Source organism: Alnus glutinosa, chromosome 3 (genome assembly GCF_958979055.1).
Source record: "Alnus glutinosa chromosome 3, dhAlnGlut1.1, whole genome shotgun sequence".
Taxonomy (NCBI): Eukaryota; Viridiplantae; Streptophyta; class Magnoliopsida; order Fagales; family Betulaceae; genus Alnus; species Alnus glutinosa.
This window is the reverse complement of record NC_084888.1, coordinates 11,246,978-11,319,066: the sequence shown is the minus strand read 5'-3', so window position 1 is coordinate 11,319,066 and position 72,089 is coordinate 11,246,978. Positions and strand designations below refer to the sequence as shown.

Genomic DNA, 72,089 nt, shown 5'->3' with positions numbered 1-72,089 from the left:
TAAACTTTATTACAATAACTTTATGTCTATAGATCAAAAATGAGTACACATTGAATCAACAAGTCCCATATGGTCCACATGACCTTTAAACTGTTTTTCCGGTAAACCTTTTGTCATGGGGTCCACAATCATTGATTCTGTACTAATATGCTCAATGAAAACTTCATGTCTCTTAATGTTATCTCTAACACTAAGATACTTGATGTCGATGTGCTTACTTCTGCTTCCACTTTTGTTATTCTCAGAGAAGAAAACTGCAGCAGAATTATTGCAAAAAATCTTAATGGGTCTTGCTATTGAATCGACAATCTTTAGTCCACCAATGAAGTTTCTTAAACACAATACCTGTGTAGTGGCTTCATAGCATGCAATGAACTCTGCCTCCATGGTAGATGTAGCAACTATAGTTTGCTTGCTGCTTTTCCAAGATATAGCCCTTCCAGCTAGAAGAAAGATATATCCTGAAGTAAACTTTATGCTATCTACACATCCAGCAAAGTCTGAATCTGTATACCCAAAGACCTCCAAACTATCAGTGTGTTTGAAAGTCAAACTATAACCTTTGGTTCCTTGCAAGTATCTCATGACCCTCTTGGCAGCTTTCCAATGCTCTAATCCTGGATTACTTTGGTATCGTCCCAGCATTCCAACCGCAAATGCAATATCAGGTCTGGTGCAGACTTGAGCATACATTAGGCTTCCCACTGCAGATGCATATGGGATACTTTTCATCTGCTGTTGTTCCAACTCATTTTTAGGACACTGGTCTTTACTGAATCTTTCTCCTTTAGAAATAGGTGTCACACTAGACTTACAGTCACTCATCTTGAATCTCTCTAAAACCTTTTCAATGTAGGTCCTCTGAGACAATCTTAACATTTTCTATTGTCTGTCTCTGTGAATCTCTATGCCAATGACATAAGAGGCTTCACCCAAATCCTTCATTTCAAAGCTTTGAGAGAGTAACTGCTTAGTTTCATGTAACAAACCTAAATCATTGCTTGCAAGTAAAATATCATCTACATACAGGACTAGAAATATCACTTTACTCTTACTGACCTTAAGGTATATACATTGATCAACAAGGTTCTCAATAAATCTAAATGAGGTAATAACCTTGTGAAACTTAATATACCATTGACGGGAGGCCTGTTGTAGTCTATATATAGATTTCTTTAACTTGCAAGCTCTCTTGCTATCATCATCAAAGCCTTCGGGTTGTTTCATATAAATCTCTTCATCAAGATTCCCATTCAGGAAGGCTGTTTTCACATCCATCTGGTGTAACTCTAAGTCAAAATGAGCTACTAATGCCATGATTATCCTAAATGAATCTTTCTTTGATACTGGAGAGAAGGTTTCGTGATAATTAATGCCTTCCTTTTGAGTGAAACCCTTGGCCACAAGCCTAGCCTTATATCGTTCAACATTACCAGAAGCTTCCCTTTTGGTTTCGTAAAATCATTTGCAGCCTATGGCTTTAGCTCCCTTTGGTAAGTCAACGAGATCCTAGACTTGGTTTTTAGCCATGGATTCCATCTCTTCCTTCATGGCATCGTACCATAGTGTGGAGTTATCCCCATTCATGGCTTGTGAAAACGTACTTGGATCATCCTTAGGTCCAACATCAAAGTCAGACTCTTGGAGGTATACAACATAATCTGTAGAGATTGCTGGTCTCCTTATTCTAGAGGACTTTCTTAATTCCACTTCCTCTGCATTTTGCAATGGGAGAGTAGACTCATTCTGAACCTGTTTTGTATGAGTTGGTTGTTCTAGAACTGGTTGTGGCTCAAGAGGATCAAATTGATCTCCATGTTCTTCATGAGCCGGTTGTTCTAGAACTTATTGTAGCTCAGGATAATCAATCTGATTTTTCCTGAATACAATCAATCTTCCTCTGTGAGGAGGAGATTTGGCCAACTCTCATTCTTCCACTAATTCTATTCTTTATGGATGAGCACTCCCACTAGGTTCAGCATCCTCCAAAAACTTTGCATTCATAGACTCAACAATCCTAGTACTGTGAGAAGGACAGTAAAACCTGAATCCTTTTGAGTTTATCGCATAGCCAATAAAATGACCACTGGTTGTCCTTGGGTCAAGTTTCTTCATGTTCGGATTGTAAATCCTCACTTCAGCAGGACAACCCCATATGTGTATGTGATTTAAACTCGGTTTTCATCCTTTCCATAATTCAAAAGGTGTCTTGGGGACAGCCTTAGATGGAACCCGGTTTAATACATACACAGCAGTTTTTAAGGCTTCACTCCACAAAAACAAAGGTAATTCAGAATTACTAAGCATGCTCCTGACCATGTCCATAAGTGTGCGATTCCTTCTTTCTACTACACCATTTTGTTGTGGTGTGTCAGGCATTGTGTATTGAGTAACAATACCTTCTCCTTGAAGGAATTACGCAAATGGACCGATCATTTGTCCCTTTTCTATGTACCTACCGTAGTACTCCCCGCCTCTATCAGATCTCACAATCTTGATTTTCTTTTCCTTTTGTTTCTCTACTTCCACCTTATAGGTTTTGAAGGCATTTAGCGCTTCAGCCTTGTCAGTTAGGAAGTAGAGATACATATATCGCGTATGGTCATCAATAAAAGATATGAAATATCTTTGATATCTATGTGCACGATTTCAAGAATCTCAGAACTCCTTCTGGCACTTTTAGTGGTCTTATTGGTTTGCTTTCTCTTTATGCAATCCACACAAGTACCAAAATTAGTAAAGTCAAGAGTTTGTAAAACTCCATCACTTACTAATCTTTTGATTCTCTCTATGGAGATATGTCCCAATCTCCTGTACCATAGCCAAGCGGACTTTTCATCTACAAGGCTTCTCTTTATGCCAATATCAATATGCAACGATAAATAACTGTTCTCAAAGTTGGGATCTAAAGAAAATTTGTATAGACCATCAATTTTTATTCCACCACCAACAAAATTATTATTTCTAAAAATACTGAAAATTGAGTTAATAAACCAAAAACCATATCCAAATACATCAAGTTTTGAAATAGAAATTAAATTTCTAGAAAATGATGGAATATAAAAAACATTTTCAAGGTCTATTACATATCCAGTTTTCAAAATAAGTCTGTAAGTCCCAACTGCTACGACCGGTGAAAACAATTTATTTCCCGAGTAAACACGTTGCACTCTTCTTATTGGCTTCCTTGTTTTGAGAAATCCCTGCAATGTATTCACAATGTGGATTGTAGAACCAGAATCAATCCACCATGTATTGCAAGGAGCCTCAACAAAAAAAGAGTCATGACATACAAAAGAGATGAGATTACCTTTCTTTTCCAGCCATTTAATGTATTTCTGGCATTCTTTCTTCATGTGCCCCTCCTTCTTGCAAAAGAAACAAGCATCCTTATTGCCTTTGAATGACACCTTGTTTCCTTTCTTGGAGTGGTGGGCAGCCTTGCCTTTCTTAGTCTTTGCTTTAGCACGAGCAACCAAGTGAGCACTTTCTGGTTTCTCGTGTTTCAATCTCTCTTCCTCTTGAACACACATGGTCAAGAGTTCATTAATTGACCAGTTATCCTTATGTGTGTTGTATGAAATCTTAAAGGGACCATACTGAGGAGGAAGAGAGTTGAGAACCAAATGGACCAAGAAGGATTCGAAAATCTCAACCTCAAGGGACTTTAATTGAGCTGCTATATCCCTCATTTCCATGATATGCTCACACACACTTTTGGAACTATCGAAGGCTTGACTTGATAGTCTCTTCATAAGAGTGCTGGCCATGGCTTTAGTTGAACTCACAAACTGTGCTTCAACGGCTTTCAAAAAATCCTTAGCCTTAGAACATTCAGGGATAGAACCCCTAATGCCTTTGGCAATGTGAGATTGCATAAACATTAAGCTGAGGCGATTGGATCGCTCCCACCTTTCATGTTTAGCCATCTCTAGTGCAGTACTAGTAGCCGTTAAAGCGGGTGGTTCATCTGTCCGGAGTGCCAGGTTTAATTCCAAACACCCTAATGTAAAGAGCAAGTTCTCTTTCCATTCAGTAAAATTATTGCCATTAAGTTTCGGAACATGAAAAGTACCGTCAAATAATCCAGCAGGTATAGTTGCAAGAACCAAGAAAAAACAAAACTACTTAAGTGCTATGAAGTAACTTTAATTTAAATCAGCCAATGCTAATTTAAATAGTAAATTTCAACCTACCTGTGGGCAAAGGTTGCATCACGCATGAAATCTACTCTTTATTAATAAGACTAGAACCAAATTTAAATATTAGTATGCAAAATCCTCCGTACCTGTGGGCCTAAGAGAAATTTTTCTTCTAATATTAAATTTGTTATCTTATTTTAATTAAGTCATAAAAAAAAAAAAAAATTACTTATCAAAAAAAAAAAAAAGTCATAAAAATAAAAACCTTCCCTGTGGGGATAAGTAATTAAATTTATGAATTAATTACAACACGATGTTAATTTTTCTATATGAAGTTCATATGTATGGGCTTGATGCAATTATTATTCAAAATTTTGGATGCTGTGGCTCTCCAAAATTATCATAATAATCACGACTTCATTAACATCTAATGACTTTATAGATGCCCACAAATGACCCTAGGAATAAGACAAACCAACACGTAAATGAGGTAAATAGCATTCTCCAAGATGCAAGTAGATGAGCTCCCAGGAAAGTGAGGGGGGTCACACCGAACACACTTAAATCCCAAGACTTTCCTTGCCAGAACTTTCCCCGACATTGCGTTCTTAGATAGCACAATAAACCCACACTAACATATTAGGTCTTGCTAATTATCCCTTAGGTCTAGGCATCAATCAATTTATATAAAGGACAAATATACAATTATGTATTAAATAAAACAATTATTTCAATACACAATAATTTAAACCTCAAGCTAAATAAAATTGCATTAAGAAACCACAATAAGCTTATAGCCCAATGGTTTAGGATGTGGCCTTAGGCCCTTTACACTTGGTGAACCCAAGCTCTAAACCCCACAAGACCTAAGTTTTTTTTTTTTTTTTTTTTTTTTTTTTTTTTTTTTTTTTTTTTTACTGAATAGGCCCAGTTCTGGATTGGGTCAGCCCACTTGATGTCAGGTTGGGTTCTGGATGCGGGTCAGCCCACTTGATGTCGGGTTGGGTTTTAAACCCTACCCGATTAATAACCCGATCAAGGACCCGACCCGTCATGTTCTATTGGGTTGAAACCCTAGAAACCCTAGCCGCCACCTTTGCCGCTGCCACCTTCAGCGCCGCCCCTAAAGCGGCGGCCAAGAGAGGCCGCCGCTCTGTCGACCGCGGCGACCCTTCTGGGTCGCCGTGTACCGGAGAAGCAGTGGCCAAAAGGGCCGCTGCTGGGGCACTGACGGCGACCCTTATGGGTCACCGTTTTCTGGGGAAGCAGCAGCCTTGGAACACTGGCGGCGACCCAGGGTCGCCGTTGCTGCTATAACAGGCGACCTGGCGGGCCACCTGTTACAGTGCTGGAAGAGGCCCCAAAAAGCGGCCTTTCCTCTTCAGCAAACGGCGACAACGCTGTTGGGCCTTGCGGCATCCCCTTGGCCAGTGACAATGGGGGGTTGTTCCTTCACTGTAGTTTTCTTAGGGGTTCTCAGCTTGGTTTCCAGGCAGGGGCAAAACAGTGATTTTTTTCTTTTACAGTAAAAAAACAGTAAATATCACAGCCCAATAATGTGTTTCTATCATGTTACAAAAGACGGAATATTGCACAAACAATATTGACAAACAGAAGTGAACAATACCAAATAGAATATACTTGACTCAATATTGTCAACAAATAAAAATTACTTGATTCAATATTGATAACGCATAGTAAAAAAATATACGCTAAGCAAAATAGCACAGAACCTGGCTCTGATACCACATGTTAGAAATTAATATAATACAATTTATATTTTAACTTAACATACGTAGCGGAAATAAAATAGAACAGTTTTAGGCATACCTCCGGCCATTGTTGCTCAAGCACTTCTCAAGAACTTCTAAGAACAAAATTATGAGGTGTCTTCTAACCTATGCCTATTGCTTGATGGCTGTACTGATGGTGTATACAGGCACTGTATTTATAGGCTAGGTTAGGGACCCTCAAATGGTAAACACCATATTGTTTCCTTCCATCAAGGAAACAATATTGTTAATTGATTTTTGAAATCAATTAACCAATTCCATATTTACGGTAATCTAAATTAATAGAAATAACCATAATACCGTATATGTTTATTAAAATAATAAACATAGCAAACACCGTAAATGTGATATAAAGGCCACAGCAAAAAAAGAATAATATATTACAAAGTAATCATAAAATACAATAAACTTCCTTATGTCCTTGTTTTTTGTGCTCTGTTTTATCCCCTTATTTCCTTGTATTTTCTCTGCAGAAATCATTGCCCTATATTGCTGGACACTTCCAGGCAACGGATTTGGTTCAAAAAAGAGTTTTGGGTAGAAATTTGAAGAGAAAGCAGAAGACAAATCAAAGGAAAAATCATGGCCAGTACAAGCAATTTGAGTTGGAGCAGTGTTCAAGTACCAATATTTTCATGTGAGAACTATGAGTTTTGGTGTATAAAGATGAAGGCCTTATTTGTCTCTATAGATTTATGGGACATGGTAGAATCAGGATATCAAATACCTGAATCTACATCAAACTTGACCGAAGCTCAACAAAAGGAATTGAAGAAAAACAAAAGCAAAGATGCTGGATCTCTAGGAATGATTCAAAGGGGAGTCTCAGAAAATATTTTCCAAATGATTATGGGAGCAATAGGAGCTAAGGAGGCATGTGATATTCTACATGAAGAATTTCAAGGAGATAAAAAGGTAAGAGCCATCAAATTCCAAACTCTTATAAGAGAATTTGAAAATATAAGAATGAAAGAAAATGAAAGTGTGAAAGATTATTCAACTAGATTTTTGGAGTTGGTAAATCAAATGAAATCTTATGGAGAAGATATGACTAATCGTAGAATTGTTGAGAAAATCTTGATAAGCTTCCCTGAAAAATTTGATCCTATGGTGGCTGTTATTGAAGAAGCTAAAGACCTCTCTAGTTTAGGTGTCCAAGAGTTAGGTTCATTGAGATCTCATGAGTGAAGGTTGGAACGACACTCCGAAAAATCAATAGAGAGTGCATTTCAATCTAAGCTCACTGTTAATAAAAGTCATGAAAAGAAAGCATTAACTCATGAACAAAGTGAAGTGAACTTAACTAGAGGAGGTACAAGTTTTAGAGCAAGAGGAAGAGGAAGAGGAAGCTATGAAAGAAAGCCAAGTGATGAAGGGTTTTCACAAAGATGTAACATTTGCAAGAAGAGTAGTCATGTTGAAAAAGATTGCTGGTTCAAGGGAAAGCCACAATGTTTTCATTGCAAAAGGTTTGGCCACTTGCAAAAAGATTGTAGATTATTGAAGAACAATCAACAAGCAAATTTCACCGAGGAGAAAGAGGTTGAAGGAAGCTTATTCTAGGCATGCCAACATGTTTCTGAGGAGAAGAATGATACATGGTTCTTAGACAGTGGCTGTAGCAATCATATGACCTCGGAGAAAGAAATATTTGTTGACATAGATACCTCATTCAACTCCAAAGTGAAGATGGGAAATGGTGCTGTGGTAAAAGTTAAAGGAAAAGGCAGCGTTGGAGTTGAAACCAAGAGAGGGCTGAAGGAAATTCATGATATTTTATTTGTTCTGGAGTTAGATCAAAACTTGCTTAGCATTGGACAGCTTATGGAGCATGGTTATGTTCTTCACTTTGAAGGACGTAGTTGTACGGTGTATGATGAAGGGAAAAAAAAATTGGTTGTGGCTGAAGTTAAAATGGCTCCAAATAGAAGCTCTCCACTCACTTTCAAATGTAAAAAAGACGTGGCTCTAAAAGCTAGTATACTTGATGAATCATGGTTGTGGAATAAAAGATTGGGTCATCTAAATTTTCAAAGTCTTAACTTGCTACATTAGAAAAATATGGTGCAAAGGCTTCCTACTATCACTGAAAAAAAAAAATGAAGTTTGTGAAGGTTGTGCTCTAGGGAAGCATCACCAACAACCTTTTTCTAAAGGAGTAGCATGGAGAGCTAAGAAGATGTTGGAGTTGGTGCATACTGACGTTTGTGGACTGATGCAAACTCCTTCTCATTCTCAAAACAGGTACTTCATTCTCTTTATTGATAATTATAGTCGCATGACTTTGGTTTATTTTATGAAACAAAAATCTGAAGTTTCAATATCTTTAGAAAGTTTAAATGTCTTGTTGAAAGGCAAAGTGGTTGTCTTAATAAAGTCTTGAGAAGTGATAGAGGGAAGGAATATACCTCAAATCAATTTCATAAATTCTATGAAGATGAAGACATGGAAAGACAATTAATAGTTTCTTACACTCCACAACAAAATGGGGTATCCGAAAGGATGAATCAAACAGTAATAGAAATGGTCAAATCTATGTTGCATGAGAAAGGTTTACCAAAAACCTTTTGGGCGGAAGCTGTATACACATCTGTTTATTTGATGAATAGATGTCCAACAAAGGCTGTGTGGGGTAAAACGCCATTTGAAGCTTGGAGTGGAAGAAAGCCATCAATCAAGCAGCTTAGAGTATTTGGTTGCATTTGTTATGCTCAAATACCAAAGGAGAAAAGATACAAGCTGGATGAGACAAGTGAAAAGTGCATATTTGTTGGCTATAGCTCAATGTCAAAAGGCTATAGGCTATACAACTTGAAGGACAACAAAGTAATTATCAGGCGAGATGTCTTGTTTGATGAGAAAGCAAAAAAAAATTGGGATCAAGGTCAAGTTGAAGATCAACTTGTTCCCATGACTGTTTTACAACAAAATCCAGCCCAAGGAAATGAAAGTAATGATGATAACACACACCCATCATCAAGTTCAACTTCATCACCGAGCTCATCATCATCTCCTAGCTCAAGTTCAACATCTCCAAGTTCAAGTCCAATGAGATTGAGGAATTTGGATGATATTTATGCAAGATGCAACTTTTGTGTTGTTGAACTTGAAAACTTTGAAGAAGCAGTGAAAGAAGAGAGTTGGAGAAAAGCTATGGAAGATGAGATTGAAGTTATTGAGAAAAACAAAACATGGAAGCTAGTCGAGAGACATGAAGACAAAGAAATTATCGGTGTGAAGTGGATCTACAAGGTAAAATACAATGTAGATGGGTCAGTTCAAAGAAACATAGCAAGGCTAGTTGCAAAAGGGTATTCACAACAGCTCGGAATTGATTTCCATGAAACTTGTGCACCTGTAGCTTGCTTGGATACAGTAAGAGCTCAAATTTCTTTAGCAGCTCAAAAGGGTTGGTTATTGTACCAACTTGATGTCAAATAAGTATTTTTAAATGGAGAGTTGAAAGAAGAGGTGTATGTTGAGCAACCTCAAAGGATTTGTCATCCAAGGAGAAGAAGAAAAGGAATACAAGCTGAGAAAAGCTTTGTATGGGTTAAAACAAGCTCTTAGAGCATGGTATAGTCACATTGACAACTATTTCAATGAAATCGGTTTCATGATGAGCAAAAAATGAGCCAACCTTATATGTAAAGCATCAAGGTAATGTTGATTTGCTTATTGTTGCATTGTCTATTGATGGTTTGATTGTGACTGGAAGTAGCTCTAAAATGATAGAAGAATTCAAAAAGGATATGGTGAAAAAAATATGAGATGAGTGATATGGGGCTACTACATTATTTTCTTGGTATTGAAATGTATCAAGATAAAGAAGAGGTGTTCATTTCTCAAAAGATGTATGTTGAAAAAATTCTGAATGTTTGGTTGAAAACCAATGGCTACTCCCCTTCCTGTCAATGAAAAATTAAAGAAAGAAGATGGAGGAAAAAATGTGGATGCTACTCTATATAGAAGTTTGGTTGGAAACTTGCTATATCTCATAGCAACAAGACTTGATATCATGTTTGCAGCAAGTTTGCTATCAAAGTTCATGCATTCTCCAAGTCATTTTCACTTTGCAGCAACAAAAAGAGTGCTTAGTTACATTCAAGGCACCACAAGTTATGGAATTAGATATTGCAGAAAATCCAATGTGAAATTGATTGGCTTTTGTGATAGTGATTGGGGTGGTTCTGTTGATAATATGAGAAGCGCCTCTGGTTATGTTTTTTCACTTGGATCAGGTGTGTTTTCTTGGTCCTTAAAGAAGCAACAATCAGTTGCTCAATCTTCAGGAGAAGCAGAATATGTTTCAGCAGGAATAGCAACATCTCAAGCTATTTGGTTGAAAAGAATTCTTGAAGATATTGGTGAGAAAAAAGAAGAAGCTGTATGCTTGCATTGTGACAACAAATCAGCCATTGCAATAGCAAAGAATCCAGTTTATCACAGCTGGGCCAGACACTTTGCAATCAAGCATCACTTCATTAGAGAAGCAATTGAAGAAGGTGAAATAGAGTTGAAATTATGCAGGTCGGAAACAAGTAGCTGACATTTTCACCAAAGCTTTGCCAAAAGAAAAATTCCAGCAACTCAGAGAAGCATTAGGAGTTGAAGAATAACACATTAAGGGGGAGAATGTTGCCGAGTGCCGAACACCAAGCGTCGAGCATCGAGTGTAGAGCATCAAGTGTCGAAGACCCAGTATCGAGTACCAAGTACTGAGCACCGAATAGAATTCCGAGTACTGTGTTGTGTCTAGTTAGTTTACTTTTGGTTGTATTTTGTTAAACCTTAGTTTGTGGTAGGTGAAATTGAGTGGATGTTGTGTGTCCACGTAGAGGTTCTAGAATCTTGTATGAAAAGGTTACTTGTGTTATATGTAGAGGAGAATCTGCTGGAATGTAATGAATTAAGAAGAATCGAAGAAGAACAAAAAGTGAAAGAGTGCAGAATATTTCTTCCTTCTGTCCTTGTTTTTGTGCTCTGTTTTATCCCTTTATTTCCTTGTATTTTCTCTGTATAAACCACTGCCCTGTACTGCTGGACACTTCCAACCAACAATTATTATTATTTTGAGAAAAGATACATGGATTAAACATGATGGTAAATTTAGTACATATTACAAAACAAATAGTCTATTAGAACCAACATGGATGGTTCATTTGAAGTATAGTATGCACTGACAAAAAATTACAGAAAGTTAAAAAGGTTCAAGATCCGACACGCCAGTTTCAAAAAAATTCGATAATGTTTTACCTTGCTAAGGGACAGAGTTCAGTAGATAGATTCATGTTGACCATTTCAATTGGATATGTTGATTGGCCCTCTTTCATATGAGCTAATTCAGTTGGCAAACACTCCTTTAGTTCAACCACTACCTGATTCATGGTTGGCCTTTTAGCAGAAGTTGGAGATACACAAGCCATTGCTATTTCAACAGCTTTCCAAGCAGAGTTGATGTTGAAATTTCCACGCAACCTTGGATCCACAATACTTTTTATATCCCCTTTCTCAAGCATGAAACTCACCCATTGACTTATGCGAGTCCTTTCTTGGGATTTTTCTATTGCTGGCCGACTTGTGATTATCTCCAAAAGAACAACTCCAAAGCTATAAACATCACTTTTTTCAGTTAACCAATTTGATATGTAGTACCTGCAAGTCAAAGCATATTATTCTTTCATATATGTGGCAAAGTAGTTGATGACGAAGTTTGTTACTCCATTGATTTCAAATATCTAGTACATTTCATCTTTATTGGCAAAGAAAATGAATGCTGAAAATGATCGCAAGCAAGCAAAATAATAATAGAAATACTCACTCGGGGTCTAGGTACCCAGGGGTTCCAGCAACACGGGTCGACACATGAGTGCCGCCATCGGTGGGGAAAAATTTGGACAGCCCAAAATCAGCTAGTTTGGCATGAAAATTTTCATTTAACAAGATGTTTGTGCACTTCACATCCCTGTGAATTATTGGCGGCTTGCAACCATGGTGCATATACTCCAATCCTACGAATTCATAACCACATCATTTGTAGAAAGGATTAAAAAAAAAAAATGTAATTATGCAAATCAACTCATTGCTAACCTTGTGCTGCATCTGTCGCTATTCGGAGTCTATCTTCCCAACTCAAGATTTTTGTCTTCTCACCTACATCCGTTAATAAAATGCTTAAACCTTGATTTTTTTTTTTTTTTTTTTATTCAAATTAATTAACGTACTTGATCATGTAGTACTAGTTATCAATATAAGAAAATTTTTCTAATTCTGAAATTATAAAAGATTTAGTCTCTGAGGAGGATAAGATTTAATAAGCTGAAATCTGAAGTAATCTTTGCTTAATATTTCAATCATGCCCAAACCTGAAAGATGTTCTGCTAAGTCTCCGTTGGCCATGTACTCGTAAATGAGGCCCATGTTAGTTCCTTCGTAGCAATACCCAACAAGAGTAGTTAAGTTTCTATGATGAACTCTCATAAGAAGTTTAACCTGTAATTACAAAATATCACCTTCATTTTAATATACACGTCAGACCATATATATATATATATGAGCTTAAAATTTTTATATGAGTTACACTATAAGAATTTTGGTCTTTAGTACGCGACCACTTTTGTAGCGACGACTGAAATATCATCGCTGAAAGCTTCTTATCCTTGACGACATTTTTTTGTTGTCGTTAGTAACAAGTTATCCCCGACAACATTTTATAGTTGTCATCATTGATAATCTAAAATTTTTGATAGTAAGTACGACACTTAGTTAGCCGCGAATGTGTCATCGCAAATACACACGGTTGAAATTGCGATGTCATCATAATTACGAACCTCTGATTGAAATTGTTGAAACCCTTGAATTGATGATGGAGAAAGCATCTTCACTGCTACTTGAGTGTCCTCTATGTTTCCATGGTAAACAGTTCCAAATCCACCCTTGCCAAGAATCCTTTGAAAGTTGTTGGTAAATTTTAGGACTTCAAAATACGTAAATTGTCGTTGTATTGACTCCAATGATACATTTTTTATGTTGGATTCAGTATCTACCATCGCAACTGCAAACATCATCATAAGGAGAATTTTTTCTTAGTTATTGACGTCAATATCATGAATATTATAATTAAATTTTTTACCTTTAGTCTTATCTTGTTGTTTTCTCCTTCTAAGTCGACGCAACAAGATAGCGGCAACAATCAATGAGACGATCAACAATCCACCAAGTGATGCTACTATTGGAACAACAAAATTGTTCTTTTTGCACGAACCAGATCCACATAGGTTTGGAACAACGGTATTGTTCTCCTTTTTGCACGAACCGGATCCACATAGATTTGGATTTTCAATCACACTAGAAATTATAGTATAGATGGCGTTAGAAAAAGGCATGCAATTAAAAGTCAAAATAATTTTTTGATGTTTCATTAGTACGTATTTGTAATTAACCCATGCTTTAGGTTTTTTTTTGCAAAAAAAAAAAAAAAGAAAAAAAAGAAAAAAGAAAAAAAGATCAAAAAATGATGAAAAATCGAAAACAGGCAAAACAATAGTAATAAATTCAGAAGATAATGAAAAAAATAAAAAGCAAAAAATTCATAATTTTTTTTTTTCGTTTTCTCTGATGTATTTGCTTATTTTTATATTTTTTTCACTGTTTCTGAATTTTTATCTTATGATATTTTTTGATTTTGGGGTTGGAAGAGGAAGTTGCAACCCTAATAGTAGTTTCGCCAAAATTATGAGTAAACAGTACGTTCTTGGTCATTGACAAAAATCATACCTTAGTAATAATGAACCATCATCTGATCTTGCAATTAGTTGAGCTGGAACTGTACCGAACAGTTGGTTTCGTTCTAAGTTTCTGCAAGCAAAAATAGAATGATTTTATTTTTTTCTTTCCACAGCTTCTTTAACCACGAAATTTGTAGCATCGGTACTCTTAAGATAAAATTAATTAACTTACAAGACCCTCAAGTATTGTAATTGAGACAGAAAATCAGGCACTGATCCAGTTAAGTTATTGTTAGATAGATCCCTGAAATAAGCGAATAAATTATATTTAATATTAATTGGGGATAGAAAATGTGTACTATCTTTGGCAATCATCATCGATCATGTTTGTAAATGATGTAATCGATCAAGTAAATTGTGGATACTTACAAATATTGCAACATTACGAGGTTTGATATGTCGGCAGATATCTGTCCAATTAGTCCACTTGAGGACAAGTTCCTGAGTAATTTAAGTTTAACAATAACTTAAATTAAGAGTCAAGCTAAGATAAGTTTGAAATTAAGTCATAAAGGTTATACGTAGGCCTAGACTTACAAGGATGTGATTCTAGGTGGAGTACTAGCTCCAAAGCTACAATTTAGACCATCCCACGAGTATCCTTTAGGGGCACACGGATCTCCTTGCCAAATTCTCTTTATTCCATACGTTGACTTGATTTTTGCCATGGCATCAACTGAAATTTCATAACATGCATCCCAGTTAGTCAAATATACGAGAACTAGGACATATAGTGAAAAGCATAGATATTTCAATTCGAACAACGTACGTACCATCTCCTTGGTCCGTTTCTGATTGCAAGAAAAATTTCACTGAGTATATCTCAATCGCATTGAGGATGGGTGGAAGTGTTGAAGTTTCATTTTTGAAGATTGAAAATTCATGTCTCTTTGATCCAGTTATGGCCGATGGGCTATACAGAGTGGTTGTAGATAAGTAATCGGGAACAAGGGGTCCATACCAGTGCTTCCCGTTGAGGGTAACGTTGAATGACCTGGACTGGTTGGCTTCGAGCTTTACAACTTCAGCAAAGTGCATGTAGACATAATATTCGGTAGTCGCATCATCTGAGCCCCAATTGAACGCCAAGGGAGCCCTACCATTTAAAGGTGTGACGGCAGTACTCATGACAACAGATGGTGCTTGGTACTCATTGTGACGTTGGGAGTCAACGGCAAGATTGGTGCTTAAATTTGTCCACAAAGAGTTCTTATAGGACTTCCAATAGCGATCATGAACATCGTATGGATACCTAAATAATGTACATCACAATTAACAAGTACTGAAAATGATTTATTGAGATGACTTGATCATATATATCATATAAAATGACTGATCACCTGTATTCTTCATTTGATCCAACATCTACGCGCCAATAGAGTGCTAATGATCCAAATTTTGTGACATAGGAGGCATTTATCAATGGCCTTAACTCTATTGCTGATATAAATGGTGTCCCGAGGCCTGTGTTTACGAGACAGAGACGTATAAAATTTCGAGACGGGACATGTATGAGATCCTTGATGACACTAGTCGATGAATTCACCACTTTGACCGTCTCCCACATATTTGCTCCAAGATACAGATCGAATTGTGGTAAATTACCTTGTCCATCATAATTCCCATGCAAGAAAGTTCCTCGGATCAAATATTTAGTGCCTCCTGTGACGTATATGCTGTAACAGTTGCGGTTTCCTTGAGTAAAGCTTCTGAGATTCCATAACTGTTGTTGATGGCTATCTTTGATATCAGTTGATATGCTCCTACTTGTACCTGTGTCTATGAAGGTCGCATCTGAAATGTAATTTATGCCTGTTTCCTTCTCGGTGAAGCTAGAATTCACTGGTAACCCACAAGCTATGCTTATGAAGTCTGCAGGGAGAGATAAGACAGAGTAATCCCTTAGCTATTCAGAACCAAACTGATTAATTATATTCAAAGATTTAGATGATAATAAGTACCAGATTGATCCTGGGCATGAACTGCAAGTAGAAGAGCCAAACCAGCGAGCAATGCAAAGATGAAATGTTTGAACCCCATCGTCATCGATCTAAGCTTCATCTTCTTTATTCGAACATGTTTTCCCCCATGCTATGCTTTATATATACTGCTATTGCAAAAGTATACTACTGTTAGTAAACAGAACAATTTTAGCAGCGCAATCAAAAGATTTTTTTTTTTTTCCTGACCAAGTCAATTGTCCACGTTACTAGAAGGATTCTCTTTCCAACTGACAGCTCATCAAATTGTATAACTCATGCTCCAATGATGTTTACTGACCGTACCTACAAAATGCAAGATCGGTTAGTTTCATTTACCTCATCTATTATTAGCTCATTTTGGTATTAAAATGAACTTAAAAGTCTTTGAGTTATGCTAAAAAAATAATTTACTTTTTAGAGTTAAATTCTTTTCATTGACTTAACAAATTTTGTTTGTGTCACACTGACTTAAATATGACACATGTTATACTAGGTAAATCTGTTATGTTAGTAAACGGAATTTAACTGTAAGGAGTAAATTATTTTTTTGACATATCTCATGGACTTCTGAATTCATTTTGATACCATAAGGAGTTAATTACAAATTAGGTAAACCATAAGTATTGATTTTACATTTTTTTTTTTTAAAAAAAAAAGGTGATTTTGAGATAAATGACGACTTAACATGATATTAGAACTAGAAGTTTTAAGTTTGAATCCTTACTCTATCAATTCACCCCCATTTAATTAAAATATTCTAAGTGTTTAACATCGTCTATTAAAAGAGGGTTTAAATCCACATTAAAATTTTCTACGTGCTTGGCAACTGTTTGGATGGTCAAACCGCTCCCAAAACAAAGGTGTAATAGTCGTTTATCTTTGGCCTCATTTTCTATCAATAGGATAAGATTGAGAAATTCGTCTCTAATCCTTTCTTCATAATTTCACTGTAGATTTTATAGAATTGTAATTATTAGATTTCAATTCAATTTAACAATTCCATCTTGTAAGATTTTATAACAACTATTTGAAGATCTTGCTTCATGATAATACTGATAGTAGAGGTTTGTGAATATTGCCAGAGCACAGCCGCATCGAACCTTTTTTCTTTTTTAACAATAAAAATAAAATATCACGTAGGACCGAGTGAGATGGCAGTGAGATTGTGTTGTAAAGGTAGCATTTCTCTTCAAGTTAAAGAATTCATATGCTTTTTTGAAAAGTGATCGTTACTTTTATTGAAGAAAAATAAAGGTTGTTTCCTTTAAGAAAGAAAGTTAGTCCTTCGAACCAACAAAATACGTCTATGCTTCCACACTTGCGTTTCACGTTGTTTTCCTATTGATTTACTTAAAAATAGAAAAAATGTCACATGGACACTATGGTCTAGTCAGCAAGAGTTGGTAGATAAAAGGTACTCTCATCACTTTGTGCCTGACGACGACGAGCAACAGTTTTACCTAAACAACGACTAGAGACCGCGTCAGTCAAATTTAGTGGCAGAATCTGGATTTTAGGTCGGGGTCAAAAAAAATAAAATAAAATAAAATTGATGAATAAATAAAAAAATTAAAGTTAATTAAAAATTTTAACTAACACAATAAATAAATAATTTATCAAAATTGAAAAGTTTATTAATGAATATGAAAGTTTATTACATACTTAAAACTAAAAGATTGAATTTTGTTTACAAATTAATTTGAACTATTGAATTTTAAAGAGTTATTTAAATGGTTAAATGCTTTTAAGTTGAAAGAAATACCTAAGGATAAATTGAACATAGCAAATTCTTCTACAGTTCTTTTTCTCTCATTTCAGACTTTTCAGTTATTTGTAAAATAACACTCAAATGAGAAAGAAACAGAAAAACAAAAAATAACACTGGCGTCAAATTTAAAGATCTCATCCGTCATTTAAAAGAAAAAAAATTAAAAAATTTTAAACAAAATAAAAAAAAAAAAAGAAAAAAAAAAGTTTTGGTCCGTCCAAAAATTTCACACGACTTCTAAAGCCACACGCAACAGTCACACCGACTCACACGGATCTGAGACTTGACTCTGTGTATTCTATAGTCACTTCAAAAATTTCACACATAGTTGTGGTCTCATTCAACTTGACCGTTGGCATTTTTATAAGGCGTATTGGACGTACTTTTCCAATGAGCCACACTATCTATGACCTATTCAAATAACTTATGGAGAAATTGTGTATCTAATGTACAAAGAAATAGGATGATCATCTTAATTCATTAAAATGGAGAAGATTCATTATATAATTATGATTTTATTTTGTTGTATTTAACAAAGTGTATTAATTGTGGCACTTCATTAATTTAACGAATAATATTTTACATAAAGTATTCATAATTTTGTCTGTTTATGGTAAGTCTGAATTTTAAAAACAATATAAATTTTAATTATATAGGAATATAAATTTTAGTTATATACTAATACGTCTGCCTTATTAAATCAGCAAGAAATTAAAGAACAAATATCTTCTCTTTGTATGGGTCGGCATATATGACTGGAACTTATAGCGCTAGCTATATATGGAATTACTGTAATTTATTTCTAAACCGTTGAAAATACAAAAATATATATGTTGTAACTTTTTTAATGGTTCAAATTTAAATCTAAGTTTTTAACGAGAAATAGAGGATAAAATTAAATGTGGACCGTTAAAAAACTATAGCACATATGCTTAAATTCTTTTACAACACTTAAATCAAATTTTGGAATTTCAATAAAAAAACAATTTCAGTCGCCTCTCTATCAAGAATTAAGGCTCGTTTGGTACGCGGAATAAATTTCTCATTCTTTTATTTGATTGTTCACCATTCATAGAAATATCGAATAACTATTCTCCTATGAAGATGAATATCATTACTCTAACAAAAATTAGAGGAATAGCTATATATTTATTAAGTAATGAAATCAATCTTCCAAAAAAAAACCCATTCAATTTTCTTTGTTTTTCTTTTTTGCAAACCTATATATATATATATATATATATATATATATATATTAAAAAATAATAAATAAATAAATCTTTGGGGGCAGATACGCGTTTTAGGGGGTATGGGTTTCTTATCGTTTATGGGATTTGTGAGCGAAGTGCGCGATTACTAGCTACTTCATGGTTTGGGTTGTACGTTATCGTCTGTATGACAATGACATTTATATGGCAATTATAAGAATTCCAATGCGAAGACAATTCCAGGCGTCTAGAAGGAAGTGTAGAACTGGTTTTAAACAAAGAAGATCGACTCGTAACAGTAACTCGTTGACGTGAATTTGCAAATTGCATGGTAAAGACAATTTCTATTTTAAAATTCGCATCTTATAAATCTATCTATCCGCCATGAGCAAAGACCAAATAAAAAGACTACAGTCGATCTATCATCTATATATGGTTTGATTATCATTTTAATTTTCAATATAATAATAGAATGAATTGCATCTTAAGCATCTCATAATAATTAATTTAACAGTAATGACTTCATTTCATTAAGTCAGCACGCAACATTGCATGTGAATTTGTGGTGTACCGTACGATGGGAAAATAATCCTCATCTTCTCCTGTCCATACTCTTGCTAGCTAGGCCGAGGTAGTTTTTTATCTACTTCAATTCTATGCAGAATAGAAATTTTTCGTTTTCGTTATTTTTTTCTTTTTTTCCATTATGCTCCGTTTGTTTCGACGTAAAATATTTTCAAAAGGTTTGTAGGAAATTTTTGTCCAAATAAACCTCATGTGTACTCATAGTTTGTCAAAAGGTAATACAATTTTATGTAGGCCGAATATTATATGATTAAAATCAGTAAACACATTTCTTTAGTTTATGTTATGATATCTTAAACATGGTAGTAGAAAACAAAATTAGTGAAATTAATAGTGATAATATATGATTTGGACTTATCCAAACTGCCATATATTGATTTATTGAAGTCATTAAAATATTTTGCTAGGGAAGAAAAAAAGAAAGGACAAGAAACTTATCATGTGCAAGTAAATGAAAGGTTGAAATGACTTGGTGATAAACTTTATTTCCTTTACAACCACGTGGTTTGATACAAATTTGGGAGAGAGAGAGAGAGAGAGAGAGAGAGTACATTGAGATTTTCTTGAAGAATAATGGGCCGATAGTGCTAGGTTTTGGTGTCCTTGAAAAAAAATGGTAGAATAAGAGAAAGAGAGAGAGACGGCTATGTGTATTTTGTTAGAAGAATAAGAAGAGAAAATAATAGATGAGAGTCTAATGTATACGGCTAGGGTATAGAATGGAGGTTAGGGTTTGTGTCTTGGGTTCAATTTTATATCTAGGGTTTTTAAAAATGAAGTGATTTAAGAAAATTTTGACAAATTAATTTTTTTTTTAGATAAATGCCAAAAGTGGCTTGGAGGATTGTATGCAATGACAAGAGATATAATTACTTTGTCTAAAAACCAACACCCCATGCGATTTTAATGCAAGAATGAATATAATAAAAATCTTGTCATACTTAACCGTATATTTAATTTCAAATATGGTATCACATGTGATATGGAAAATATTTGCACATGATAATGAAAAGCTAAAAAGAAAAGCATTTCAATCCATTAATATGTACAAAATGTGCAAAGAGGGATGCTAGAGCACCTCCTGGTGTTCTCCTGGCATACATCTGGAATGGCATAGATGTAATTAAAAAATTATATCTATGTCCTTTTGGATGTCATAAATGAAATTTTTTAATCAAAAAAATTACATATATGCCATTCTAGATGTACACCAGGAGATGCTCTAGCATTTCTCATGTGCAAAATATTGAGCCAACTTTAATCCATGCAATTTCTAAATGTGATGGGATGCACATATGGGCTGAAATTATTAAGGAAAGATTGCATAGGATCTTAATGTGATTTGAAATAAATTTGTTGATAAGATTGATGATGGAAAATCTTGTAAGAATTAACAAAGTACAAATGATTTCCTTTTTATATCCTTCAATGCAATTTTCCATAATATCATTTTATGCATTAATTCTATACGTACAACTTTGTTTTATTTGAATAAGGGTGTAATGTGGACTAGGTTCATGACAAGGGAATTAAAGTTAATTGATGCAATTTACTAACTTGCCTTAAAAATAATATTTTAAAATTCAAACTTGGAGTTTTTAATATGCTTGAACGGCTAGGGTTTTTAGAACTGGGGTTTTTTTATAAGATAATCTCATTTTAAGGAAATATGTCATATTTGTGCAAAAATATAAAATTTGTTTTGAGGAGATTCAATCTAATGCTCTATTAATACTCTATTTGCTAATTAACAATTAAATTAACCATGTCTTTGATATTGAATTTTAAAATAGAAATATATATGTTATGCTTTTAAAGGTGCATCGATCCATTTAACTAAGATAAACCAATCACACTAATGAGCATGCACATCTCTAAGCCCATCTACCTAACCAAGCCTACAATTTTACTCTAATTTAGAATTGAGATCGTTATAGTTCGTCTCCATGGATTGCCAAAGACAATTGTTTCCAACCGGGATGCTAAATTTGTTATCTATTTTTGGAAGATCATATGGGCTAAGATGGGGACAACACTGAAATTTTCCAATGCTTTCCACCCCCAAACGGATGGCCAAACCGAAGCCGCCAACCGAAGCTTGGGTAACCTTCTGTGCTGCTTGGTGACGGATCATCAAGCTTCCTGGGACCTGCTCCTCCCTCAAGCAGAATTTGCTTACAACAGCTTTGTGAATAGTAGTAATATTGGTCTCTCTCCTTTTGAAGTCATGACAGGATCTAAGCCACGCCTTCCTCGTGACTTATTTCTGCTTCCCAATCCCACACACCATAGTGAAGCAGCTGAATATTTTTCTCGACACATCCAGCAACTCCATACTGAAGTCCGGCGCGAGTTCACACTGAGCGAGAACTCTTACAAGGCCGCAGTGGACCCACATAGGCGACATGTTGAGTTTTAGGTTGGCGATCTTGTCATGGTTCGTATTCAGCCAGAGAGATTTCCTCGTGGAGTCGAGTTCTTTTCCAATGGGAGGAAATTGACGGCGTCAGCAGCCCGTAGGGGACAATAACGTATTTATTGTATTGGCCTTTTCTTTTGTTGTTATTTACATAGGTCTTATTCTGAAGTTATAATCTAATAATGGGCTTGATGAGCCCAACGGCTTGCACTTTAGGGTTAGGGTTTGCTTATGATTATTTAAGCACCTCTTGGTACCTCATCGTTCAAAGTTTTTGAATAAGAATTACTGGCAAATTTTTGAGATAAGACTTCTCAACCCCAAGGGTGATACATTACTGTAACGCATCCATGTGTGAAATAAGGTTTATTTTTTGGTGTGTTATCCTCACCCTGCGTCATTCGACTCCGTGTTTCTTTATTTCTTTTTTAATTGTATAAATGTGTAGACACTTTGCAAGTTAGCTATGCCACTTGTAATAGTTGTGCCGCATGTAAGAATTTTAGTCACCCTAAAATGTAGGGCTGTACAAGCGGTTGTGGTTAGCATTTATTGGCTATAACCGTTAATCGCAACTACTTAAGGTAACTATTGAAGTTTAACAACCGCAACCACAACCGTTCCGCTTAGGCGGTTAGCGGTTATTAAAACCTATAACCGGCGGTTGATAACCGCCTTTTATATGTGAAAGTTTGGGCTGATTTTTGGACTTATTTTAATTATTTTTTTTTAAAATAAAATAAAATAAAGACTTATCAAATAAGTAATTGAAAGAGTCCATATCGTATCCATTGACAAAGGTACTATAATCCTCCATTTCTTGTAAAATTAAACAATATATAGCAAGAAAAGTATAAAGAATTATATATCCATATACATAAATGAACTTGGAGAAAGAAAACGGTATAAGTTGCATAACAAGCTTACCAATTCAAATACCCATTTGGCCAAAGAGATTTCCATCAAATCCCCTTAATTTATTACCTTAAAGATGAACTGTATGACCTTGAAGAAAATTGAATAAGGCACTAGAATGTTATATTTAAAGGCTCAAAGGTAGTGATTTGAACTTTTTACAGATTTTAAGATATTGATAATAAATTGTGATCCCAACGGACACCAACTCCCGAGAGCACCTGTTCACACAGGTGTCCAAACAGCAAACTGAAGGTTGCGAACAGTGAAGACAGCATGCAATCGTCCGGACGCTAGGGCGAAGCCGTCCGAACGCAATGTCTGAAGATTAATGAAGAAACGCATGAGACTGTATGAAAAGAAGTCAGTTGTTGCTTGCCGTCCGGTCGCCCAATGTCTTAGTTCGGACGCCGCTCAAAGAACTCCGAATTAGAGTTGTTTTAGGTCTTCTAAAGCCTATATATAGAGGTCTCAAGGCATGTATTTTTTAGTGAATTCGATACTGAATTCATGTATGTTAAGAGAGGGTGTTTAGACAGAGATTGTGATATTTGCTAGCTCTCTTAGGGTGTTTGTGTGTAATTTGATCAACCCGTGAAGTCTAGCTTAGGGAGGAGGCCTAAGTTAAAGGAGTGCATTGAAGACCCCTTCAGGTAGGAGACCTGGTTGTGAGACATTCACATATAGGTACGTGTCAGAGTTAAATGCATGACTACTGCATCAAAGGTATATGAGTACGAGTGCTTTGTAACTAACTTAATTTGTCTTCTAAATAGTGGATATTCTGGGTTTGGTTGCCCCGTAATGGTTTTTCTCTTGATAAGAGTTTCCACTTCGTCAACAAAATATTTGTCTCTTTTAAATTCCGCATTTAATATTTTGTTGCACAATTGATCACACACACACACGTTAATTAGGAGTCTATATTTTTCAGATCTTATGGTGTAGATTTATAACTGAATTTGTGTTAGTTCTTCTCTTTCCTGCAGTCCCTACATCGGACTATGATAGTGCATATTCTCGTGGTTTTGCTGGTTCCAAGTTGGGGTTCAGATAGGTTCGCATTAATCTGGGCCCTTTTTGTTTATGTAACCGCCTTGTGCGACCTCTTGAGATGACCGAGTTACTTGTTTGACCAATTTTCTGCCTGTTGTAATTATTTATGCATTGTTTTAGTTTATATTGGGCATGTTGTACGTTCGGAAGCCCACCCCATTTTCATTTTTAGGATCACCTACTTCTTCATTTCGGATCAGGAATGTGAAGAATCCTTTCCTGTAACCATTTTCTTATTCAATTAGAGAAAAAAAAAAATTGGAAAAAAAAAAGGGCTAACTTTTTCTACGCTAGGCCTAGCCGTCTAGAACACGTTTTCAAAGAAAGAAGATCGAAAACGTTGAACTTCGTTGACTGGAATCTGGAAATTGCATACAAACACAACTTTAATTTTAAAATTCGCATCTTAATTCGCCAGGAGCAAAGACCAAATAAAAAGACCAGAGATATATATCGTCTATGGTTTGTTTATCATTTTAATTTAATTTGAATATAATAATAGTATGAATTACGACAGCAGTCAACAATGCTGTTGTATTTACTCTTGTTGGGTGGACTAGCATAGTCCCTTTTTATTTTGGGTCCATAATGGGCTGGACCAATTATGTAAGCACTTGAAGAAGCCATGTACTCTCACCCTATAAATAAATGGAGTTGGCCCATTAGACTTCATTAGGTCTTTTGAGAATTAGGGTTGAGAGACTAGACTCATCCACACACTACAAACAGGACGATGGCTGAGAAAATCAGAGATGAAAAACTCATCTTCAAACAATGAAGATAAGCTTATATTTTGTTTCTCCACATGCTATGAAGTAAGACAGATTGATATGAATTATTTCTAACACAATGCATGTGTTGTATACCGTACCATGGGAAAATAGTCATGATCTTCTCCCGTCCATACTCTTGCTAGCTATAGGTGGTTTTTTATTTGATAAATGCTAGAACATTTATTGTGGTTTTTTTTTTGGGTTTTTCTATGCAGACATAACACCATATTTTTAATAAAAGAAAAACTAAAACTTGATTTCTCTCTCATGTTTTTATTAAAAAAAAAAAAGAAGTACCATATTAGCATAGAAGGGCCCAAGAAGAACCATAGTAAATGCTCTACGATTTCTCTTTTTATTTACTTCGAATCTATTCAGAACAGAAATTCTTCGTTTTGATTATTATTTTTTCCTTAATTAGTATACTAATTAAGTAGTAAGTAGTACACCAATACGCGCAGACCATGCATTCACCATGTTAGGTTTTTGCATGTTAACAAAATATCTGCGTTCTTAATTATTTCAGTCAGTCATCTTTGTTCAATTAATTTATGTTGTATTAATTATTGGAACAGAAGTATCTGAAGATAGAGCACAAGAAGTCACTCAGTCAACCACCAGAAAATGAAGATCGTGATAAGATAGATAAGAAGAAGTAGATATTAATTGTCTAGTGTTTTCAGAATAATGAAGATTTGTAGTACTTAACTTAGGAAACAAGTTGTTGAAAAAATCCAATAAATAGAACACGTTTTCTCCCAGTGAATGCCACGGGAGTCGGTCAATTCAATTCCTACGACGTTTTAAGTACGTTCTAACACTATTAAAACCAGCCCCATCCAGACAAAATATATATATATATATATATATATATATATAATTCTATAGTTTTATAAATTAGTCATCGTCCAAGTCATTGGAAAGCGTCATATTCCTAAAACGAAAGAATATATATATACGTGCCAAAGGGGGCAAAAGAAAAACCAAAAAGAATCTTTGAATATATGAATCCAGCTCTTACTTGCCTAAATTTCTTGACGGGTCGCTTCCCATTGCTTCAGATCCTTTTTGAGTGACTAGCTAGCCTTTAGATGAATATATATATATATATATATATATATATATATATATATATATATATGCATGCGAGAGTATTCATATAATTTAAACATTGTGAAATAAGATGTAATATATTTTCATGAGAGAAAAAAGAAACAAAAAAACAAAAGACAAATATATTAGTGAAAATATAATGATCTCATGTCTCTCTTTTTTGTTTTTTTTTTTTTTTTTTAATTGGAGGTGAATCCTAGTTTAAGAAACAAGCTTCACTTTTTCTTTTTTATTTCTTTTATGACAATCTCTATCTTACGTACACAAAATGTTTCCACCCCGCTTTTTCCTACGTAAAATGTTTTTAGATGAATGATTTCTGTTGAAAACATTTTTCAATTTTTGGCTTGTGCGACAAATCAGCAAATGTTTCTTATATTCTCATATAAGTTGAGGAAATGCAAGCTAAGGAAAAGAGACGGTGAAGTAGACCTACAATTCATATGGCACTACGAGAAATCCGTCCATTAGCGTCGCCTCAAAAGTCGACACTAATAGTCACCTATCAGTGTCGACTTTGATAGTTGACGCTAATAGTCGACTATCAGCATTAACTTCTGATATTATTAGTGTTGACGTACTCAATAATTGCGCTAATTCTCCAAAAAAAAGTTAATGTTAACGTCTACTTTCTAGTCGACTCTAATGTGTCGTTGCTAATAGCTTGATTGGAAATTTGCCGCTCGGGTTTAGGTGAGAAAACAAATAGTAGGGACATTTCACTATTAGCGTCCACTTTCGTTGACGCTAATGAGTACCTATCAATGTCGACATTGGGGTCGACGCTGATGTGGTATCTAAAGAACCACATTAGCGTCGACACCTGGATGTCGACTCTGATAAGAGGTTATCAGCGTCGACTTATCGGTGTCAACGCTGATAATAAATTAATAGCATCGACTTTGTGGTCAACACTATTGACCCCCGTATTAATAAAACTACAATTTTTTAAGATAAAATTGGAAAAGTATCAACATCAACCTAAAGTCGACGCTGATAGTAGGTCCTCAGCGTCCACTTCTGGTTAACGCTAATGACCCTGTATAACAAAAAAAAATTAGATAAACATGTTAAATTTTTTTTTAAAAAAAAATAAAATAAAATTGAAACCTATAGAAAAAATAGTTCTTTTTATATTATTAGTAAATTTTCTCTATATTTATAATTTATAATTTTGGGGTTAAATGCCATTTCAACCTTAAAAAAATTGACACAATTGAACGTTCGATCGAACATTCTATCTATCATAGTGCATTAGTTTGCTCGATTTAACTATATGGATTTTTGTATTATTTATGCTTGTGTATTAGTTCAATTAATCATCATAAGATCAATCCGATAGATCGTGATCCAATCAAATGATCAATTGAACTTGACACGATTAAATGTTTGATCGAACATCCAATCGATACTAATGCATCAGTCCGATACAACCTTAAAAAAACCATATAAACCTATTAAAAAAAAATCATATAAACATTAGTTTGATCAATTGTGATACAATCGAATAATCGATTGAGCTTGACACAATTGAAGATTCGATCGAAAATCCGATCGATCTTAGTCCATTAGCTTGATCGATCGGACAATATGGATTTTTTATTATCTATGCTTGTATATTAGCCTGATCGATCCTATTGCATTAGTTCGAGCGATTGAGCATGACACGACTAAAGGTTTGATCCAACATTAGATCGATCCTAGTGCATAAGTCTGATAATTTGTGATATGATCAATTGATCGATTAAACTATATGGATTTATAATAAAGAATTTGTGTTATTGTATTAGTCCTATCGACCGTAAGATGATCAAATGATTGATAGAACTTGAGATGATTTAAGGTTTGATCGAACGTTTTATTGATCACAGTGCATTAATCTAATTGATCGAACTCTAAGGATTTTGTAGTATCATATTGTATTAGTCCAATCGACTGTAAAACGATCAAATGATTGATAGATTGTTACACAATTCAATGTTTGATCGAACATCTCATCGATTATAATGTATTAGTCTGATCGATCGTGATAAGATCAATTGATCGATTGAACTTGACATGATTGAAGATTCGATCGAACATCTTATCGATCCTAATGCATTTTACGATCATTTGTGATATGATCAATTGATCGATCAAACCAGTTCACAAGGATAATGCAAGATCTATAGAGTTCGATCGAAAATAAAAATGAAGTATATATATTTTATATTTTTCCCAATATACAGTGCATGTATATTAAATATGATTTTTTTTTTATAGGTTTTATTATTCTAAAATTTTAATAGGATTTTATTATTAAATATATATTATTTTTTATAAAAAAATAATAGGTTTAAACAATTTTTAAATTGCATAAATTAATAGGTATTATTTACTTTTAGCGTGCACTTATAGTGGTTGACGCTGATAGTATAAGTTATACTAGTCGATACTGATATATAAACTACATCGTTTTGACCAAAAAAAAAAGAAAAAAAAATAGGCGGAATAACTTATATTTGGATGAATAAGTTTTCCTTTAATAGCTGAACACAATACAACCCAAACTAGCAAAATAGAAGCTTATATTCTTCTTTTAGGAATAATCGCTACTGTGTGATAGTAAAATTTGAGTGTATGGAGGCTTCAGGTTCTTAATGATTTTCCTTCTATTATATTTTGTATTCTATATTTGATAATGAATTTCTTAGTGATCGCACTCGCCAGTTAACAATCATTAAGAAATTCTTGGTATTATTAATTTGTGTGTGATTGTCTTGTCTAATTTACCATAATTGTGTTCTTTTACATATCACCTTAAATTAAAGAATAATTATTTCCTAATGGACAATAAGAATGACTATTTCAAGGTTATTTTATTTCACCTTCTATTCTTAATAAAATTTATTTATTTTTCTAATGTAATAATTATTATGCATACCAAACGCATCCTTAGAGATATAAACTATGGTGATAAGGATGAGATCTACTAATTGAACCATTAAGCTGACTCAGCACAACTTACTTAATTCACAACCAATAATGAAAACAATTTGTTGTTTTTAGTAATGCAAATGACTTATTGCTTATTGATCTAGCATCCACAAGCTGAGAGAGCGCCAATGATCCAGATTCTGTCACATATATAGGAGGTATTTTTTTAATGGCCTTAACTCTATTGCTGAAATAAATGGTGTCTTGAGGCCCGTCTTTACAAGACAGACATCTATAATTTGGAAACTGTAGCATTTTTTTTTTAAAGTCATCGTACCTTCCACACAACAATTCTTCATTTATACGTTTTTTGTTATGAACTATCTGTTGTAATACTCAACCCTTTTAAACTACTAATCATTAGCAAAAAAAACTTTGTTAACTAGCCTAAATCATTAATTATAAAATGTATGGAATCTCAATCACGTGCTATGTGTTAAAGTGTCATATATCGTTAAAATTTTCTTCATCTATGCACTTTATAAGTCATGGTGTCCCCTCCTCTCTTAATGCGTCTTTTGAGAGTATTTTGGACCCTTGGAGTTTTCACACTATGCATGTATGGTTTATAAACCAATTATGACTATTTTGTTCTAATATAATAATAATAATAACATAATTAACAAAAATATCAGATAACCTTACAACTTTTTTATTTTCTATTTTTTTTTTTAAAAAAAAAAAAATACATAACAAAGGAGTGGTCGTCAAACCACCCTTAGGGTTGGCCTCGCCTAGCTAACCTCATGTACTTGGGGGGTCGGCTACCCAAATTACTTGGGAGTGATCCGGCCACTACCTCAAAATTAATCACTTGCTTATTATGTTTCTATTGGACTAGGTTAAGAAAATTGCAAGAAACCTCAATCGGTCTTAATTGAGGCAAGCTTTGTAGGTCTACCATTCTAAAGTCTCCCAATGAATGTGACACTGGCATCTACCATGCATGTCCCATTCTCTCACATAGACCCAAGACTCCATCTTTTCCTGCACCATCTTTCGAAATGGATCTATTCTTGAAGTCACGGTACTCTATTAATTAAGTCTTCTTATAACTCCAAAAATCATTTTTGGACTTGAAACCCACGGCTACTGACTATTGTTGTGGTCCTTAGAAAGTCCACCTCACATTAACTATTGCTCAAGCCTCTGCATGCCCCTCTGAAAATGTCACATATACCAATAATTAGTAGCTGATTCCCGATTAGGTAAGCTAGATTTATCAGTGGTTTGGAGCATATGGGCCTAACCAGTACTCATATTTTCAGAAAAAATGAAAATAGCAATGAACTACGGCCCATTTGCTCAAAATACGATAAGTCGCTAAAAATTTATGAAAATATCAAAATAGAATCGGCCCGTTATACAATAACAAGTAAAGTTCGGAGAAGATAATTGTTAGAAGAGATGTCGTTTTCTTATATATCTATTTTATAAATTCACTCTTAAATATGTGGAACCCATAGATTCAATAGTAAATTTGCATATCCTCTATACGAAAATGGGCAAAAGATGAGTAAAAGAATGAAACCAAATTGTTAGAAAATGGTTGACACCCTTCATTGTGTTGATAACTAATTGATTTCATTACTGATCAGTACATTTTTTTTTTCCTAATATTACTGATCAATACTTCAACAGTAAAGAAATGCGCACTACCAAAAACTTGATCATTAGCATCGACACCTAGTGGACACTAAAAGTCCCCAAGTCAACGCTAATAAGTATTAGCATCCACACGTCGACGCTAATAGGTCAACCCAAAAAACCCGACGCTGATGATCATCAGCTGATGATGACTCATGATAAGTCTTGAATTATTCGATTCAAGACCCCTTAATTTGCATTTGTTAGACCTAGTTCTTGTTGTATATATAACGTGTTGTTGTAGTTTTTGTGTTTTGTCTTATTTTCAGGTCTTAATTGCTAATTCAAAACACTTGAATTAGACTTGGAAATACATCAAGAGTATTTTAGTCATTTTCAGAGTTTGAGATTGTTCTTGGGAGCTGAAGAATTGGTTAAGGCAAATGGATCGATCGACTTTAAAGTAGATCGATCGAAAATTGGATCGATCGAAATAAAAGTAGATCGATCGACTTCGCGTCTTCCAGAAGGTCAAGATATTTCCAAATCTTTGTGCGATCCAAATTGAAAGTTGAGTTTAATGGACAGAAATGGACGCCGACCAGCTCTGTTTGTGCAACTAGAATTAACTCTTGATGGTCTTTTGTAAATCCAATTCTCTATATATATGAGATGAGGGTTTTAGGTTAGAATATGCATCTTTTGGGGTTTGTTCGGATTTTCTCAGGTGTATCACTTTAATTTCTCATGTTTTAGTTTACTTTGATGCACGTTTTCTGGGCTTAATTCCATAGAGCAATTTCTTCTTCTTTTCCTCTTGTTCTTCATGTTCTAGCTTAGGTTTTTCTTCCTTTTTGTAATCCGAATTTCATAATTTCAATATAGTTGTTTTTAATTCATTTCCTTCTTGTTTCTTTACTGTTTTCCTTTAAATTCATGCTTAGATTAGATTCAATTCATGTCTAGCTAAATTCTAGCTTAGGGTTTGATCTTAATCCTATCCAAAACCTATGTAGTGTTCTTGAGGTTCTTAGGATTTTCTTTTGATGTTTGATGATTGTTAAGGGCTAGAGGATATCAAAACCCATGCTAAAAGGTTTTGGTATCAAGATTCCAATCTATTTATTCATGAAAAAGAGTTAAACTTTTCTATGAGTTTTCTTAGATTTCTTGAGTAAAACAAACATTCTTAGAAATAAGAATGATGTCTTTTGCAATGGTTCTATATGACTTGATGTATGACTACCTATTAGAGCCACCTTATAGGGTATACTAGGGAACACCGATCATTTCATACCTTTGGTAGTATAGAATGTCTTTCCATTGTAGTTTAATCGTTACATGGAATAGATTGGTGTGAAACTAGATACCTTATCATTGTGGCCTAGTTAGGGTTTTCGTGTATCTTGTATGCTTATTGGGATGTGTTTTAGAGTAGTAAGCTAGGGAGCATTAGTCACTCCACACCTTTGGTAGAGTAAATGTTTTTCAATTATAGTTTAATCTTTACGTGGAGTAGATTAATGTAAAACTAGGTGCTTTATAACTACGTCTTAACGAAAGTATTTTCGTGTCGAGGTCGTCGTAATGGTTGACGCCCATTACGCGCTCATATCAAGCATGTTAGGAAGGTCCATATAGACTTTAAGCATTTCATTGGTTGAGGATTGGATAAGATCAACACCCTAAGTTTTCTTAGTCTATTTTCAATTTCCGCTTTCCTTCACCTTATTGTTGTAGCTTCAATTCTACAACCTTTACTTTTATTTTTACTCTTAAGTTAAGATAGATACGTTCCGTTAGATATCCTATTACGCAAAACAACCAATAATCTCTGTGGTTCGATCACCCTTACTATAGTACAATCGATACATACTATTGCGAGTGGTAAACTTATAAATTTAAAATCCACGTAGCCGCTTGCCGCGCTACCAACCCACCAATGTCGACATATGTCAACGCTAATGATATATATATGTGGCAATTGTAGCACATATACCATAAGTCGATGCTGATAGATCTAACATTAGCATCGACGCTAATAGTCAATCATCAGCGTCGACTCTTGTGGACGCTAATACCCTAAAAATAAAAATAAAAAATTTAATAGGCCATTACATAAAATATATATATATATTTTTTTTTAAAAAAAAAAATAATAATAGGCCATTAGTGTGAACACTAATACCCTAAAAAAATAAAAATAATTAAATAAAAATAAAAATAAAAAAATTAATAAACCATTAGCGTTGACCCAGTCAACACTAATATATACCCTAATATATATATATATATATATATATATATATATATATATATATATATTTAATAGGCCATTAGCGTTAACTCAGTCGATGCTAATACTATTAATTTTTTTTAAAAAAAAAATTATTAATAGGCAATTACGAGGTTGCTAATACCATAAAAAAGTTTTTTTTCTTTTTTTTTTAAAATAAAATAACAAAAAAAAAAAAAAAAAAAAAAAAAAAAAAAAAACTTAGTTTTAATAGGCTTTCCTACACTTGAGTGCTACATTGCTATAATACCCTACAATGAAGAATGCACTACATGCCTCAAATATTATGCACAAAGGGGACAAACAGTGCAGCAGATACGTAGCCAATAGAAATATGACCATCAGTGATCACCCTTGTTAGATTATGTTAGAATATTACACGTATGTATTGTCCCACATGGGTTATTGTCGTATATCTCTGTGATTACTAGCCTATATATATAGGCCCTTCATGTACAGCATAACATGTGATTCAGTATATAACTTTTCTCTCAACATGGTATCAGAGCACAAGTTTTGAATCACCTTTATTTTATTTTATTTTCGACCTCTTCCTAGCAATTTTCCAACGCCGCCGTTGCTTCCGCCATACCTCATCACTCTGTCTTCCTTGGTTCTCCTTCTTCCAGTCCTTGTTTCGAGCTGGTGCATATACCACTCAAAACCTTGGGAGACAACCGTGCTAGAGCCGTCGAGAACAGCCCAATCGGAGTCTTCACGCTCCACCACGCGCTGACTGGAGATTCTGCTGCCAGACGCTTCTGCCGTTCCGCTGCCAGACGCTACAGCTGTTCGATCGCTCCAGTTGCAGCCCAGATCGATAGATTAGCTGCCTACCTGCTCAGAGCCACCAAGATCGTCCCAATCCGACAGTGAACGCGCCTCCATGGGCCGGTAGAAGTTTCCTGCCTCTTGGTTCATGCGCCCACACGCCGCCTCTACTCGCGCGTGTATCCCTCGCTCCAGTCTTCCTCTGCTGTGCCACGTCAGCCCTAGTGCCACGCCAGTACTATTGACCGTTGACTACTGCATCAATTGACCAGGTGTTTTCTACTTATTTTTTTGTTCTGATTTCATTTTTCTGGTCAATTTTTGCATTTGACATCTCCAGATGGCACAAAACGATATTCTTACTCATATTCATGCTACATTGGATGGCACCAACTACACTGACTAGAGATAAAGAAACTCCACCCACTAAGTCTGGAAAAACCCGACTTAAATCAGCTACCAAAGGTAGACTGTGAAAAGATCCAGAATATACAAAAAAAACACAAACAGAAACTACAACCCAGAGCCGACAGAAGAGACAGACGGATTCCGCCAATACCGGCGGCGTGTGGGGAACACGCACCGTCCCCAGTACCACCCAGCCGAAGAACAACCGCCGTAAGCCCCTCCCCACCGTGCAAGACCAGATCAATGGCGGAGCGTGACCGTCATGTGCGCCAAAGAGAATAAACCCCTCTGGCGCGTGCAAGCCACGCGCCGAACTCCGGCGACCAGTGTGACCTGTGCAATTGGCAGCAAGAGCGAATGGCGATAGAGAACTCGGCCAAGGGTCGCGTGTCTAGCAGAAATCGGTGGACGTGCGTAGATCTGGCTTCAAACATCTAAAAAAAATAATGAAAAACCTGCCAAAAACACTCCACCGACGACACAAAAAAAACCAACCACTCCCCCAACCTGAACAACGAGAGTAGAACCTTCTGCCTTAGCCAAAGAAAAAGAAAAAAAAAAAAAGAAAAAAAAAAAAACAACAACACAACCCACCATAGCCCACAAAGCTAGGCGAAACATCAACCCCCAGCGAAACAAAAACGGGGGGAACAAAAACGCTCCAAAGCCCTAAGCTAGGAGCCACCACCATCGGGAGAGGGAGACATGAAGCCTCCCTCTCCCAGCAAAACCAACCTCAAAGAAAACCCCTCTCTGTCTTCTGCATTTTTTTGGTCTTAAGTTAAGGCTTGAATAATAGTTTGAATAAAAAAAAAAAGGCTTGAATAATAGAGTTACCCGGCCAACTATTTATCTGTTGGGTAAATTTAACAAATTTTTGAAAATGTGATAATTATGGTAATATACATAAATAATTTTTTTTTAAAAAAAAAAAAAAAAAGAAAAGAAAAGAAAAACGCATGATTTGAGAACTAATTTATGTCTTTTTTTTTTTCTTTTTTTTTTTTTTTTTTTTTGTTATGCTTATAGCTAATGCAAAATATAAATTACATTTAGACGATAGTTGATTAAATTATTTATGAATTTTGTTAGTTATATTTTGTTAATATTTGTAATCAATTTTTTTGTTTTTTTAGAAACTCTTATAATCTTGCGATTCATTAAAAGGCGCAACCCAGAGAATACACGAGAGAGACACCTGGCTAGAAGTAGAAAAAAGATCTAAAAAACATGATAGCTAGAGATACTAAAATCTGAGGTAGTAGGGGTGGCCACCAACTGTGATTAAGCTAAACATACTATAAATATTAGAGCAAAAGCAAAAGCATCAATGATAACAAAGAAAGTCGGTACCTTTCACAATCGACACCAATGGCCTAGTCACCACAGCCACTCAACCAAAAATATTGCATATCTTTATCTCTTGCATCAATGATAACAGAACAGGTCAGTACCCTTCCCAATCGACACCAATGGCCTAGTCACCACAGCTACTCAACCGAAAATTTTGCATATCTTTATTTATTGTCGTTCTGCAAACACTTTAAAAAGATTGATTAAGATATATATATATATATATATATACTCCCTTGCATTGTTTACTCAAAGTTCTTTAACCATGATAAACATGTCAAGGAAGGTTTACTAACTCAAAGTTCTAAAACCGAAAAATTGTCTTAAGGTCTTAATGTAATACAAGGTAGGTTTAATAAATCAAAATTCTTCAACGGAAAATCCTCTGAATGTCATAATATAATACAAACCAAATTCGTTCGATTATGCGGGTGGAAATACAACCCAAATGGACACTACCAAAAAATACCCCAACTACACAGTTGTTCCAAATCTCCTTCAAATGTTGTCTTAGCTTGATTTACCCCCAGTGAAGCTACATTCAGACGACCTAGTAAGAATAGATTTTTATATCATGATCAATGAGATTTCTAACTATTATTTAACGTGTGTGTGTTTTGAAAATAAGATTTCTAACAATTACTTCTTGTGTGTGTGTTGAAAAAATAAAGCATAGAGAAATATTCTTTAACCCTCCAAGACGTGACATTATCATCTCAATACTGGCTTGGAGATTTTTCGTGAATTCCACCAGCTTAGCTTGTTTGTTTTTTGTTTCAATCAACTCACTCTTAGTCTCTTGTAATTCACTCTAGATCTCTTTTAGGTCATTCTGCATCTCTTCCAGCTTATTATCGATCTCATGTTGTGTTATTATGTATGATTCATGGTTGTAAAATTGGGTGGATGAACGTGTCCGAGATGAACTTAAAGGAGTAGGTATGACTCCACACCCCATTCTTCTTACGTGACCCGAGTGTCGGCCCCTTAAACACTTTTTTCATTATTTCTATTTGCTTTTCTTCTTCTGTAATTTCCCCTTCCGTGGTGTTATCCTCGCCCCCGTTGTTTACTAATTCATGCATCTCATTCTGCACAAGCCATACATTCATGTATCAAAACATACCCTTAATATTATTTATTAATAAAAATAACGATCACATAAAAAATATTCCATTTACTCACATATAAACCCTCAACTATTGGGTTCATAAAAGAGCCGTTTTTCTTCGTATGGGTATTCCTATAAAGATCACTAGGTTTGGGAGGCTTTCCAATTTCTTTTTTCTACACATAATTAACGTATACACTAAATAATGTAACTTTGATAATATTATGTTATAAATTTCTTACACTTTTGTATACTACATTAACGAATGAGCAAGCACCCGCCGAGTGAGCCGTATAAAGTTTGCTTCTATTCTTTTTGTTCCTTTTCAATCATTTTTTAGGAATTTCAACCGGCAAAAGCAAAAACATTATTCATAAAGATTTCTTACAGCTATATGTGATGTGTGTTTTAATGAGTACTCGCAAGCGCACGAATCGTTTGCAATATAGTGTGTGCAAGTGCGAGGTCGAATCCACAGGAAAATGGTCAAATGTTGGTGTCTTGTTTAATCAACTTCATTTTAACCTAGTTCCAAAGGTTTGGGAATTGATTCAAGAGTAAAAGACTAAACAAAAGAGATGAAATGAAATGTGCAAATTAAAAGGAACTAAGGCTAAGGAATCTACCAAACCAAATCCAACAACTCACACTTCTTGGTTTCTACTTGAACACCCAAAGAACATTAAGCTTAGGATGTCATTCAAGTTTCTCAACCACATATTCTAGAACCATTAAATGAATCCAACTCAAAGATAAATCACAAAGAGTACCCATTTGAAATCAAATCATCCAATGTATCCATTCAATGAACAAATCACAATGGATATCATCATTCAAACCGATAAAACAATGTATCCATCGGTTGAAACACATTAAATGTCCTATATCTACCAACAACCACATTCATTGCAAAAGATAAAGCATTTAAATGAATGGAACTTGAATAACAAATATGATATATCATTAAATGTGCAAGTATTATAACAAGAGTGTGAGTGTCATCAATGGAAAGGTTTCATCCTCAACCTTAGTTGAGGTTACTAGCCTTCCATGACTAAGAACACCACAAGAAAATGAAGAACAACCATAGAAATAAAAGGAAAGCTTTACAAAAGAAAGTGTGTAAGAACAAAAGCTATTGGAATACACTACAAAATGTACGAAATTAAACCTAGCTACTGTTCTCTGAACTCTCTCAACAAGGAGGTATGGCTATGGCTTTTATAGAAGGAAATTAGGGCTAGAAACCCATGTAAAATGACTCCTCTAACCCCCTCTAGGGTTCCTCTCTTGCTAGAGACAACCAAGGTCATGCAACCAGCGTGTTCTGCTGCGAAAATCAGAGGGAGAACTGCTTTTTGTCATGGAAAAGCTCCTGATTGGGTGTTCTGGCGCGCTTCTGCAAAAACAAGTTCTGGAAAATTTTGATCGATCGACTTCGGGCAAAATTCGATCGATCGACTTTTAAGTTCGATCGATCGAGTTCTTTAGAACTTCCGAATTTTCCAAGCAACTCCATATGAATTTTGTCATTCTTCACTTATTAACCTACAAAACATAAAAACACAAAAACTAACCAAAACATCGGAAAATAACAAGGCTAAAGGTCTAACTTATGTAAATCAAGGGGTCTAAATACACAATATTTGGCACTCATCAATATGTAAATCGTATAAAATTTAATTGTATTGTCAGCTTAATCAAGTTTATTTACCACCCATGAATCCGCATCGAATGAGTCACATATTGATTTTAAAGCATCGGGATGGATATCGTTCGGGTGTTTTTCCCTTGCAGCAGCCTTAGCCATGGCCATCGCTCCAGCATCATCTACATCAACACTTTGAAAATGTATTTTGAACTTGTTCTTATACAATCTGGTGTGAATCCTAGCATAGGCACGACTCATTTTATGGTATACGGCGCTTACTTCCTTGTTGCGACCAAATCTCAGCTTGAAGAATCTCTAAGACAATAATTAAGAGAAAAATGGTTATTTTCTTTGTCACGTTATTTATAGTAACATTACCTCAAACATTATCCCTCATACCTGAATATGCTCAGCTGCCTTATTCTTTTGTTTATCTTGCACCACGGTCCAACAATCATGATGCAGTTTGCACATGCAACGAACAATCTCACCGATTTTGACGTTATGATGTTAATGATTTTCGTGCTTAGAGATACTTGTATGCTTGTGTTTCCCCAAAGTGGTGGAATGCTTGTATACGAGTATAACTAAGTCACTTGATATATATGTGTTAGTTTTTTATTGGCTGCATTCTGTTGACAAAATCACTATTATATAATGTTGCTGCTTTCACAGGGATGCCGTATATTTCAGAGTCTTCAGATATTCAGAGTTTATTTCTCTAATGTGGAAGAGCCGTATTATGACAAGTTACAAGTGTCACAAGCTTCATGAAAGTTATTTCAGTGTTCAAGGAAGATTCTGTGTAGATTCCAACTTAGAGAAGTCGGATCCCAAGCAACCGTCCGGACGATGTGTGATCCCGTCCGGACGCTTTTCAGTTAGCAACATCCGTCCAGACGACGAAAACTTTCCGTCCGGACACCCATTAGTGTCTAGAAACTTCGAACTGTTCAACTTTTTATCCGTCCAGACATAATGGCAAATCGTCTGGATGCTATTAAGAGTTCGAGAAGAATCCAATGTTCAAGTGCATCCGTTCGAATGACGTGGCAATACCGTCCGGACGCCATTCAGTGTTTTGACAAGTAGTTGGATTTCATGTTTAGACATGGATCGGGAAACAGCAACCGTCCGAAAGGAAGGGCAAGAAGCATTCTGTACACGTCTCAGTGTTTTTATCATAACTCTCTGCTCGAGTATCGGATTGAGATGAAATTGGTGTCATTGGAAAGCTAACAAAAAATAATACAACTTGATTGTCCAGACAGTCAAGAGAAATGTCCAGAAGCGGGCCTAGAACTGTCCGGAAGTGAACCTGATAAGGATAAAAATTGTGCTGTTTCTGAAGGATATCGCAGAAAGCTGTCCGGACGAGGCTATCTTCCGTCCGGACGCTCGACAGATAGAGTCCAATTTTCAGCAGTTTTTAAGGTCTCTTAAAGCCTATAAATAGGGGGCTCTAGGTCTGTGTTTTGCACAGAATTCGGTGGTAAATTCCATAGTGCTTTGAGAGGGTGTTTAGGGAGAATTGAAGATCCGCTAGCTCTCAAGCCGTTGCCGGTGTGTGCTCATTGTTTGTGTGAATTCTATCTTAGGGGTCGGCCCTAAAGTAAAGGAATCCATCAAAAACCCTTTCAGGTGGAAGATCTGGTTGGGAAGCATTCACGATGGGTTTCGTGTCAGAGTTAAAGGTATGACTACTGCATATGGTTTTGTGAGTACGAGTGGCTTTTAACTAGCTTTGTTTTTGGTTAGTGGATTTCTTGGGTTTGGCTGCCCCGGAGTGGTTTTTTCTCTTCATAGAGTTTCCACTTCATAACAAATATCTTGTCTTGTTTAAATTCCGCATTTAAGATATTTGTTTGCACACAAACACACACACTTGGTTTAAATTTGAAGTCAATAAACTATTTTCAATTGGTTTCAAAGCAGGTTACACTTGTGTTTTAGATTTATTTCTTGAGTGTAATCCATGACTTCTTCTAACATAAATCTTTCTGAGTTCTCTGAAGATGTTTTTAATGATTTCTCTAAAGATACCCTTTGATAGGTAAACTCTTTAAGAAATCCAATAAAGAACTCAAGAAGATTAAGCAAGAAAAAGAGTCTTTGATTTTACAATTATCTGAATCACATGTTTTGATTGACTTTTTGAAATCTGAGAATACCATGCTTTTTGATATTGTTGATACACTAGAGAATAAATTAAAATAATCAAAGTATCTTTTGAAAAAATTCTCTTGTAATAATTTGAAAAGCATGCTTTGTATTCATTCAGAGATCCCTAACAAGCCTGATCTAGTTGTTGATGATTTAAGTGCTTTTACTTCACATGCTTCTAATTCTGAATTAGATTCTATTGTTATTAAGCATGTGATAGTAGACATTGCTTGTTTGGATAATTCTGAAAATTCTTGCTTAAATAACTGTGTGAAGCCTAACTCCAAGGATTCGGAAACACAAGGTAAGTTTGTTCTTATTTGTCGTCATTGTGGGAAGGTTGGTCATATTAGACCAAAGTGTTATCTGTTAAAATCTCACAAACCTTGGAAGAAGCAGGAGGATTCCAGAAATGGCTTTATTGAGAAAACATCTTCAGATAAATATGTTCCACCCCATAGGAGGCATATATCTCAAAGAGGTAAGGACTTTGTTATTTTTGAAAATGCTAATCGTAAATTTGCAGAGCCCTTCAAGAAGCATTTCAGCAAACAAAGTCAGCCTACCTGCTTTCATTTTGGTGTCTCTGGACACTTCAGGCCACACTGTCCTCAGATCCGACATCAGCAGCCTCGGATCAGGAAAACAAAGCAAAAGACAGGTAAGTTTAGCTCTAAACCTTCCAAGCCTTATCATGCTTTTCAGTAACAACAACATTATCCTCAAAGGGGTTCTCCCCCATGCCGTCTATGTGGTAAGTATGGCCACACCAAGGCCGAATGCTTCAGAATGAAGCCTCACCAGTCCAAGAAGAAACAGACCAATGAAGGGCTTGTCAACATGATGAAGAGTGTCCTAGTCAGACTAATCAATTTGGGCATGGCTCACACCCCTGCCTCACAGGTAAAGAAGATATGGGTAAGGAATGATGAAACCATTCACCCCTTGAGGGAGAGTGGACTCACCTAGTAGGTAAGGTCTCCCATGCCTAGGATTTTGGTTCCTAAATCCTAGCGCATGTAAGGTGTATTTTGCATTGCATAGTTTATCAGTCATATCCTATTTTTGCCTTGCATTCTGTTTGAAGGAACTACATTTTCTATCCCTTGATTTTCTCTTGGTTGCTTTGAGAATTTTCTGCAGTTACATTCTAGGGATGACAGAGAAAGCATGTCACTGCTTTACTATCCTGATATAGTCAAACCTCTCTCCCTGAGGACAGGTTTGCTCTTACCTACATGCTTTGTTTAGACATATGTTCTTTTCTTTTTAAACATGTATTTGTTGTTTTTTTCTGCTTTTATTTTTTTAAAAAAAAAAAATTGGGGGAGAAGAGGCAGAATTTTTTTTTATATAGCTTTTCAGATATTGTATGTGTTGTTGCCTAATATCTCAGTTCATTGTGTATTAATTGAATATGCTTATATATGATTGAGAGTTTATGTCTGATATCTGCTAAGTTTTCCTGTGTATCTTAATGCTAGGTAGTTGCTTTTCTCATGAGATGAAAAATTGTGCACTATCCAAAGCTCCCCTAAGGTACATTTTTTTTTTCTCTCTGACTTTTAGCTTATGAAAATTCTAATGAGAGATATTTTTTTGCTAAGATGATCAAATTGACCAACTCACTAGTTGAACCTAGAACCCATAAATTCTGACATTCTTTCTAGGTTGCAGCACCAAGTGATAAAAAGCTTTCAAACCTGAATAAATATGGATAAATAAAATGATCCACTACTTTTGTACTATAAATCTGTTCTTGAACTTGTTCCTATAGAAACAGTCAGTGGCCAAATCATTGCGGAAATAGACGGTCACTAAAGAACAAAGTAAAAGAAAAGTGTTGCAGTTTAGGGGGAGTGTATCAGATGAGGGTGACTAGGCTCTAATAAAATAAGGTTTGACTTTTGATTAATCTAACATTGATTTTCTCTCTTATTTAGAAAATCTGGTTGCTTTAAGTCATTTCAGTAAACTTCATACCTTATTGAGAAAGCTTTCACACACACACACACACACACACACACACACACACACACACACACACACACACACACACACACATTGCATGAGTTAAGTTTACTATTGAAAAATTTCTATCTGCAGGGAAATTTTTGTACTTATTGACTCTTAACTCTCAATTATGTCTTGGTATATTTTTGAAATGCTATTTGACTATTTTATCAATTATTTATACATGCGTGTTCTGAAGCTAATGTTAGGAAATTTTTGTTCTGCATATTTCCCTTTACTTTTCAGCTTATAGTGTGAAGCGTCCGGACGGACATGTTCTTGCGTCCGGACGTGCTCGGCTCTGTCGATCTTTTATCTGATAGCATGCTGTCCGGACGAGTATGTGCCACGTCCGAAAGCGAGCTTTTTGCTTTCTCTGCCAAACACACACACACTACTTTTTGCCTATTCTATCATGTTGTGTTGTGTGTGTTTTCTCTCGGACTGATCTCGAGATTTTGGCATTTTCAGCACATCTTTTCTCATTCCCAGGTATTACCTTTAACTTTCCTTATTCTCTTAAGCTTTGTTTCTTTTTAGAATATTGGAATCTTTAATTGATTATGATTTGAGAGATTATGCATGAATATCTTTTTCTGTCTTTATGCTGGATGGGTATTTCTAATCTGTGTCTTTTGGATTGCTATATCTACTTTTGTATTTTTTTTATGCATCCAATTGATAGCCATCATAATACCACATTATTTTGAAACTAACATGATCTAATATTTCATTGTGGTGTTATTTTTAGATAGATTTCTGTTTAAATATTTTCAGGAATATGTTGTCCAGCGGCTTCCAACATAGTGTTAGACAGAGGGCTCTTTGGAAAATAGACCAGTGTTGAAATCATATGTTCCAGAGATCTCAAATTTTAGATGAGCTCATTCCCCTCGCTCATACATAGTTTTCCATAACTTCTTCCTCTAGATCTGTACCAGTTAAAGATTCAGCGGTGAATCTTCTTTATCGTCTTACAGACCACTTATTTAGAGGATTTCTTTCTGCGGATTATCAGTTTCGGGCAAGAAGACTGAAGTGACTGAAACTATTTAGTCTATGGTTTCTTGGCTTCAGGAGCTAGAAGCCGAAGTAGTTCAAATCCAGCTTTTTATACAGTTTTCTCTCCGTTACTTGATTTCAGTGGATCACCAGGATTTGGTACTTGGAGGATTTTTGTTCCTCTCTTTTGGGCCACTTGCAGACTTTTCTCTAGTTTCCTATTGTTTTGGATTTTAGAAGGTTTTTGTTTGTGGATTTTATATACTCTGTTTACCCTTATTCTGTTAAGACATCAAGGGGAAGTATTTTATTACTGTGGTCCTTCTCATACTCTGTTTTACTCTTTGTCCCTTTCAGACAAAAATGGGGAGTATTTGTTAGTTTTGGACCGGGAATGTATTTTTAACCGGTCTAGTGATTTTTGTCCCAGAATGGCCAAAGGGGGAGTTTGTTAGTTTTTTATTGGCTGCATTCTGTTGACAAAATTACTATTATGTAATGTTGCTGCTTTCACATGGATACCGTATATTTCAGAGTCTTCAGATATTCGTAGTTTATTTTTCTAATGTGGAAAGAGCCGTATTATGACAAGTTGCAAGTGTCACAAGCTTCATGAAAGTTATTTCAGTGTTCAAGGAAGATTCTGTGTAGATTCCAACTCAGAAAAGTCGGATCCCAAGCAACCGTCTGGACGATGTGTGATCCCATCCGGACGCTCTTCAGTTAGCAACATCCGTCCGGACGACGAGAACTTTCCATCCGGACGCTCATCAATGTCTAGAAACTTCAAACTGTTCAACATTGCATCCGTCTGGACGTAATGGCAAATCGTCTGGACGCTATTAAGAGTTCGAGAAGAATCCAGTGTTCAAGTGCATCCGTCCGGACGACGTGGCAATACTGTCCGGACGCCATTCAGTGTTCGACAAGTAGTTGGATTTCATGTTTAGACACGGATCAGGAAACAACAACTGTCCGGACGGAAGGGCAACATCGTCCGAACGCTTTTTCAGGTTTTCAAGAAGCTTTCTGCACATGTCTCAGTGTTTTTATCATAACTTTCTGCTCGAGTATCAGATTGAGACGAAATTGGTGTCGTTGGAAAGATAAAGAAAAATTATACAATTTGACTATCTAGAAGGTCAAGAGTTAATGCATAAGGACACTAAGACAATATGATAAATAGGTAAGTGTTGGGCGTTGGGTTCTATGAGCCGATTGATAGAACATATACTTAACTAGAAATAAATTAAGGAATGAGTAAATAGTGTAGGTGAAATGGTTATAATAAATAAATGGAATACATAAGGATTATATAGCGTTGGAGCCATAGCCTATATACAAGGAATCACTAAGCGGCATCTTTATACGTATTTGGATTAGGTTTTAGATTGGTGAGCATTTTATACATGTGTATACACACACATGTATATACATGTACATACACAAGTATGTAAGTTAGATGTATATTACTAACTTAGTAAATAAATAAAATGTTATAAAAGGGGGGTTAGCAATGATAATGTAATGCAACAACAATTGATAACCTAATAAAATAATAAACCCACCTTAGTGTTAATAAACATGACATAATAGGAACCTAAACCTAAGCGTTAATTTAATAATAGTTAAGATACTTGGCTAGACTTAGAAGTGGGTAATGCGACGCGTGAGCACGTGGGTAGCTTGTGTGTCATTAGGTCTAGAGTTCAATAGCATAGTCTAGCGTCATAAATGTTTACAGGCTTGTGTCATCATTGGAGACTTTAATTGGTTCTCCCATGTTGTGTCCAAGTGACGAGAACCCAGTGGGATGTTCGAGTCCAGAGTCCAATGCAACCTAGGTGAGTATTCTACTCACTAAGAAAAGATATTTTTATGTATTTTATAGAAATGCAAATGATATATGATTTTCTTACCGAACCAACGATATGTTAACATGTATGTTTTGGATGTTTTAAGTAGTTTCAATTATGTTGAAATATCAATGATGTTATGAAATTATGCATGAATGAAAGGTTTTGAATTGATTTGAAGTATCTGAAAGTGTGTTGCAGTTGAGATTTAACTATGCAAAGAAGAATGATGAAATTTCATGTTGATTGATTCATGGTATTTGAAGAAAGCATGATTTGCAAAGAATAGGAATATAGAGTTAGAAAGCATGATTTGAAAAGAATAGGAGTATAGAGTTTGAATTGTAAAGCATAAAGCATGAACACATAATAATGGAAGAGAGCGTAAGGCTCATAATAATGGAAGAAAGCGTGAGGCTCATAATAATGGAAGAGAGCGTGAGACTCATAATAATGAAGAGAGCGTGAGGCTCATAATAATGGAAGAGAGGGTAAGCCTCACAATGAACAAAAAGACTATTATGAGCATGCATAGCATTGTTTAAATTGTGTGATGTCTTCATGATAAGTATATTGTAGTTTTGCTAGACGTATTAGTATGCATAAGAGTCTCGATAGAAAAAGAACTTATGTATATTGGTATCGAATGGTTGCATGATTTAAATGCCATTGTTTTCTAAGTCTCACTGCATCAAAAAGTATTATCGTAGGTGAGGTCGTACGTAGTTGTTTCCACAACAGAAATTCTACCTATAATCTTAGTTGCCAAGTATGTTTAAATGTTTTCTATTAGCCGGTGTGTGCTATATCAGCTACGGGGGTTTTCAAACAAAAGTTTATAAAATTGGTGGCTGTTATAGTATACGCATGACTAGAAGAAAAAAGTTGGTTCTTTGCGAAAACTCAGTGAATAGTATACCTCTGAAGGTGCGCCAGCTACCATGCCTAATAAAATAAGCTTGTGTTTTTGTAAAATAAGTATATTTAATGTTTGTTGCTTTGAGAACACAAAATATTTTTCAAAAAGTTTACCAAACAATTTTCTTATGTTAACCCAACATGAAATAGTTTTTCAATTAATGTGGATCATACTAAAAACACTTCTCCACTTTCTATCACACAAAAAACTTCGAATCAAAATACAAAAAACACCTTTCAAAACACTTAACTAAAAAAGTTGAGAAAAAAAAAAAAATTATAGCAAAAACCAATTAGTCTAATGATATTTGTCAAAGAAAATTTAGTTGTTTCATATGTTTTTCCATCAAGTGAAACGACTTATTTGGAAGGAGGGAGCAAACGACTGATTTCCAGTTGCACTGAATTAACGTTTAAGGAGGCAAGTAATATATGAGTTGTAGTTTCTACGAGAAAAGTGTAACTTATTATTATTATTATTGTGAGAAAAGTTGGATTAAACATGAAGGTAAATTTAGTACATATTACAAAACAAATAGTCTATTAGAACCAACATGGATGGTTCATTTGAAGTATAGTATGCCGAGACAAAAAATTGCAGAAAGTTAAAAAGGTTCGAGATCCGACACGCCAATCAACGAGAGGATCAACAATCCACCAAGTACTGATGCTACTATTGGAACAACAATATTGTTCTTTTTGCACGAACCAGATCCATCTAGGTTTGGAACAACGGTATTGTTCTCCTTTTTGCACGATCCGGATCCACATAGATCTAGATTTGGATTGTCAATCACACTAGAAAATTGTAGTGTTGATGGCGTTAGAAGAAGGCATGCAATTAAAAGTCAAAATAATTTTTTGATGTCTCATTAGTAGTTGCAACCCATGCTTTAGGTTTTTTCGCAAAGAAAAAAAAAATGAAAAAAAATGAGCAAAAAATGATGAAAAAAAAAAAAGAGGCAAAATAATAGTAATAAATTCAGAAGATAATGAAAAAATAAAAAGCAAAAAGTTCAGAATTTTTTATTTTTTCGTTTTTTCTGATGTATTTGCTTATTTTAATTTTTTCACTTTTTCTAAATTTTTATCTTATGATATTTTTATGATTTTGGTGGTGGAAGAGAAAGTTGCAACCCCAATAGTAGTTTCGCCAAAATTATAAGAGTAAACGATATATACGTTCATGGAATCATGGTCATTGAAAAAAAATCATACCTTAGTGATAATGAACCATTGTCTGATCTTTCAATTAGTTGAGCTGGAACTGAACCGGACAGCTGGTTTCGTTCTAAGTTTCTGCATGCAAAGATAGAATGAACATTTTTTTTTTCCATTTGTTTAACCATGAAATTTGTAGTATGAGTCTTAAAATAAAAAGTATCTTACAAGACCCTCAAGTATTGTAATTGAGACAGGAAATCAGGCACTGATCCAGTTAAGCTATTGTTAGATAGATCCCTGTAATGAGCGAATCACTTATAGTTAATATTAATTGGGGATAAAAAATGTGTACTTTGGCAATAATCATGATGTTTGTAATTGATGTAGTCAAGTAAATTGTGGATCCTTACAAATATTGCAACATTACGAGGTTTGATATGTCGGCAGATATCTGTCCAGTTAGTCCACTTGAGGACAAGGTCCTGAGTAATTTAAGTTTAACAATAATAACTTAAATTAAGAGTCAAGATAATTAAGTTTGAAGTCATAAAGGTTATACGAAGGGATAGACTTACAAGGATGTGATTCTAGGTGGAGTATTAGCTTCAAAGCTACAATTTAGACCATCCCACGAGTATCCTTTAGGGGCACACGGATCTCCTTGCCAAATTCTCTTTATTCCATACGTTGACTTGATTTTTGCGATGGCATCAACTAAAATTTCATAACACGCATCCCAGTCAGTCAAATATACGCGAACTAGCTAGGACATATATATAGTGAAAAGCATAGATATTTCAATTGGTCGGAACAACGTACGTACCATCTTCTTGGTCTGTCTCTGATTGCAAGAAATATTTCACTTTGTATATTTCAAATGCATTGAGGATGGGTGGAAGTGTTGATTTTTCAGTTTTGACGAGTGAAAATTGATAATTGCCCGATCCACTTATGGCCGATGGGCTATACAGAGTGGTTGTAGATAAGTAATCGGGAACAAGGGGTCCATACCAGTACTTCCCATTGAGGGTAACGTTGAATGATCTGGACTGGTTGGCTTCGAGCTTTACAACTTCAGCAAAGTGCATGTAGACATAATATTCGGTACTCGCATTATCTGAGTCCCATTTGAACGCCCCCAAGGGAGCGCTACCATTTAAAGGTGTGACGGCAGTACTCATGACAACAGATGGTGCTTGGTAATCATTGTGATTTTGGGAGTCAACGGTAAGATTGGTGCTTAAATTTGTCCAACTAAAGTAGTTTAAGGACTGCCAATAGCGATCATGAACATCGTCTGGATACCTAAATATATAATTTACATCATTTAAATCATGAAAATGATTTATTGGTTTTAGTAATGCAGATGACTTGATCATATATATCATATAAAATGACTCACCTGTATCCTTCATTTGATCCAACATCTGCGCGCCAATTGAGTGCCAATGATCCAGACTTTGTGACATAGGAGGCATTTATCAATGGCCTTAACTCTATTGCTGATATAAATGGTGTCCCGCGGCCCGTGTTTACAAGACAGAGCTGTAGATAATTTCGAGACGGGACATGTATGAGCTCCCTCCAGATACTAATCGATGAATTGTCCACTCTGACTGTCTCCCAGATATTTGCTCCAATATACACATCGAATTGTGGTAAATTATCTTGTCCATCATAATTCCCATGCAAGAAAGTTCCTCGGATCAAATATTTAGTGCCTCCTGTGACGTTTATGCTGTAACAGTTGCGGTTTCCTTGAGGAAAGCTTCTGAGATTCCATACCTGTTGTTGATGGCTATCTTTGATATCAGTTGATATGCTGTTACTTGTACCTGTGTCTATGAATGTCGCATCTGAAATGTAATTTATCTCTGTGTTCTTCTCGGTGAAGCTAGAATTCACTGGTAACCCACAAGCTATGCTTATGAAGCCTGCAGGGACATACAGATAATTATATAAGACAGGATAATCCCTTAATTAGCTATATATTCAAAGATTTAGATGATGATAATACCTGATTGGTCCTGGGCATGAACCACAAGTAGAAGAGCCAAACCAGCGAGCAATGCAAAGATGAAATGTTTGAACCCCATCGTCATCGATCTAAGCTTCATCTTCTTCATTCGAACATGTTTTCCCCCATGCTATGCTTTATACTGCAAAAGTATAGTACTGTTTCTCTATTAGTCAACAGAACAATTTTAGCAACGCAATCAAAAGATTTTCTTTTTTCTTTTGTTCTTTTTTTTTTTTTCCTGACCAAGTCAATTGCCCTCGTTACTAGAAGGATTCTCGTGTCTATTTTAATTTCATAGCCACTCTAGCTCTCACAAATTTAAGTGCAATCAACCAATTTAGTCCTTTTAAAAGATTAAGTTGTCTTTAAAATTGAACTGACCTTTCACAAATTCAACATAAATTATCCAACAAAACTTTTTTACATAGTTACAATCGTATAATATTCTTATTTTCTACAAACAAACATTTTCATAATCTTCAAGCCTTCGATGCTTTCGCTGGGCTAAAAATCGAAGAAAATCGCTCAAAATTGCTGTGCGCCTGTGCTGCCTGAGCAAACTGTGGTGATCGGTGAGTTTTATAAGTCTTTGGACAGTCGTCCGTCTTGGTTTATGGAGTCAAGGAGGTGTTAAATTCTTCCTTTTTCACTTTAAATTGTTTAATGTTAAAATTGACTAGTCTGGAGTCTAGTCTGTCTAGTCTAGTTCCACCTCAATCCCACCACTCCTAAATGTAAGAAGTTGAAAATTGATTTATTAAATGAAAAAGTAAAATCACTCTAGTGTTGGTGGGATTGGGGTGAGATGGTGGTGGGAATTGTTGCATTTCTCTACCAATTTCCTTCCCAACAAGCTATTACAGCTGTTTGATAAGGCCACGCTTCAGTAATTCGTACTGACACCTACAGTACCTGCAAAAGGGGAGCAGTAGTTGGGGAAAGGGTTTAATGGCCATGTTTGGCAATGAACATGGCATGCTACGGGAGTGGGCCGTTATTTTTCACCTCTTTTTCTCATTTTTCACATTTTTTAATAATAATTAACATTAAAATATTTTTACTTTTTTTATTTTTTATATCACATCAATAATTTTTTGTATTACTATTCAAATAAAAAATTCACTAAAATATAAAATATTTTCACTTTTTTATACAAATTTTTTTACTTTATATCGTATCTACTATTTTTTACTAACTCAAAAAAATAACAACCCACTATTCTAATATAACAAATCATTTGCCAAACATACCCAACATACAAGAAAATTGTTTTACCAGGATTGGTAGGATGAGATATGCCAAGGCGACAACTGGAATTGGTTTTATACTTTTATGGTCCATTTGAATGTTAGATTTTTGAAATCAGAATTAAAATCTTATTTTGTTTGCAAATTTTGAGGCAAAGAAAATATGTTTGAGTGACAAGTAGAATTAGAATTCTTTTTTAAATTATGTTTGGGTATTGAATTTTTGAGATTAAAAATTAGTATTTTTTTAATGGTAGAAAATTATTAGAAATGATCATAAGTATGAAAAGTTATGTATAATGATTAGTGTTATGAAAAGTAGTGTTGAATAATGATTAAAATAATATTTATTTATTATAAAAATTATTAAAAAATATTATTTGAATTAAATAATTATTATTTAATTATTTAAAGGGTGGGACCAACCTTTTTTTTTTTCTTTTCTTTTGGAGACCGGCTTTGATTGCTGTCTTTCCATTCCTACAGGCATTTGCAGGACATCTAGGCGATAGGTCAGACGATTCACATGGGTTCACTAGCGCCTTGGAGTTTGAAACTCAAACCGATTTCTTCGGTTTTTTTGGGTTTCATTCGGCCACAAACGAATATTATTCAAACACCCGACCCGTCTTCAAATACCCTGTATTGTAGCATATCAAATCAAATTCTCATTTAGTGGTTTATTTTTGTTTCAAAACTGCTGACAACTTCGCCCCTTATTTGTCAAATTATTCTAATTTTTCTTAAAAAAAATAAAAACATTAACTAAAAACAGTTCTTTTTTTTTTTTTTTTTTTTTTGAAATGAAAACTGAAGACTTCATTACTGAATATGAGCCCCAAAAGGGAATACAATTGACCAAAGGCCAATAGACAGGAGCGGAGCCAGGAATTAGTTTAAGGGGGGGCCGAACGTAAATAAATAAATATAGTCCAATGTGCGCCCGCTTGTAAAATAATAATAAAAAAAACAAGTCTTAATAAACAGTTAAACTTAACTTCATAGTAAACCATAAGTTATAACTGTATACAAAAGTTACATGTCTATAAAATTATATTTAAAAATAACTTTTCATCCGAATACAAAAGCGTTCTAGTTTGCTATAGACATGTACAAAAAAAAAATCAAAAAAAAACTTCACATCTCCTTCGAATTGTGCTCAACGTCGACGGTCTTTCATGGAATAAAACTCATCCATTATCATCTCTGTAGTGAAATCCTTAGCAATTTCTTTCTCGATATAAACTACCAAATTATCTGCTAGAAACTCATCTTCCATCTGCTACGTAATCTAGTTTTTACAAGTTTCATGGCAGAAAATGCTCGTTCAGTAGTAGCGGTAGAAACAGGGAGAGTCAACACTAGACGAATCAACCTGTCAATCAAATTATAAATCTTTGATTTTCCTGAAATTGCTAATCCTCTGCACAACTCAGATAAAGTGGACATATTCTGAAAATCTGAATGTTTTGGCACATCAAGCTTATAATGATCCAATTGAAATCTCAAAATGATTTTCTCTTGCTCGGTAAAATCTTGAGGATAGAACTTCTCAACTAAGCTGCATATATCATCGATCTTAAATGATTTGTATGCATCTTGAGGGCTTAAAGCGGCACTAAGACGAAGAAGTTCCACTGTATGCTCACTAAATCTATTATCCAGTTCTTGCAATTGGAAGTCTATTGCAGCAATAAATACATCAATTCTAAAATGATGCTCCATTGTCATGAAAGATTCTTCATTTTGGCGACATGATCTACCTCGAGCTCTAGTGTAACGAGCATTCATATCAGGAACATCAATTTCATTTTTTTCACAAAATGATTTAACAGTATCAAGGAAATGCTCCCACTTTTCATTTCTCAAATTCTGAAGAAGTGATTTTGTAGTTGAAACCAATTTCATGGCATTTAAAATGTCTTGAGAATTTTGTTGCAAAGTTTGACAAAGACAATTAGTAAATCCCATAATCTCTTTCATCAAATGTAATATCAAAATAAATTCAAATGATGTTAATACCATATAAGCCGCTTCAGCATCACCGCGCTGAGAATAGTTGGTTCCATCCTTTGAGATAGTGTCGAGAACTGAACAAGTAGCATGGAACATTCTTATCAAGCTACAAACAGAATTAAAATGAGAAGACTATCGAGTATCTCCAGGTTGTTGCAAAGTACCAATTTGGTTGGCCCCCCTTCCAGTTTCAATTTCATTAGAAGCAATCATACTTTCAATCTCAGCAACTTGAGCAGATTGCAATTCATCATTGCGTTTTGAAGAACCAACAACAATGTTGATAATAAAATTCAAATTCTCAAAGAATTGACGAACAGATTTTGCTTATCTAGATGCTGCAACCAAAGCTAATTGTAGCTTATGAGCAAAGCAATGCACATAATATGCATATGGACATTCTCTAAGAAATAAAGCTTGTAGCCCATTCCATTCTCCACGCATATTACTACCTCCATCATATCCCTGACCTCGAATATTCTGAATTTTGAGGTCGTTACAAGAAAGGAAATCACATATCTTCTTTTTTAAAGTTAATGCAGTAGTATCTTTGACATGGACAATATGAAAGAATCTCTCTCGAATAAAACTATCTTTATCAACAAATCTCAAAATGATTGCCATTTGCTCCCTTTTTGACTCATCCCGAGCTTCATCAACAAGAATGCAAAATTTAGCATCCCCAATTTCTTTACGAATCACATCTCGTACTTTAGTTGCAAAGATATGCAAAATTTCTTTTTGAATTTGGGGTGATGTATATTTGGCATTCCGTGGAGCATTTGTCAACACAACTCCATCAACTTTATCATTAAAAGTTGCTAAAAACTTTATCAATTTAATGAAGTTACCTTGATTTTTTGAGTCGGAGCTTTCATCATGACCTCTGAATGCACATGCTTGAAATGCTAGCCTTCGAACACTATCTATTGAGGTTTTGAGCCGCAATCGATTATTCTCTATTTCTTGTGATGACTGTTTTTCAATTAACTTGCCAATATGCCGTGAATAATTCTTCAGATCTTCACAACATTTCACAGCAATTTTATGTGGTGAATTGGGATCTGTCCCCACATGCCCCATTAAAGGACAATTCATTCCATCATTCACCTTTTTCCAATTCTTAAAACCTTTCACTGTAAATGCATCTGATCCTAGACGGCCTGTTGATTTCTTAGCAAAAATGTAACATGGATGACAAAAGATAGCATCCTTTGATTCCGAATATTCCAACCAAGTTGAGTATGTCTGAAACCAAGAAGCTTGAAATCGACGACGATGATTCTCCGGTCCTGAAACTGGATATTCTGTAGGTTTAAGAATAGGTTGACATGGGCCAGCTCTAAGATAAGCACGTCGCATTTCATCTTGTAAGTTTACAGGAAATTCCCATATTTGTGGACGTTTTCCTGGATCACGTTGCAGAGAGGTGGCATCAATTTCTTCAGGAAGGATTCTTGGACATTTGGAAGGCCGTTCATCAATCACTGAAGCATTAAGATCCGTTGCTAACGGTCTATTTAAAGGTGTATCACTATTAACCTCTGAATGACTCGCACATTTTTTCTTAAAGAATGAATCGATTGTTTTTGGTCTGCTCATATTTTTCTAAGCTGTAAGAAAAATTTATAGATTAATAAATCAACCAAAAAGTACCTAGAAATATAAGATTTTTATTAGAATTTTTTTTACTTATAATAGTTCTTATTAGCATTAACAACCAAAAAAGCAACGAAAAATTAACTAAATCAAAAAACCCATCAAATTATAAGGAAAAAAAAAAAAATCAATAATCAAAGTAACTATTAAAAATCTTAATTTAGCCAAATTAGCAAACACAAAAAAAATATAAACTACTTGACAAATAAACTAAGCACAATTAATAGGGTACAAGAAAAATGAGTACCTTTCAGTGAAGCAATGTTATCTTGTGCTTAAGGAGTTTCTTAAAAACAAATCAAAGACAATAATGTGTTAGCTGAATGCTGCAAACCAATAATAATAAAAAAAAATTAATTAGAAAATTAATTATGGAACACAATAAAAAAGAAAAAAATAAAATGGCATACGTAATTTTCTTTTTTTGTGTATTTATTTTGCAAGCTTCTTAAGAATTCTATCTAGGCTAAATATTGAAGAAAAAAACAAATTAAATAATAAAAACAAATATATTTTTTTTTTATCATTCAAAGATAAATATTAACAAACCATATTTGATTTATTGATTATTTTTTTACATTAATCACATAAATACATAATCATATTTGAAATTTTAATCATTTGATTCCTAAAGAAATAAATAAATAAAAAAAAAAAAAAAATCTCATATATAAAATCAGACCTTCCAGAACATCCAAGTGTCTAACAAAGCTATTGGTCTTTTTTGAAAAAAAAATTATTGGTCTCTTTTGAAAAAATCTCTCCATGTCTCCCCAATCCTCACAGTCATGGTCCCACCATGGTTAATGCCTTAATGGTTTGATAGTCCCACGGCCACGCATGACTCATCAGAGCATTGAAAATTTGAAATCATTCGGTCAAAGACTCAAGTGGTTTTTCTAAACTCTATCCTTCTGAATCCTTCTAGCTTCCACAAAAGACAAATCTACAATATTCCATTATTCCTCATTTGAGTCATCTCCTCACTTTCATTTCTCTCCTACGTCTCCCTCAAAGTCTCAGACTCTCAAACTGTCAAACACAACATTTCCTCATCTCACGCCTCTCTCAAACACAGCATAGAAAAAAAAATGGCGTAAATACTAGAGGCTAGAGCAGATAACTCACGTTTGTGACATCTCAGTGTTTCACAGTGATAAAAGACAGTGTCTCGAGGCTAGATGGACAGCTTGGAGGCCCTGGACCGCGCGCTGGACGCTGGTGGTGGTGGGGCGCAGCATCGGGTGCGTGGAAGACGGTGGATGCACAGCCTCTTAGTCTCAAATCTCAGTTCTCTCCCCTCTAAGCCTCGGTATTTTTAGGACTACACCACAACTTTTTTTTTTCCTTTGTTTTGGGGTTTGGGTGATACTTTTGACAGAGAGTTGGTGAGAAAAATTTGAGGAAGTTAAAAAACTGAAGAGCAATTTGGTTTGCCCCCTTTTCTCTTGTGGAGTGTGAATTTTTTTTTTTATTGACATTTCAGTGATTACACATTTGCCGTGTGGAGAGGTTGATTGCTGTCTCATGTCTGATTATTTTTTTTTTCCCTAGGACCTATCTGCTGCGTAGCTGTGGTTTTTTTTTTTTGTTTTTTTTTTCCTTGTTTTTGGTATGGTCTGCTGCTGCTGTTGGTTTTTTTTTTTTTTTTAATTATTATTATTATGATTTTTTTTTCTTTTAAGTTTTAAGTGCCAGAACTACCGGCTTAAGGATAATTTTTTTTTTTTTTTTTTAAGAAAAAAAAATTAGGGGGGTTGAATTCATTTTTTGCAGGGGCCCTTAGTGCATTAATAAATAATAATAATAATAATAATAATAATAATTTAGAAGTCAATTTTTTTTTTGGGGTGGCTCCGCCCCTGCCAATAGAAATACAATAGGAACTCATACATGCCCGAAGGCAAAAACCACTGCCCGTAGGCCCTAGTGTGACTAGAGATATAGAAACTCCACCCACTAAGTTAGGAAAAATCTGACTTAAAGCAGCCTATCAAATAAGATAGACTGTGAGAAAGATCAAGAATATACATAACAACAGCTACTCAAATAATATATAAACATTACAAGAAGTAATCTTTAAGCCTCTTTTAACAATAAAGCACAACCAATTACAAAGAAAAGAGGCAGATCTAGCAACAAGCCATCAAACAGTCCCATAATGTCTAAAAATTACAAAGGTAAACCGAAACAGAAGAGATAAGCAGGAAACAACAACAAAGTGCCGGCAGAAGATATAGAGGCGGACTCCGCCGGAGACGACGGCGCGTGGGAAAACACGCACCATCACCAGTACCACCCAGCCGAAGATCAGCCTCCGGAGGCCCCATCCCCACCGTGCAAGGCCAGAAAATCGCGGAACGTGGCCGTCACGCGCACCAAAGAGCAAAGGACTCTCTAGCGCGTGCAGGCTACACGCCAAACTCCGACATACGGCGTGACCTGTGCGACCGACAGCAGGAGCAGACGGCGACGGAGAACTCGGCTGAGGGGCGCGTGTCTAGTAGAAATCGGCGAACGTGCGTAGATCTGGCATCAAAAAGCTAAAGAAAAACAAGAAAAGACCGGCCAAAAACACTCCGACTGCGACACACAAACCGGCCACCCCCCTAACCGGAACAACTAGCGTTGAGACTTAATGCCTGAGCCAAACAAAGCACAAACCACCATAGCCCAAGGGCTAGGTGAACAGCAACCCCAAACGGATCAAACCGAGGGAACAAAAACCCTACAGCTCTAAAAGCTGAGAAGAAACTAATCACTATCAAGGAGACACACCACCGGGAGAGGGAGACGTAAAGCCTCCCTCTCCCACAAAACCAACTTCAAACGATTTTTGCCTTCAGAGGAAAATCGCCAGTGAACAGTCACTACAAAAATACATAGGTTTTGTGACATAGCTTTAGTGGCCTTTCAGGATGTCTGAAAGGTCACTAAACAATAGTGACCTTTGATTAGTGGCCTTTCTAGAAGGTCAGTAATCGAGGAGTCAGTAATTCCTATTTAGTGGCGTGTCACTGGTCAGCACGCCACTAATTAGTGACGTGTCATTCTGGCACGCCACTAAATATTAGTGGCGTGTCGTTCTGACACGCCACTAAATATTAGTGGCGTGTCGTTCTGACACGCCACTAATTAGTGGCCTGTGTGTTATACAGCCACGCCACTAATTCTGGCGTGGCCAAAAAAAAAATTTGTTATACACTCATTCGATCGATGAGTTAAAAGTGCTGAGAAACGAAAGATTTGGATTTGCACTTGTGTGGATATGCTGTGTACTGAGTCATTGAAGCCAAAATTGTTATAGGAAAACTGAAAGGAACGTATGCATTGCTTCTTTCAAACTGACATTAGCCGTCGTAAGCCATCATTTTGCCATACTTTTCCTCAAATAAAAGCATTTTTCTGACTCTTTTCCTTAGAGATATAATTATCTTCACTGTCACATTCACCCATTTGACGAGAAAAATCAGAAATAATTTGCAAAGTAAAGCTCCTTTACGTGTTTCTTAGCTCTTCGGAGTTCCTTTATGTATTCAAAATCCTGAAAATTTGTTTACAGAAAATTTGTTTATCTGTAAACACATATAATAGGAAGACAAAAAAAAAAAGGAAGACAAGAAAAAAGAAAGGCGTACCTGTGTAGGAGAGAAGAGAGAAGATAGAAGGAGAAAATGGGGAGGGGGGAAACGAAAATAAATAGGGGGTGAGTAGAGGAAAAAAGGGGGGAAAACGAAAAATTAGTGGCGTGTGTCAGAGAGACACGCCACTAATTAGTGGCGTGTCGGAGTGACACGCCACTAAATTTGTGGCGTGTCGGAGTGACACGCCACTAAATTAGTGGCGTGTCGGAGTGACACGCCACTAATTAGTGGCGTGTCGGAGAGACACGCCACTAATTTGTGGCGTGTTGGCCACGCCACAAATTTAGTGGCATGTCAGTCCCACACGCCACTAATTATTTTAGTGAGGTGTTACTTTTTGACACGCCACTAATTAGTTAGGTGTCAAAAAGTGCATTACTGTAGACACGCCACTAAATGCAAAATTTTTTGTAGTGAGTGTATTCCACTGGAATTCATTTGCGAAAAAAACTAAAAACAGTTCTACTTTTAATGTTATGTCTATTTAATTATTTGATGATTGTGTTTATATGAGAAAGCAGATGATGCAATTTTAGACACTTTTTGTTTAATTATGTACTATTGCCTACATGACAACTTATTAATATATTAATTATGACATATTTACGAAGTCTAATAAATATATTTTTTGTGATTCACAAATACATAGTGTTATTATTCTTATTTTGAATTGTGTTCACCATAATTTTATATATAATACAAATAAATATATAATAAAAATAAAAATTTATTTTATCATTATATTTTATTATTCTAATTTCGCCCCTACTAGGATAAACTTCTGGCTCCGCATCTCGTTCCTCCAATGATGTTTACTAATCCTCTATAGTTAAATTTTTTTCACTGACTTGATAGATTTTGTGACTTAAATAGATTTTGACGGTCAGGACCAGTTAAGAACTTACCATAATTAAAGTAGTTATGTGAACTTGTTTCTACTGGGAGGATCTTCGATTGGGCAGTACAAATTTCTAAACCTCACTGATGCCAAAAATCTTCTTGGTTTCATCTGTTTAATGCTTATCACTAACAAGAATGTTTTGATGCAAGTGTTAGGTGTTTGGGATGTCATAATTTCAGCATTTTGAGGCAATTTGTTCTATGCCACTGCATTTCTGAAAAGTCAAGCTCGTTGTTATCTTTTATTTAATGTGATTTATTTCTGACTTGGATTTTCTTGGAAAAGGTACCGGTATTGCTGGGTGAAAGTCCTGGATGCAATTTGGATAACGTTTTACCTTCCAAAGCTGGTGCGCAAACTGTTCGATCTGGAAGTCTTTAAGATTCAGATAACCTAAACTTTCATTTTCTCCACATTTGTTTAGTTACCTAGAAAATTAAGTTAAAAAAAAAAAAAAAAAAAAAAAAAAAAATGAAAACAAGTGTTTCTCATCCTATTTAGGTTATTTTGTTTTGTTTTGTAAACTATTGTTGGGAGGTGATGATTGTGATTTTGCTATCATTTTTTTTCACCATTTTTGGTTACTGAGAAACTCCAAATGGGCATGAAAAGAAAAACTTAAAATTCTGAATAGCTAGACCAACCTGCTACGGGTCTACAATCGGGTAAAAAGATAGTCTAATTAGAATTATGGTTTTGCTTATAAATCATAACTCTAGCTTATTAAATAAGGTAAGAAACATATTGTCTCTTTTAGAAGAATAATAGATTTATAATCAGTACTATTAGGAAAATAAAAAAACTTGCTCATAAAACAGTATTTCTAATAGGAAAATAAGAGATTTGTCTCTCTTTAAAATAAAAAATTTGTCTTCCTTTAAAATTAGATTTGCTAATTACGTTATTTTTATTCATACTATACAATCTTCTATTCAAACATGAGAATTAATTATTAAAAATATGAGAAGATTATGATTAACTCTAATAGTTGTTTTAAGAAGCTTAACATTCCTTGAATTTCCTTAAAATTAGGAAGTCCAAAATTCTTTGAATTATCCTACCAAAATCTCCTTCACTAATGACATATTCCACCACTTAATATATTGGCCGGTCAATTAGCTCCATAACTCATGCACCCCCACTTTTAAATCAACTAATTGATGGTCAACAAAATAATTAAGTTTGGATCATAATCACACAGGGCCCAGGGGTACTAATGAAAGAAAACAATTTGATGTTTTTAGTAATGCAAATGATTATTGCTTATCCGTGGTGATATTCAACCCTTTTTAACTACTAATCATTAGCAAATAAAACCTCATTAATTAGTCTAAATCGATAAAAGTCTATGGAATCTCAATCACGTGCTATGCATGTACGGTTTATAGACCAAATCTGGCTATTTTGCTTTAATATTATAATAATAATAATAATAATAATAACAAAAATATTATATAACCTTTCAATTATTATTATTATTTTTTTTTTAAAAAAAATACATAACAAAGGAGCGGTCGTCAAACCACTCCTAATAATTGTCACGCCTCGCTAACCTCATGTACTAAGGGAGGATCGGCCACCCAAATTACTCAAGGGTGGTTTGGCCACTATCCCAAAATTAATCATTTGCTTATTTTTATTAGAGTGTTAGGTTAAGAAAATTACAAGAAATCTCAATCAGTCTTAATTGAAATGCCCTCTCGAGAACAATGAGGCAAGCAATTTGTAGGTCTACCATGCATGCTAAGTCTCCCAATGAATGTGACATTGGCATCTACCGTGTCCCATTCTCTCACATACACCAAAGATCCCATCTGCACTTTCTTTGTCTAAATAGTTTCGTCTTTTAGAAATGGATCTATTTTTGAAGTCACCGTACTTTATTAATTAAGTCTTCTTATAACTCCAAAAATAATTTTTGGACTTGAAACCCACGGCTGCTGACTACTGTTGTGATCTTTTTTTTTTTTTTTTGGATGAATACTGTTGTGATCCTTATACAGTCCACCTCACATTAATTATTGGTCTAGCCTCTGCATCCCCCTCTAAAAATGTCACATATATTATATATTTCCAACCAATAAGTAGTAGTTGATTACTGATTAAGTAAGCTAGATTTATTTTTTTTTTCACCATTTTTGGTTTCTGAGAAACTCCAAATAGGCATGAAAAGAAAAACTTAAATTCCTGAACAGCTACACCAACCTGCTACAGGTCTACAACCAGATGAAAAGATAGTCGAATTAGAATTATGATTTTACACATAAATTATAACTCTTTTTAGAAAAGGTAAGAAACGTTATTGTCTCCTTTAGAAGAATAATGGATTTATAATCAATACTATTAGAAAAATAAAAAGACTTGCTCATAAAATAGTATCTCTAATAGGAAAATAAGCGGTTTGTCTCTCTTTAAAATAAAGAATTTGTTTCCCTTTAGAATTAGATTTGCTTGTTACGTTATTTCTATTCTTATTGTATAATCTTCTATTCAAACATGAGAATTGATTATTAAAAATAGAAGAAGATTATGATTAACTCTAATAGTTGTTTTAAGAAGCTTAAGATTCCTTGAATTTCCTTAAAATTAGGAAGTCCAAAATTCTTTCCTATCATAATATCCTTCACTATTGACATATTCCACCACTTAATATATTGGTCAATTAGCTCCATAACTCATGCACCCCACTTTTAAGTCAACTAATTAATGGTCAACAAAATAAGTTTGGATCATAATCACATAGGGCCCAGGGGTACTTGTTTAGGTTTGGATCATAATCACACAGGCCTAGCGCAATTACTACTTCATGGTTAGGGGCCAAATGTTACGCGTTTTATGGGGAATGTTTTCGTTTATGGTACCATCATCACCCGGCTCAGCGCTATTACTACTTCATGGTTAGTTCGTAGATGTGAATTTAAAATTTGGATGGTAATGACTTAGAACAAACTTTTTATCACCCTATTTATATAGTGGTTTTTTAAATTTTGGAAGACTACCAAAATAGTTTTTTGGACTATTTTAGTGAGTCAATTTGTTGGAATGATCTAAAATAAGTCTCCATCAGCCTCACCAATTTGATAAAACAATTTTGGTTAGTGAATAGTACTCACCAACAATAGTGAGCACTCTTCACTCATCAAATCTATAAAAACAATTAAAACTCTCTCTCTCTGTCTCTCTCTCTCTGTCTCTCTCTTCTTTATTTCTTACTCATGCATCACACACAACTTTCATTTTAAGAATTATTATTTAAATGGAATAGTGATTGTGTATACCTAAATTGGTGAGGCTGTTGAAAGTGTTTTAGAAAATTGGATGACTAAAATGGAGAAAAGTGGTTTTTAGCTAGTTTGACTAGTAAAATTTGATGAAGCTACTAAGAACGCTCTTAGAGGTGAAATTGAGATTTAGTGCAATTGTCTATCCACTAAATGAAAAATAATGAAAAGAGTCATTGATAAAAATAAATATAAAAAATTGTCACCAAAACCCATTAGTTACTGAAAAAGTCGTGGTGGAGCCGTGGTAAGATTTTATGGTCACATTTACAATGACAAAATAAGTCATTTCAATTAATACAAACTAGATTATTCTATGAGACAATAATCATCTATAACTGATAGTAATAAGTGAAATCTTAATTTATTTAAGCTTGCATATAGTAATAACCGCATTATTTAATCTTGCATATAGATTTGGATAATTATCCAAAATGGTCACTACGTCATATGTGGATATATACCAGATAATAACCACAATAATAGTGCTAATGCGGATAGTAATCGTATAATGCAGATGCGGATACCTAAAAATAATAAATGTATTATGCAGATATTGCTAATATCCACATCTACATCCAATTTTCACCCCTAATGGCAGCTATTGTATTGCTTCACGTCGCAATTTAGTGATTATATATATATATATATATATATATATATATATATATATATATATATATATTGAATGAATAACTTTTCATTTAACAGCTGAACACAAAACAAATGAACACAAAAACAAAACAACTAAAACTAGCAAAAAAAAAAAAAAAAAAGCTTGTATTCTTGTCTTTTCTTTTCTATTCTTTTTTTAAGAATAATCTCTATTGTGTGATAGTGAGATTTGAGTTATGGGGATTCGGGTTCTTAGTGATTTTCTATTTACTATGTTTTGCACGCTATATTTGATAGTAAATTCCTTAGTGATCACCTTCGCCAATTGACGTACCTCACATTAAAGGAACCACTTAAATTTTGGTGTGATTGTATTGTCTTAGTTACCTTAATTGTGGTCTTTTACATATCACCTTAAATTAAGGAATAATTATTCTCTCATAGACCATAAGCTTGAAAGACTATTTCAAAACTATTTCATTCCACCTTTTTCTATTCTGAGTAAAATTTATTCATTTTCCTAATTCAATAGTTATATATTGTGCATACTAAACACACCCTTGGAAATATAAACCATGGAAAGAAGGTTGCCATCAATATGAGCCGAACTTTTGAACCTTTAATCTGACTCAGCACAACTTACTTCACAACCACTAATGAAAGAAAACAATTTGTTGTTTTAGTAATGCAAATGACTATTTCTTATCCGTGGTGATATTCAACCCTTTTTAACTACTAATCATTAGCAAATAAAACCTAATTAATTAGTCTAAATCGATAAAAGTCTATGGAATCTCAATCACGTGCTATGCAGGTACGGTTTATAGACCAAATCTCACAATTTAATTTGTTCTAATATAATAATAATAATAACATAAATATCATATAACCTTACAACTTTTTATATTATTATTATGTTTTTTTTTAAAAAAATACATAACAAAGGAGTGGTCGTCAAACCACCCCTAAGGGTGGCCTTGCCTCGCTATCCTCATGTACTTAGGGAGGGTCGGCCACCACAAATTACTCGTGGGTGGTCCGGCCATTATCCCAAAATTAATGACTTGCTTATTTTGCTTCTATTGGAGTGCTAGGTTAAGAAAATTATAAGAAATCTCAATCAGTCTTAATTGCAATGCCCTCTTGAGAACAATAAGGCAAGCAATTTGTAGGTCTACCATGCTAAGTCTCCCAATGAATGTGACATTGGCATCTACCAAGTACCATTCTCTCCATACACCCAAGATCCCATCCTTTCCTGCACTTTCTTTGTCTCAATAGAGTCGTCTTCTAGAAATGGATCTATTCTTGAAGTCACGGTACTCTATTAATTAAGTCTTCTTATAACTCCAAAAATAATTTTTGGACTTAAAACCCACGGCTACTGACTACCGTTGTGGTCCTCATACAGTCCACCCCACATTAATTATTTCTCTAGCCTCTGCATCCCCCTCTAAAAATGTCACATATATTATATATTTCCAACCAATAATTTGTAGCTGATTACAGATTAAGTAAGCTAGATTTATCAGTGTTTTAATATGAAGCATATGGGCCTAACCAGTACTCATATTTTTAGAAAAAATGAAAATAGCAACGAACTACGGCCCATATATATGCTCAAAATACAATAATTGGCTGAAATCTTTTGAAAATATCAAAGTAGAAACAGCCCCGTTTTACAAGAACAAGTGAAGATTAAAGAAGATAATTGTTAGAAAAAATATGTTTGGTGTCATTCTCTTACATATTTCTTTTGTAAATTCTCTATTATATATGTGAAACCAACAGATTCAATAGTAAATTTGCACATCTTTTATATAGAAATTCAATTAAAAAAAAAAAAAAGGTTAACCTTTTTCTACCCGAGGCCTAGCCGTCTAGAACACGTTTTCAAAGAAAAAAGATCGAAAGCGTTGAACTTCGTTGAGTTGAATATGGAAATCGCATGTAAACACAACTTTAATTTTAAACTTCGCATCTTAACTCGCCAGGAGCAAAGACCAAATAAAAAGACTAGAGTTATATATCATCTATGGTTTGATTATCATTTTAATTTAATTAAAATATAATATATAATAGTATGAATTACGTGAGCAGTCAACAATGCATGTGTTGTATACCGTACCATGGGAAAATAGTCTGATATATCTTCTCCTGTCCATACTCTTGCTAGCTATAGGTTTTCTTCTTTTTTTTCTTTTTATTTTTTATTTTTTATTTTTCTTTTTTATTTTAGAAATGCTAGAACATCTATTGTAGTCTGTTTTGAATTTTTTTATGCAGACATGACACTCTATTTTTTAATAAAAGAGAAATTAAAACTTGATTTCTCTCTACTGTTTGTATTAAAAAAAAAAAGGTGTCATGTCAGCATTGAAGGACCCAAGAAAGACCATAGTAAATGCTGTAACATTTCTCTTTTTATTTACTTTGAATCTATTCAAAACAGAAATTCTTAGTTTTGATTATTATTATTTTTTCCTTAATTAGTATACTAATTAAGCGGTAAGTACTACACCAATGCGCGCAGACCATGCATTCACCATGTTAGGTTTTCGCATGTTAACAAAATATCTGCGTTCTTAATTATTTCAGTCGATCAGTCATCTTGGTTCATTGAAATTATGTTGTATTAATTATTGGAACAGAAGTATCTGAAGATGAAGATCGTGATAAGATAGATTAGAAGAAGTAGAAATTGTGTATTGTTTTCGTAATAATGAAGATTTGTAGTACTTAACGTAGGAAACAAGAAGTTGAAAAAGTCTTCATTAATCTTCAACACGTTTTCTCCCCGTGAAAGCCACGGGAGTCGGCCAATTCAGGAGAAAAAAAAATAATAAAAAAAAAATACATAATTCTATAGTTTTATGAATTAGTCATCGTCCAAGTCAATGGAAAGCGTCATTTTCCTAAAACGAAAGAATATATACGTGCCAAAGGGGGCAAAAGAAAAACCAAAAGGAATCTTTGAATATAAATATATATGAATTTGGCTCTTACTTGCCTCAATTTTTTTGACTGGTCGGTTCCCATTGCTTCGGATCCTTTTTGGAGTCACTAGTTAGCCTTTAGATGAATATATATATATATATGCATGCGATCGAAAGTACTCATATAATTTAAACGTTATGAAATAATTAGATGTAATATATATATATATATATATATATATATATATATATATATATATATTTTCATGAGAGAAAAAAGAAACAAGAAAACAAAAGACAAATATATTAGTGAAAATATAATGATCTCATGTCTCTCTCTTTTTTCTTTTTAATTTTTAAATTTTTTTTTAAAAGAAATTTAAAATTTTTCTTTCAAATTTTTTTTAATTGGAGGTGAATCCTAGTTTAAGAAAGAAGCTTCACCTTTTTCTTTTTTAATTCTTTTACGACAATCTTTATCTTACACAAAATGTTTCCACCCCGCTTTTTCCTGCATAAAATATTTGTTGAAAACATTTTTTGATTTTTAGCTTGTTCGACAAATAACAAATATTTCTTATATTCTCATATAAGTTGAGGAATTGCAAGCTAAGGAAAAGAGATGGTGAAGTAGACCAACAATTCATATGGCACTACAAGAAATCCGTGTACTAGGAGCGACATTATTAGTGTTGACTCAATAGTCGACTATTAGTATTAACTTATGATATTATTAGTGTCGACTCAATAGTCGACGCTAATTCTCCAAAAAAGAAGTTAATATTAGTGTCGACTTTGTAGTCTATGCTAATGTGTCGTTGCTAATAACTTGGCGAAAAATTTTGCCGCGTGGGTTGAGGTGGGAAAACAAATAGCAGTGACATTTCACAATAAGCGTCCACTTTCGTCGACACTAATGAGTACCTATTAGTGTCGACACCTATATGTCGACGTTGATAAGAGGTTATGAGCGTCGACTTATCGGTGTCGATGCTGATAATAGGTTAATAGTGTCGACTTTGTAGTCGATGCTATTGACCCCCGTATTAATAAAACTACAATTTTTTAAGATAAAATTGTAAAAGTATCGGCGTCCACTTCTGGTCGACGCTAATAACCCTGTAGAACAAAAAACAAAAAAAAAAAAATCATATAAACCTATTAATTTTTTTTTTTTAATGATCACTAAGAAATTCTTGGTATTATTTGCGTGTGATTGTCTTGTCTTATTTACCGTAATTGTGTTCTTTTACATATCACCTTAAATTAAAGAATAATTATTTCTTAATGGACAATAAGAATGACTATTTCAAGGTTATTTCATTTTACCTTCTATTCTTAATAAGATCTATTCATTTTTCTAATGTAATAGTTATCATGCATATCAAACGCATCCGTAGGGATATAAACCATGGCGAGAAGGATGAGATCTACTAAATTATAATAGCTGCCACGATCAATATGAGCCGATCTTTTGAACCATTAATTAAGCTGACTCAGCACAACTTACTTAATTCACAACCAATAATGAAAACAATTTGTTGTTTTTAGTAATGTAAATGACTTGATATCATATAAAATACTCACCTGTATGATTTATTGATTATTGATCAAGCATCCACAAGCTGAGAGTGCCAATGATCCGGATTCTGTCACATAGGAGGTATTTTTTAATGGCCTTAACTCTATTCCAGAAATAAATGGCGGCTTGAGGCCCGTGTTTACAAGACAGAAGTCTAATTTGGAAACTGTAGCATTTCTTTATCATTTTTAGTCATCATACCTTCCGCACAATTAACTATTATTCATTTATACATTTTTTTATGAACTATCTGTTGTCAAACTCAACCCTTTTAAACTATTAATCATTAGCAACTAAGACTTCATTAATTAGCCTAAATCATTAAAATGTATGGAATCTCAATCACGTGCTGTGTGTTAAAGTGTCACACATCGTTAAGATTTTTTTTCATCTAAGCACTTTATAAGCTATGGTGTTCCTTCCTCTCTCAATGTGTCTTTTGAGAGTGTTTTGAGCTCTTAGACTTTTCACATAGTATCAGAACTACAAATTTCTTGCGATGATGGGTATTTCCTTCTCGTTGTTGTCCATTAGTTGCTACAGTGAGGTGAGTGTGTTAAAGTGTCCCACATCGCTAAGATTTCTTTCACCTGGACACTTTATAAGTCATGGTGTCATTTCCTCTCTCAAAACATCTTTTGAAAGTGTTTTAGGCCCTTAAGCTTTTCACACTAAGCATGTATAATTTATAGACCAATTCTGACTATTTTGTTCTAATATATATAATAATAATAATAACATAACTAACAAAAATATCAGATAACCTTACAACTTTTTTATTTTCAATTTTTTTTTAAAAAAAAACAATACATAACAATGGAGTGGTCGTCAAACCACCCTTAAGGTTGGCCTCGCCTAGCTAACCTCAGGTACTAGGAGAGGGTCGGCCACCCCAAATTACTTGGAGGTGGTCCGGCCACTACCTCAAAATTAATCACTTGCTTATTTTGCTTCTATTGGATTAGGTTAAGAAAATTGCAAGAAACCTCAATCGGTTTGTAGGTCTACCATGCTACAAACCTCAATAGAAACCTCAATCGGTTTCTACTGGACTAGCTAGGTTACAATGCCCTCTTGAGAACGATGAGGCAAGCTTTGTAGGTCTACCATGCCAAGTCTCCCAATGAATGTGACATTGGCATCTAGCTACCATGTCCCATTCTCTCACATAGACCCGAGACCCCATCTTTTCCTGCACTTTCTTTGTCTCAATAGAGTCGTCTTTTCGAAATGGATCTATTAATTAAGTCTACTAATTTTTATTTTTATTTTTTGACGAAAATTAAGTCTACTAATTAAGTCTTCTTATAACTCCAAAAATAATTTTTGGACTTGAAACCCACGGCTACTGTCTGCTGTTGTGATCCTTATACAGTCCACCTCACATTAATTATTGCTCTACCCTCTGCATCCCTGTCTAAAAATATCACATATTATTCCCAACCAATAATTATTAGCTGATTACCGATTAGGTAAGCTAGATTTATCGGTGGTTTGGAGCATATGGGCCTAACCAGTACTCATATTTTTAGAAAAAATAAAAATAGCAACGAACTACGGCCCATATGCTCAAAATACGAAAAGTCACTGAAAATTTCTGAAAATATCAAAATAGAAACGGCCCCATTTTACAAGAACAAGTGAAGTTCGGAGACGATAATTGTTAGGAGATATGTCGTTCTCTTAAATATCTATTTTGTAAATTTACCATTAAATCTGTGAAATTCACAGATTCAATAGTAAATTTGCATATCTCTTATACGAAAATGGGCAAGAGATGAGTAAGAAAATGAAATCAAATTGTTAGAAAATGGTTGACACCCTTCATTGTGTTTATAGCTAATTGATTTCATTACTGATTAATACTTTTTTTTTTTTTTAATATTGCTGATCAATACTTCAATACTAAAGAAATGTGCACTACAAAAAACTTGCTCATTAGCATCGACATCTAGTGGACACTAAAAGTCCCCAAGTCGATGCTAATGAGTATTAGCGTCCACACGTCGTCGCTAATAGGTCAACCTGAAAATTCCGACGTTGATGATCATCTGCTGATGATGACCCACCAGCGTCGACATATGTCGACGCTAATGATATATGTGGTCGACACTAAAAATTGTAACACATATATCATAAGTTGACGCTGATATCTAGGTCTAACATTAGCATCGACATCTACGTCGACGCTAATAGTTACTTATCAGCGTCGAATCTTGTGGATGCTAATGCCCTAAAAATAAAAAATAAAAAATATTTTTAATAGGCCATTAGCGTCGACTCCAATCGACACTAATACCTTAAAAATAAAATAAAATAAAATAAAATAAAATTTGGGTTAAATACAATTCACCTCTCAAAGTTGCCACCAATTTTCAATTTGGTTATTAAAATTTAAAAATTTACAATATACCCTCTCAAAGTTTTTAAAATTGTCAATGTTGTCGTTCCGTCTATCTGATCCGTCAAACCAAACAGATTTCACAATACGTGCATGTAACTTTTTCGGTCCAAACATCTCCATTTTACCCTCACTTCAAAACGTCGACGTTTATGCTTGCTATTGGGCAACACATCTTCTCCGGAACTCACCCCCAAAATGGAGAAGCTTGAAGGTGCAAGGTCGTCGACCGAAGGGGACCCAGACAAGAAGACCCACTCGGCCGATCTCAGCACCAGCCCTAAACCATGCCGTTGAAAGAGAGCCCTTGGACTCGAACCTTGACCAGAAGACCCACTCGGCCCTCCCGCCGATGACGCCTGAGCAGCCGATCGGGATGGTCCACTTAGGACTGGCATACAAAGGCGGAGGGTCCACCTGTGCCGCTCGAATCTTCCAGCTGACCCGCGAACTCGGTCACATGTCCGACGGCGAGACCGTTCGGTGCCTCCTCGAACACGCCGAACAGGCCATCATCGAGGCCACCAGCACCGTCCGCGTCATCGCTATATCTGTCGGCAGCACCCTCAAAATCCCCACCACCACTACCTCCAATACAATCACAATCCCCTCCTCCCCTCCAACACAATCACAATCTCAGAAACCCCTTTATGAAATTAGATTTGAAATCTTGGATTTATAAAATTGTTTCCAAACTTTTTGAATGTTCCAACTGCAAATACAGAATCTGGAAAAAAGTTGGTGCTTTTAATTGGGAAAGTTGCCCAGCTTTCAAACTTAGGGTTCTCTTTTTTCATACGGACAAAAGAGATGGCAACGCTCAGTGGAAGAATTCGGAATGTGCCCATTGTCGCCGCAGATAAAGATCACAGCATTGAATCGGTGCATTTCCTGCAAAATGCGTTGAACCCTTGTACAAAATCATATTAGACCACAAAATGATTCTGTGATGATGACTGTATTTTTTTTTTTTTTTTTTTTTGGATGAATATGATGACTGTAATTGCTTTTGCTTATATATATATATATATATTTTCATTTTCAGCTTTTATTTTTCCGGTGCAAATTTGTCTAAACACACGTGGTTTTTTTAAAGGTCAAAACAGTAATTGAACAAGCCTAAATAAGGGTAAAATGGAGAAGCTTGGACCAAAAAGTCGCGTGACACGCACATGTTGCGAAATCCGTCTGGTTTGATGAATCAGATAGACGGAATGACAACATTGACAATTTTAAAAACTTTATGGGGACACATTACAAATTTTTAAACTTTGGTAGTCAAATTAAAAATAGGTGACAATTTTGAGCGGTGAATTGTATTTAACCCAAAAAATTAATAGGCCATTAGTATCAACTTAGTCAACGTTAATACCCTAATTTTTATTTTTATTTTTTTTAAAAAAAAAAACTTCTTTTTAATAGGCCTTCCTGCGCTTGAGCACTACATTGCTATAATACCCTACAATGAAGAATGCACTACATGCCTCAAATATTATGCACGAAGGGGACAAACAACGCAACGCGCAGATACGTAGCCAATAGAGACATGACCATCAGTGATCACCCTAATCCATTTAAGAGTGTGAAGGGCATCCCACTCACCTTGTGTTTCGATTAATTAAATCTCTCCTACACCAACATACTTGGGCGCACAAAGGTAAAATTAACAGCAAAAGGGAACTTGGGCGCACATAAACAACATAACAAACTACTTAACTTTGAAAACTTAATGCTGCACTAAATGATTCATTAAAGTATAACCCCTCGCAGAACAGTATTATAAAAGATTCCTCTTTTCTTTGATTAACCAAACGTTCAAACTTATCAACTATAGATGGCAATCTCAAGATATTGATCATAAAATGAGCAGCAAATTGTCACCACATAAAAGTTTCAGGGTCATAATTACATTCTGGTATCAAAACTAGACGTTCCCTTTATTAAAGTGAGATATCCACAGCAACTAGATCGATCAAATAATGATGAATACAGAGGGTCACAGAAATAGAAGTGTTTAGCATATATAAATGAATTAAAGAAAAATATCTCCATTTAAAGTTCTAGCATCAAGATGTAGCAACTAAAAAAGTTGAGTAGAATTCTAGTAAAAGAAGACAAACCTTGGGTTCTGCTTCTGCATATGCTTCTCCAGAGCTAGCAGTTTTGCACGGTGTGACCTTCCTCTTACGCTTTTGACCTTTTTGAAATTCGTATGAGAAACAAGACTCAGCAACCTTACCTTGGCTACTTATCATCACCTAGGGCTCAATACTACACAAAGCAATGATGTAAAATAAACTTGCTTCTTATCAGCAAGCAAAATGTCAGTTGTCACATGGGGGGATTCCAAACACTCGAGTAACTTCACAGATAGTTCTTCCTGAAATCACAGACAAGCTAATAAAATGATAGGCAACTGATATTAAATTAATATAAAACTATATGCACTGATATATATACAAGAAGATTGTACGCATCAAAAAGCAAGAAGAAGATTGTAAGCAGAAATCAGCAAGAACGATGAAACAAGTATTATGTCAGCACGAAACAAAAAATACCTCGTTCTCCGTGCACACGTATCCTGAGAACTGCCTTATATTTCTCTTCAAAATTGGTGCCTAGAAAACAATGTCAACAATTACCAACTCAAAAGAAAATCCAATAACAACCATCTGATGAATGACAAACCAAAACAACCAAACCAAGAAACCATATTCGTTGGTCACCTTGGCTTTCCTTCCAAAAAGTATTGTATAGAGTATTTGCAGGCTGTCATCAGTTTTTCTCTTGGACAACTTGAAAGCCACTGAAACAGTAGCTGACAACCTCTTCCTCTCAACATGCAGAAAATTCTTGGATATGTCAAAGCCGTATGAAATTAAACAAAAAAAAAATAACAATTTATTAAGAACAATAATGAATATAACACCTGCCTTCAGTTCATTATTCTCTGCATTTACTCACTATGCATCCTCCA

At 34.8% G+C, this 72,089-nt stretch overlaps 4 protein-coding genes across 5 annotated transcripts; all 4 read right to left on the bottom strand.

The window, feature by feature from the left end:
- Positions 1 to 3,144: 3,144 nt before the first annotated feature.
- On the bottom strand, positions 3,145 to 3,929 carry LOC133863163 (uncharacterized). Its single transcript, XM_062299143.1, has 2 exons — positions 3,398 to 3,929; positions 3,145 to 3,203 (listed from the first exon to the last, which is right to left on the bottom strand). Exons 1-2 carry the CDS (start codon positions 3,927 to 3,929, stop codon positions 3,145 to 3,147), a joined length of 591 nt encoding a protein of 196 aa, XP_062155127.1.
- Positions 3,930 to 11,749: 7,820 nt separating this feature from the next.
- On the bottom strand, positions 11,750 to 48,982 carry LOC133863637 (probable LRR receptor-like protein kinase At1g51890). Of its 2 annotated transcripts, XM_062299672.1 has the most exons (11): positions 48,828 to 48,968; positions 48,213 to 48,744; positions 47,634 to 48,115; positions 47,386 to 47,524; positions 47,221 to 47,292; positions 47,036 to 47,107; positions 46,865 to 46,945; positions 12,766 to 12,883; positions 12,301 to 12,427; positions 12,026 to 12,088; positions 11,750 to 11,946 (listed from the first exon to the last, which is right to left on the bottom strand). In XM_062299672.1, the coding sequence occupies exons 1-11, from the start codon at positions 48,934 to 48,936 to the stop codon at positions 11,753 to 11,755; spliced, it is 1,989 nt and encodes a 662-aa protein (XP_062155656.1). In that variant the 5' UTR covers positions 48,937 to 48,968; the 3' UTR covers positions 11,750 to 11,752. The 2 variants fall into 2 exon arrangements, with proteins under 2 accessions (XP_062155656.1, XP_062155657.1); XM_062299673.1 differs by lacking the exons at positions 11,750 to 11,946; positions 12,026 to 12,088; positions 12,301 to 12,427; positions 12,766 to 12,883 and adding an exon at positions 46,147 to 46,444 and having other exon boundaries at positions 48,828 to 48,982.
- A 2,355-nt stretch (positions 48,983 to 51,337) lies between these two features.
- On the bottom strand, positions 51,338 to 52,189 carry LOC133863161 (uncharacterized). The gene has a single exon (XM_062299142.1). The coding sequence runs from the start codon at positions 52,187 to 52,189 to the stop codon at positions 51,338 to 51,340; it is 852 nt and encodes a 283-aa protein (XP_062155126.1).
- A 231-nt stretch (positions 52,190 to 52,420) lies between these two features.
- Positions 52,421 to 53,695, bottom strand: LOC133863160 (uncharacterized). The gene has a single exon (XM_062299141.1). It carries the CDS (start codon positions 53,693 to 53,695, stop codon positions 52,421 to 52,423), a length of 1,275 nt encoding a protein of 424 aa, XP_062155125.1.
- Between the last annotated feature and the right edge of the window lie 18,394 nt (positions 53,696 to 72,089).

Excerpts from the sequence above, each read along its gene's own strand:
- LOC133863160 (XM_062299141.1), bottom strand. The coding sequence starts at position 53,695 with ATGAGCAGACCAAAAACAATCGATTCATTCTTTAAGAAAAAATGTGCG.
- LOC133863163 (XM_062299143.1), bottom strand. The coding sequence starts at position 3,929 with ATGGCTAAACATGAAAGGTGGGAGCGATCCAATCGCCTCAGCTTAATG. Across the intron at positions 3,204-3,397 it reads AAACAAGGTGTCATTCAAAG|GGATTTCTCAAAACAAGGAA; the intron begins GCAATAAGGATG and ends AATACATTGCAG.
- LOC133863161 (XM_062299142.1), bottom strand. The coding sequence starts at position 52,189 with ATGTTCCATGCTACTTGTTCAGTTCTCGACACTATCTCAAAGGATGGA.
- LOC133863637 (XM_062299672.1), bottom strand. The coding sequence starts at position 48,936 with ATGAAGAAGATGAAGCTTAGATCGATGACGATGGGGTTCAAACATTTC. Across the intron at positions 47,108-47,220 it reads CTCGTAATGTTGCAATATTT|GGATCTATCTAACAATAGCT; the intron begins GTAAGGATCCAC and ends CGCTCATTACAG. Across the intron at positions 46,946-47,035 it reads TTACAATACTTGAGGGTCTT|AAACTTAGAACGAAACCAGC; the intron begins GTAAGATACTTT and ends CTTTGCATGCAG.